Below are 72089 nucleotides of genomic sequence, written 5' to 3' on the forward strand. Positions count from 1 at the left end.
TTAAAGCCTTTTAAAATTTTGTGTTGGACTTTGACAGCCTCCATCTTGGAGTGTTTGTCACTGAATTTTGGCACCCTGAGAACAAATATGATTCTCCCTGAAAGAGACACAAACACAGTGAATCCACCTCATATCTGCGTCGAAATCAGATTAATGAATAAATGAACGACAGTCCAAAGAGGGAAAATGGAGGATCGTGGGATATGTGGGTCATCGTGCACTGATTTCCCCAGATTCGCTGACAGAACTGTGAAGTGCTTTGAAGACAGATGTCACATTAAAGGAGGTTAGGGTGAGCGGAGCTTCAGTAACGTCACATAAACCCTGACTTCAGCATCACTGAGAATCACAAATGCTTCTTGAATTCTCTCTCTCTCTCTCTCTCTCTCTCTCTCTCTCTCTCTCTCTCTCTCTCTCTGTCTGTCTGTCTGTCTGTGTCTCTCTCTCTCTCTCTCTCTGTCTGCGTTGAAAACAACACCAGCAGCCGCATACAGAAAACAATAATCCAATTATTCCCTGGGGAAAGTTTGATACTAATTAAAAATGTTTAATTACTGTCTCTCTACCTTATGGGGCTGCAGTATGCGCACACTATTATTGGTGACTGTAGTAATATATTTTTAACTAGAATATACACTTTGATGAACTAATCTGTCTGTCTGTTCGAAATGAAAAATATTCTAATTTGAATAATGATATAAAAATGTATGTATAAATTAAAGTGCGTGTGTGTGTGTGTGTGTGTGTGTATACATATATAGAATTCATACATTGAATAAATTTAAAATAAATTAATTTAATTAAAATTGTATTATTAAAATACTTTTATAGTTACACAATCATTGATTTTCATATGAATATTATATGAATATATTATTTCTGATATTATAATATCTAAAAATATAATTAAATATATCATATATTTATGAATATAATGCGATATACAGTAATATATAAAATATACAATGCTTAATAGTTATAATTATTTGTATAAAATAATACAATTAAATTAATAATTAACAATATTAAAAAATATTGATTAATTATTAAAATAGTCAAATTAAATAATTATATAAACATTGGTTCCATATGAATGTAATATTGATATAGTATTATTGATATGATAAATTACTGATTTTATAAAAATCTACTTTAAATAAATATTTATGAATATAATAATTATTATTATTATTAATGTGAAAAAACTAAAATATATATATATATATATATATATATATATATATATATATATATTATATATTATTATATATAGATTATATTATATTATATTAATAATGAATAATTGTAATGTGTTAATTTATTGCAGATCTGTGTCTTATATCATACTGTTGTTGTGGCGGTTTTGTGAAAGACACTTGATCCTATGAATTTCTGTAAATTTACCAGATCATGCCTGGAAACACTATTTAAAAGGATACTTTAACCAGAAATGAATAATCAGTCATCATTAGTCGCCCCCATATCCTTCCAAACTGATTCTTTCTTCTGTGAAACACAAAAGGTCAAAAGGTCAGTAGCCATCAACACACAATGATGTACCTGTGTTAAATTGAAATAAGAGGCTGTGTCAGTTCAGTGATTGTTTTTCTTTTGCTTCCAGCATGTTTCCACATCCTTTCCTCCTGTAACTCTGCACAAAAACAAATGCAACATTCACAAACACATCTTTTTATTACTGGCATAGTGACTTTCTTCCTATTAGTTCTGCATAGCTTGATTTGTTCATGTTTGTTTTCAGCTGATGGTGAAACTGAAAGCTTCATAATTAATTCTGATGCTTAATAATTGATCATGAAGCATTGTAATTCATCTAACAAATCACAACATGAGTGCACTGCTTCCACAGTCAGATGTGTGTGAAGAGCGATCAGAACCTGTTCGGGCCCCAGTGGACTCCATAACAGATTACAAAGAGTCTGTTACCATGGAACTGCACTCACACTGATGTTCCTTACTCACAAGTCAGAGGATGCTAAAAGTAACCTTCACCACCTGTCGCCTAAGTGTGTATGTGTGTGTATGTGTGTGTTTGTGTGTGTGTGTGTGTGTGTGTGTACATGTTATGAAATGTTTAACTGCCAAATCACACTCAATAGCTGCAATATCGATCACTTTGTTGCAGAATTATTCTAGATAATTAAACTAGGAATATTTATATATATATATATATAATGTATGTGTGTGTGTGTGCGCGCGCAAGTATATTTTAATTTATTTATTTATTTATTAGGTATTTCACCTAGTTGTATTTCACCAACATTTCCATTAAGTTTAATTTGATGTACTAAATTAACAAAAATTACAACTAAAATAAATATGATTACACTAAAAGACAATTTTCTTCACATTTAAAAAAATGAAAATAAAATTCAAATCACAGAAACAGAACAAAATTGACAAAAGAATTTAACTTAGATTAAAACAATTAAAGAAAATATAAAGATAAAAACTAATCCACAATATTAATACAAACTACAAAATAATATCACAATTAAATAAATAATAAAAAAGAGAAAAGAGAAAGATAAATTCAGGTTTCTCCACATCGAACTGATTGTTCCAAATACGATCTTTAAAAAAAAAAAAAAATTTGCACCAGAAGTGCCTGTAACATTATGAGAAAGACTATATATTCACATCATATTTTATTATTTTATTCACATCTCATACTGTATATAAGAAACTTATAAATAGATTACTGTATGTTAATTAAGATTGTTCATCAACTTCAACAAACAAGATATTTTTATTTTTCATAAATACTTTAATAATTAGAAAAGTTCATCAGTTATGTTTCATATATATATATATATATATATATATATATATATATATATATTTTAAATATTTTTAATAAAAAATATATGTTTATAATATTTTAAAATAATTTTTCATGTAACTGTTTATCATTTGTAATTGTATAAGTTTATTTTTTTGTATTAATAAATAATTACTAAATTACTAAATAGTTCTAAATAATATACATTCCATTTATATATAAATAGTTCATCAATTAAGAGCAACAGCAAAAATAACAACTATATATAATTAATAACAATATATTAGATAACAATATATTAATAACAATTTCTATAATATATATTTACAAACACACACACACACACACACACACACACACAAACATATATATATATATATATATATATATATATAGATATAATTTCTAAATTATATATTATTTACACACACACATATATAATATAATATAATATAATATAATATAATATAATATACATGCAATTACATTCTGCCTCAAACTACCTCACTCTTAACTCATTGTACCTCCATCATACCTTGTTGTGCATCATTTGATTCGCTGGCTCTACCTGATTCTGTTTCTGCTGCATCTGTCCTCTCTCTCTCTCTCTCTCTCTCTCTCTCTCAGGAGGGAATGATCTATGCTTCTCTCGGCACTCCTTATTTTAGGCAGCATTTCTAATTTGGTTTTCCTTGTCCGACTGCCACTGTAATTCACAACCGTGTGACACACACACACACACACACACACAGAAATAGCCCTGGTGGACACTCGTGCCGTTCACTATAAATAATGAGTCTAATGCAGCACACCGTTGCACATTCTGCAGTCATAACTTGTGATGATTCATCCTGTGTGTGTCTGGTCAGTTTGACGGACAGTTAAACCAGTAGATAAGTTACACACCCACATCCGGGCCATGTGTACAAGACACTGTTGGCCTCATGAATATATATGAAAATATAAAAAACGATAATATTTTCCTCATCTTTAAGAAATGCATTTAACTTCCCAAGAGTGAATCTAAAAACTCAGCCATGCAAATCCGCTTCCCATGGGAAAAAAGAGCCAAACGCTTTGATAAAATGGCCAAAAGCACAAAGGCATTTACCTTTTGCAATTGTGCTCGATTTAGAGCAGGTTTAATCTTGAAAGGCTGTTTCTTTTTGAGAAGAAAATAAGAAATGAAAATATCCTTTGAACTGTACCGAGAGTGAGTGACCATTGTAACACAAGTTAAGCTCTGGCCAATGCAAAATACACACTCTGTTGTAGGGGTCTGTCTGTAAATGCTACGTAATTTAGAAGGAATGAATGAGAATTTGGGCCCCTCAGAGATGACGAATGAAATAACCCTCATTTCTGAAGACTTTGGCTTTATCTCTGAAAGCTGAGTGGCTTTGAAGTGGCATATAATAGAAGTGAATCTCCAGCGGTTGGTGCGCAAAAAAATCTGCCACCGCGCAGCGTGACGCCGAAGAGTTCTCCTGCACGTGTCTCGCATTTGCACTGACTGCCGGAAAGATTTCGGAGTGGCTAATTGATGTCACTTTTACGAGTCGAACTGAGAAACCTGATCAAAACATTGAAGGTGTGAATGTGAATCCATCTGTGAGAATCTCAGGATCAAACATTTAAACCGCAGAATGCTGTCAGATAGTGTGGTTTACAGACTGTTTCTCAGGCCATGCAAGATGTAGATGAGTTTGTTTCTCTACAGAACAGATCACTCTGCAGTGGATGCTCTGTAGTGAATGCGTGCCATCAGTTAACATTTTGGGAAGTAAAAAGCCGCATATTTGTAAAAAACAAAATCCATCATTAATGTGTTTTAACTTTAAACCAGCCATAATGTCCATAATAATAATGCTACCTTCAGTGAAAAAGTCCATCACGTGCTGTACTCTCTCATCAAAATCCACCATCATATTTGTTTAAAACCGTTGTGGACTGTTTTCACTTATAAACTTTGCTTAATGTGTGCATATTTCTTTCCTGATTCAGGAAAAAAAATGACCTTTTCACTGGAGAAAGCAATAGATGGCATGATGAATTTGTTTCTCTCTCACACACACACACACACACACACACACACACACACACACACACACACACACACACACACACACACACACACACACAGCTTTTCACTTCACAAGATGGACTGGAATTGTATGGATTACTTCTGGGTTATTATGTTGTGTTTATCAGCTGTTTAGACTCTCAATTTGACGGCACCCATTCACTGCAGAGGATCCATTGGTGAGCAAGTGATGCAATGCTGCATTTCTCCAGACATGTTCCAATGAAGAAACAAACTACTCTACATCTTGGATGACCTGGGGGTGAGTAAGTATTAAGCAAATTTTCATTTTTGGGTGAACGGTTTCTTTAACAAGGGTGGCGAGATCATTCTCTGGACAACCCTGCTCTGTTAACAGCAAAACAGCTCTGAGAAAACAAAACAGACAGTGGTTTGGGGGAACACGTTCTCATTCCCAAGTCATGGCTTGGTCAGGACCCTTTAGTGTCACTTTTCAGCGTGCAGGTTTCTCCATTGCTTTAGAAACCCTTGGCATACGTGTGCTAACACAAAAGGTACTGGGGATTTTATTGTCATGATTAAATTATATATTGGGTAATAATATTGCCATTATTGCATATATGTTGGAGTGATTTTTTTTTCAATATAAAAAGTCACAACAGTTTTATTAACATTACAGTTTATACACATTTATGAGTGCGTAACCCAACCCCTGCACCTTAACATTTCTCAATAAAACACAAGATATAACAGGCAGAAACAACTACCGTCAGAATTTATTCAGAAAGTATAAACATTCCAAGTCTTCCGAAGCAAACTAATTGATATGTGAGAGGAATAGACGCGCTCGCTGTCTCTGTCCGCCGTAAAGCTTAGGTCCTGTGTGCAGTCTGTGCTCAAATTTAAAAAATGCAGCCAGAAGAAGCCAAAAGAAAGTGACGTCAAGGGGTCCTGACCAAACGTCAATATGTGACGAGTTGGGAGTGAGAATGAATTGTGAAGGAAGAAACCTATCACTGACACAGGGTACAATAAACATGCTGAAGTGCTGATGATCAGGAGAAGAGCACATATGAAGGGACAGGTCTGTAAAAGTCATATTTACTAACACACACACACACACACACACACACACACACCTATCATTGCTAATCCATAAGATGATAGCCCATTTCTCAATTTCTGCTCTCTGAAATATCAAACACTTAACCCCAAACCCCAACCCAATCTAGGACTGCATGATTTGGTCATTAAATCACAGTGCGATTGTCTGGCCTTATATTGCGACTTTACTACAATATGATTAACATTTAATATCACATACTGCTGCTTCTGAGGCATCTTCGCAAAAAGAACAAAAAGACTCACAATCGCACTGAAACAAGACGTGTTAAAACTGCAAACCAAGAAGCCATGCCTTTTGTCTCCAAATTAAGGTTTTGCCCACGTTCTGCTGCTAGTGGAATTTTTTTTTCTCTAAGGGTTTACACATGGGTATGTCTCTTTTTCAGAAATTAAATAGTTGAGGTTTTTGTGAGTTAAAATTTAGAAATGAATAATACAGCTACCTATTAACATAAACATAAACACTCTTCCTTCAGTGTTCCACCAAAATAAAACCTTTGAGGGTTTCATTCAAGATGTAAATTAAATTTTTTCCCCCTTTTTGGTTTTTCATAGAAACAGATTTGTTTCTTATAAACATGCAGCTGTTCACTTTACAATATGTTAAATTATGAACTGGAGTGGTGTGGATTATTTGTGGGCTATTGTGATGTTTTTATCAGCTGTTTGACTCTCATTCTGATGGCACCCATTCACCGCAGAGGATCCACTGATGAGCAAGTCATGTAATGATATTTCTCCAAAATATTTCTTGATGAAGAAACAAATTCATCTGTATCTTGGATGGCCTGAGGGTGAATACATTCTCAGCAAATGTAGACGCACACGCACACACACACACACACAGACACGCACGCACGCACGCACACACACACAACACATGTGTTGACCACGGTTTTTAATGTTATTCTCATTACAAATCTGTTGAAATATTGTAAAAGTATACTCACAATAAAATTAGTAAAATCACACAAAGATAAAAACAAAGTGAATCTGGCACACTTTATCAATACAGTCATAATTTTGAGATTTAATAATACCATTTAGTCGTACTGCAATATCAGTTTTATTTTGATTAAAGCTGAAGTAGGTAACTTTTGTAAAAATGTATTTGCGAAACCTGTCATTACTGTATGTCCTGACAGTAGAATATGAGACAGATAATCTGTGAAAAAATCAAACTTCAGACTATTTTACATTGCTTCGGGGGTACCGCGGCGGAGTAACCCGGTACCTTTGTGATTCTTCATAGACATAAACAGAGAGAAGTAGCTCCGGCTACAATGTTCTTCCGCAAGACGCAAGCAGTTCTGTTTATTAACCGCTAGAGCGTCAAAAGTTATCGACTGCAGCTTTAATTGTGCATCCCTACTCTAAGCCTGACATACAAACTTCTGCAAACCCAAAATCTGTAAACCCATCCTAAACCATCATCTTGATTTCATATATTGTCTTTCAACCACTGAAGCTGTGAAATTGTGATGGTGTGGCACTTAATTTCACTCACAGCCATGGCTCATCCTAATGGTGCACTTTGCTGAGCTTTTCATTCCTTGTGAAATTCCAGCACTGCAGCGTTTTTTCCGATGCTAATTAGACCGAAATAGATGTTGGTGTTTTCCTGCAGGCCATGTTAATGAGTTCATGGAAAGTGGCTGAAATATTCTAGATACTTAACACGCAGATGTGCCTGCCATGTTAAGTTAGCGCATCATCATCATCTGGGATAGTGAGAAACCTTCATTAAGAACCTATATGTTGCCTGTCACAGCTTACTTTACAGCTACTTACTTTTCAGATGTTCCTATTCTTGAGAAAAATCTTCTACTGCTTTGAACTGAGTCTTATTGCTTAAACAGAGTCAACATTTGCATTTACTTATGGAAATATGTCTCACATCATTTCCTAGTCTGTTAGTTGCCAAAGAATTGCAGCATATTTGATGCTTCCGGTGTGTAAGAATAATTCTATCACAGTAGACCTTCGATATATGAAGTCTGTCTGTGAGGGATTGTTTGCATCTCTTTCATTTTTCCCTTTCATTCCTTGCTTTATTTCTCTCTTCTTTTCTCTTCTGTCTTTCGTGCGATTTGGTGTCATAGGGTGCCTTTTATTCCTCACACCCAAATTCCCTCAAGTTCTCAAATCACACTCCTAAAATACAGACACTATCAACACAAGACATCACGGCATCCTGCTAGAGAGAGAGAGAGAGAGAGAGCGGACAGACAGACAGAATGAGAGAGAGATGGAGCAGTAAGGGTGATGGGGGATAAAATTTGAGTTTTTACTCTGCTCCTTTACTCTAAATTGTGTTCTGTCAGCTCTTTTATGGTATTTTCCTTGAAGCCGCCGTACTTGCACTCAGGCTCCTATTACCTATCACAGTGCTGATATTTAATGAAGCAAAAGCTCATTCTCGCTCCAGACAGTTCATAGAAAAGGGTGCTGGATAACCCGCTGAATTAATTTACACCAGAATTAATCTATGTCCTTTTACATCCTCTTATCTCAGTAATGACACTGAATTCCAACTTAAAATACTTTCTTTAGTGCACTTAAATAATGAACAGCTCGGAGACCATGATAAAAGGAAGAATCTGTGGAACAGCAGAGAAGCAACACAGACAGACAGACAGATAGACAGACAGACAGACAGAGAGATAGATAGATAGATAGATAGATAGATAAGTCAGACAGCAAACAATTTAAACAGAAAAAGAGATAAAGTAGTTAGAATGAACCCTAGACAGATGGACAGAACTATGGATGGGTGGTAGATCTGATCACTGAACCCATGTGCCGATAAAAAGCTGAAAATTCTCCCAAACAGAATTTTCTAATATTTGCTTAAGGACCATGATGCTCAAATTGAAAATTTCAAGAACCTTTTTTTAGCCGCACTTGTACTCTGCTCCACCAAAACACACTTCGGGCACAATTTCCATGTGTGAATTCCCAGAATTCTCTGGTCCTCATTGACAGCATTGTAAACGAGAACAGACCGCGTGTGACGGTGGAGAAGAGACATTGTGCTTGGCCTGTCAAACGCGTGTAAACAAAACATGCTGGGGCAATCGTGGTGAGCGCGTGTGTTTTGATGTTCACCTTGTGATGTCGATTTACCGCTGGCTCACACGGCCCATCAAAACATCACAGCGGCAGACTCAGGACAGCGGTGAAGCGTGCCGTAGGGTGGAGGGCCTGTTTGGGGTGATTGATGTGTCCAATGCTTGAACGTTCCTCTCTCAGGGCCGTCAGTGTGGTGACCCCTCATTCGACGGGACCAGAGCGGTCCAGCAGCAGTGATTGATGGCCTGAAACTCATATGCCAAAACATACCAAAATATGCAAACATGCCAAAATATGGAATAAAAAGACTAGTATATATATAAAATCTTTTGGTCAGACATCAAAATCTTGCTGCCACAATACTAAAGCATTTTTAAAGGGATAGTTCACCCATGATTTACTCACACTCAAGTCATCCTATGACTTTCTTTTTTCAGAAAAATACAGTCAAGAGTTATATTAAAAAATATCCTGGCTTTTCCAAGCTTTATAATAGCAGTGGACGGCTGTTGAGATTTTGATACAAAAAGTATGCCCATCCATCATAAAAAGTGCTCCAAATGGCTCCGGGGTTTAATAAAGGCCTTCTGAAATGAAGCAATGCGTTTAGGTTAGAAAAATATGCATATTTAAAACTTTAGAAACAGTAATCTCTAGCTTTCGCTAACTCTCGTACACATGGGAGCGGCGCTCCAGTCGATAACGTATGACATAGGTGTAGTGTAAGCTCCGGTGAGAAGTGACAAACGCGCTGAGGAGAGAGCAAAACAAAACACTCATCCCAAATTAGAAGTACAAAATGAGGAATTGTAAAGAAAAATATCAGAGGATTTTGACATAAGCCACGAGGAGAATGGTTTTCTTTTGCTGTAAACGAAACTTTGTTGGCTTGGAATGCCACTCTCTCATAAAGCCTTTTTCTTTTTTTTTATTCCATGGCAGAAACAAAAGAAACAAACAAACAAAATTGCAAGATGTAAAGTCATAATTCTGGGGAAAAAGTCAGAATTGCGAAATGAAAAGTCTGAATGTACATATATAAAATCAAAACATTTTTTTTTGTGACAATTCTGAAAAGGAAAAAAGTGATTTATTTTAGAAAGAACTGCGAGATGTAAACTCAGAATTCAGAGAAAAAAACTAATAAAATTATCATTTTGGACACACAAACTCAGAATCTGACTTTTCCCCCCTCACAATTCCGAGTTTAAGGATGAACAAAACTACAAGAAAAATTCTGAACTGAGATGAAAAGTTGTGAATATCTTTTTATTTTATTTTTTTATCGGTAAAAACATGCTTTCTTACTGCACTTTTCTTACTGTGTCTAAGGGATTTTTTCACACATTCCACGATGTGAAGTATCAGTCCTGTGATAACATTCATTCATTTTCAGCAGAGCACACTAGAATACTTTAATCCGATGCCGTGCATGCTGGGATATGCTAACCTGAAGCAAGATGGTCCTTTTTTTTTTTTTTTTTTTTTTTTTTTTTTTTTTTTTTTACTTAAGCAAATATATTCAAACAGTTCACCCTTTTAACGGGCCCATGTGTACAATTAACGTAACCATTAGCATTTTAATGGTCAATTGAAATGTTGCAGTTGGTTAAGCAGAAAGCCAAGGAAAACAGCAATTATCCATCCGACCTCTGTCTCTAAGCCTTGGACAAGGAGGGGGAAAAAAGGCTCCGTTCTGGTGTGGCTCTGTGGAGAATATAATACCACTGATTGACAGTCTCATTACCAGATTACTTGGATCTCAGATGTCTGTGACTTTGAGAGTAAACACAAACGGAATGAAGATTTGAGCCTTTAACACAGATGACATTTCTTCCTTCTTTACAGGATTACCTTTATTTTCATCCACCCAGTGGATCATTTCTGGAGATATGCAGAAGTGATCTGAAAGTTAAACATACTGTAGCTGTCATAGACTCAGTGATAAGGGGCTATAATTCCTGAAGAAAATCCAGATCGCCTCACTGGGAGTTTGTCGCCTGGATAGTAGGAAGTATGTAGTTTAAAATCCGCCATTGTCGTGATGTACACTCATCTCTGGATGCTGTGACTAAACACAATCAAACCAGAAACAAATGACATGACACTTTTTTTTGTGACACAGGTAATAAAAAATTTACATTCTTTAAGACAGTCATCCAAAATAATTAAGGGGGAAAAAAACTTTTTGGGAATAGTAAGATTGTTTACTGAGTGTATTTTCAAACTAAATAAACATTTTATTACTTTTTTGTAATTATTTTAATTACTTATTTTAATTACTTGTTGGTTGTTACAGCACTTTTCAGCACTTATAGTACCCCTACTTGGAATTCATGCTCTGCATTTAACCCATCCAAAGTGCACACACACAGCATTGAACACACACACACACACAAACCGTGAACACACACACACAGCAGTGCACACACACAGCAGTGAACACACACAAACCGTAAACACACGCCCGGAGCAGTGGGCAGCCATTTATGCTGCGGCGCCCGGGGAGCAGTTGGGGGTTCAGTGCCTTGCTCAAGGGCACCTTACCTTAGGATTAGGAGTCAAAAGCTCTAACCACTAAGCCATGACTTCCGCAAGTAGTAGTAGTAGTAGTAGTAGTTGTTGTTGTTGTAGTTGTTGTTGTAGTAGTTGTTGTAGTTGTAGTAGTAGTTGTTGTTGTTATGTAATATAATAATAATAATAATTGCAAGGATATTGTGACATGGCATTCAAACATTTATTACTTTTTAGTTAGTATTTACAGCACTTTTTAGAATAAATAAAACGAATAATTGTTTTTAATAATAAAATGTACTATATAATAATATTTTTTTTAAATATTTAAAAGGAATATGAAAACAATGATTATGGGCCCTATAATACACCCGGCACAATGCGATGCAAGGCGCAGCGCAAGTGTGTTTGCTAGTTTCAATCCGAGCCCATTCGCATTTTCCCGTGCAGCGACACGTCGTTTAATTAGCAAATGCATTTGTGCCCATTTGTACGCCCATGAGCGTGCTGTTCTTAAAAAGAGGTGTGTTCAGGTGCATTGCTGGCGCAATGCTATTTTAACGAGCTGAAAATAGACTGCGCCATAGACCAACTCAAACCTGGTTTAAAGTCTGCCGCAATGTTTTTTCTTTGTCATTTAAAGAGCATGTTAGTATATGCGGGTCCACAACACGCATACACGCTGCTTATTAAACACAGGGAGCACACAAACATGCCAAATATTAAAAATGCATAAGAATTTTTTGTAGGCTAATTATATATATATATATATATATATATATATATATATGCCTAAATGTCATAATGGATAGTCATCGCATGTATCAGAATTAGGCTATCTATTTGCTCGCACACGAGCAGCTCCATTTCATCTCGGAGACGAGTTATGTCTTTGCGCTTGCCAAATGCGCTTGGTTTTTGGTTTATTGCACGTTACGCCTCAAAAACACTCATTACTCATTAAGAGAATAGGGACAACCCGTTTAGACCATACACCCAGGCGTGCCAACCATTTTTCCGTCGTTAAAATAGCAAAAGTGGATTTGGACACGCCCTGAATGTGCATGTGCAGTGCGCTTTACACTTTGCGTTTAGATCGTTAAAATAGGGCCCTATATCTCAAGGTACTTAGAACACTTTTTATGCTGAATAAATGTACTACAAGTTTTTTTGATTAAAAATGTATCTACTATATTTTGGTTGAGAATGAAAATCATATTGATGTCAGTATTTGGATTTTGGTTACACAACCTAAAAACAACAAATAACAACATCAGTTGACGTTGGTATTGGACATCAAATTGACATTAAACGTTGAATTGACATTGAATTTTGGTCACCTGACATCGCAACCAAAATTTTACCAAATATCAACGTCTTAAATGTTGTGTGCATGCTGGGATGGTATTGATTTTCAAACAAAAGAAAACATTTAAGTACTTATTAATTGTAGTTAAAGAACTTTTCAGATTAAATAAAACTATCAGTAAAAGTAATAATAGTTGTTTTATATTTTTTCTCCAAATATTCCGTTTTTTTTAAGGGGTCATATGATGTAGGTCCTCTATGCCCCGCCTTTCTCAAACACATTGTTTTCTACAAAGTCCCTCCTTCCAACAAGCGCAGTCTGCTCTGATTGGTCAACTGACCCAGTACATTGTGATTGGCTGAACACCGCAAGCACTCGTCGGAAATGTAACGCCCCTTTCCATAATCATAAGATTCATCTTTCAAAATAAATGTAAAGAGAGTTTATAATGTCCTTAGTTTTAGCATCAGTTCAAGCCAGAAACAGGGACCAGAGTGGTGTGACAGACACAGTGATGAAGCTTGTATGTGTTTGCAGTACACAAGCCACGGACGGTTAAGACAGCTGACTCCACTGTGTCACCCTCTCTCTCTCACACACACAAGCACGCGTGTGCGCGACGCGCAAAACTCTGCATTTGAACATTCAATAGCAAATACTTAAACTAATAACAAAACATGCTTACAGTAGCTGATTCAGAAGCGCAAGATTGTTGTAGCAAAGTCAGAATGACCACGTCTTCTAGGTTCACGAAACGGTCCATAAAATGTGTTGCTGTTCTGTTGTAATTATTCTTCAAGATTACTAAATGCATCTACTTTTGGAAGCCAAATAAAGTGCTTTTGCTTTCTTCTAGATACACACAGCATCTCCCTGACATGGCTGCTTCAACACTAACTGCAGTTACTGAAACCACACCATCTTTCTTTGCGTGAACATTTTGAGCGGCATTATGCAAATATTTACACGTAGTGACGTAGAGATATGGGCCGTGTTTAAATGAGCTGTTTTAGGGGGGCGTAGCAGTCTTAACGTTGATAAAGAATTTCTCTTTGGAGTTGAGACTTTAATCTTTGCAACTTCACAGATCTTCTTCATGCACCAAGAGCTTGTAACATTCCAAAGAGAAAGAAAAAACTCTCATATGAACACTTTAATATAAAATTACATCTCAAGGATCTTTCATATAGTATCAAAGATATTCAAACAAAGGAAAGTATTTTGTCACTTTTAGGTTGGTAGTTCCAGCACTTTTTAGATAAGTAAAACATTTTTTAAATAATGATAATTGTTTTTAATGAAACATTCTTGTACTAAACATTGATACTTGTTTTATCACATGCACTAAGAACATTCTTTTCATCATCCTGGACATCTTTTATTTGTCACTGACCCCTGGCTGCTCTTCAGAAATAAACATCTTGTCTCATGTCTAAGTGCAGGATGTTCTTTCTCTGAATAATAAGAAAAAATAAAATGGAATATTAGATACGCAACACAATGAGAATTAAATGCGCAGTGACAGGAAAGTCTGTAATATGAAAAAGACCTCTTTTCTAAATGGAATTGAATGTGCATTCATCCATTTTGGGCTGCTAAGTGTCCAGGTCGCTGGTCTCTCTCTCACGCAGATTGAATTCTGAGTAATTAATGCATCCATTGTCGGAGAGAAGGAGGAGAGTGAGATGAAGCCCTATGACAGGATGTTTATGAGGTGTCAGTTTGTGTTTGGATCAGAGGAGCTGACGGAGGCGGAGAGGGAGACGCTCGGCCTGTAGCTCAACTACATGACCCATTTGCTCTGTTTGGATCGGTTCCCCTCGGTTCAGTGGCATTGTGATGAGGTCCTCTGGATGCCGTTCCAATCCTCGGATCTGGATCCCGCTCCCTGACATGTCAGAGCATGATTCAGCTGTCAGGTGCACAAACACGCGTGTTCACCACCAGCCATGTGTGCAGCATGAGGTCAGAGCTGAATAACCTGATGCTCACTCATGAACTGTATTTCCATCAGGGTCACGGTAAACTTTTGCAGTTTAAGGAATATTGCTAAAAGCCACTTTGAGCACAAAATGATCTGTTTTATCTAAAATGGCTGCAGTTCATGGACTTTTTTTTGTGCTGTTGGCATAATACAGGTTTATTGTGGACACAGACATACACTGTACATAATTATTATTTTTGTACCCAACAGTGAGGTCACATTAGCAAAATAAGAAGGTCCATTGTCCGTTATGAATAGTGTAGCAATTCTTAGTTTGGAAGTGACTTACTCAGTCAGAGTCACATCCAAACGAAACAGGTTTATATTGTGACAAATTCACATGTTCAGAGTTAAAGATACTTGAATCCGATGTGAAGTCTGAGTTGAAAATTTTTCACCAGTGTGTGGTCACAATAGCGAACTTTCAGCAAAACAGCTTGATGGTGTTTTATTATTTCATTTTCTGAACAAGTTGGGCTGTGATGTATTGAAAACTGCCCATTTCAATAAATCACTAGTTTTTCTAAAGAAACATTGTCCAACCGCGACACCAAATTTGCATGCTAAAAGTTTAACAACCTTGAATCTGATGAGAAATTCTCCATAGGAGATGTTTTGCCTTTGCCTTTGCCTTCTGCCTCATCATGCAGAATCCTACTGAAAATGCGATAGCATTAGTGAACTTTCAGTGAAGTCTGTGAAAAAAATAGTCTCTGTCTATTATCAATAGCATTGCCGTGCACAAAACTTTCAAACCAAGCAGCTTTCTGTTGGTCAAATCTACCTGGGGAACCCCACACGAAACACTCAATCTTACAGATTCCTAATGGAATGACTGGATTTTGCCTGTAAAGGTCACACAATGTACGAGAAGTGCAGCGTTATGCCACACCATATCTATTGTCACGAATATGCGCAAATGTCGTCACATGATATCAAAAATCTCTCTTCTTCCATGGTCTTGCATGCTCAAGAGCGGCTTCTGCCTATGGGGTTGAATAAAGCACACAACATAATTGAAGCAGTAAATATCGGAATGAACTTGAATCGAATTAGGCCTAAACTGGAAGAAATATAGAGTAAACATGGAAATCAATCAAATTTCTTTAAAGGAGGCATACGATGTGATTAAAAGTTTTCCTTTCTCTTTAGAGGGTTACAAGCTCTTGGTGCATAAAGAAGATCTGTAAAGTTGCAAAGACTAAAGTCTCAAATCCAAAGAGATATTCTTTATCAAAGTTAAGACTTGTCAATGCCCTCCTAAAATGGCTCGTTCTATATGGGAAGATTTGCATAACGCCGCCCAGATGTTTACGCAAAGAAAGAAGGCTTACCTTTAATTCTCATTGTAGTATTGTTGTTGCCGCAACCGCCATGTCATACAGATGCTTCGTGTTTCACTGTGTAAGTGAAACTACTTTGTTTGGCCTTCCAAAAGAGGATGATATCCGCTTCGTCATGCCTGGAGCTGATCCGTGCTAGGGAAATACATCAACTTTATGCTGTGGATCGCCGGTTTTATATTTATGTCTCGTCGCTCCGGTTGGACAGGCGATCACAATATGTTAAGGGGCATAACTTTCCGTCACACGCTTGAGATATTTGGCCAATCACAACGCACTGGATAGCTAACCAATCAAATCACACCTCGCTTTTCAGAGCGATGAGCTTTGTACATATAAATGCGTTTCAGAAGGCAGGGCATTGAGGAGAAACATTATTCAATTGAAGTTTATTTGTATAGCGCTTTTTACAATACAAATCGTTACAAAGCAACTTTACAGAAAATTATGTTTCTACAATATTTAGTACATTAATGTACAGTATGTGGAAAATAATGCATTTTTGAACCTTAAACCACATAAACACATTTCATTACACCAAATACACAAAATAATGTTCTTTTTAGCAGCATCATATGACTCCTTTAAATGTGCACACTTTTTGTATTACAAGACCTAATGAAGCAGCAGATTTACTGGAGCTTGCACGATTAAACAGGTATGGGTTTATTATGTTACAAAACTCGTGTTTGTTATAGCGTGTTTTCATTTGTTCTAAGGTTGTATGTCACCGCTGCTAGAACATTTTTATAAGAAAACATTCATCTTTTATAAATGACGCTTGTACTGTATAATGATGTAAAGTAAAAATGTGTTGTGTGTATTTTTGTTGGAGTACTTGCATTCATTTAAAAATGAATATTGTGTGATCTTTGAGCTTGACGTTTTTAATAAATCATTCTTTGAAGTGAAATTGCCGTTACTGAGGTACAGTATTTTTATATGTGGAGAATATAGAGCTTAAAGGAAACCAGGGCGGTTAAGGTTTGCCTTTTTTATTGTAGTTGTAGGTAGTTTGTTTAATTTATAGCCTGTAGTTCACTCACCTGATTTACAGACATTTCTCATCAAGAACAGGAATTAATGCATTTTAAACTTGAAATGCATGTTGTTTTCAACTGATCTAATTTCCCTATGTGCATCAGACGTACAGGCATCCAGCCGTCTAGTAATAAAGGGCTGTTGATTGTTAAATCAATAGTCGTCTGACTTTCCTCCCCATGATCAAATTCCATTGTATATGGTGAAGGAGACAAAGAGCGTACAAGCAAACACACAAACAACCTTTTAGAAATATAATTGTTGGGGTCCCTATTCAGTTCTGTTGTTGTGAATATAAGGTAGCTAATTATAATTACTACAGTCTTGCCCAACCAGAAAATACACTTTTAGGTAAGATTTAAAGACCATTCAATAGCTTGATGAGCACAGTTTTATATTCCTTGTGTTTAATTTCCTTTAGAAATAGGAAATTGGGCCTTTTTGTATTTAAATTAGCATTTTTTTTCCCCCGGCTACTTATTTCAAATATACATATACGTATTGACAAGCAATCTATTACTTGGGTAACAGACATCACTTCGACAAGTGTAGACATTTTGTTATGTGTTGATGCCATCAGGTCACTTCAGGATAATCTGGGACATGAGGTCATGTCGCTGAATAGCTCCGCCCACCAAATCTCATTGGTCTAGAATTCCATTCTCACATAGTTTTAAGTTAAGCATAAAAAATTTGATTGGCTGTGATTTGGTCCTTTGGTCAAGGAACATTACGTCACACCTTGTTAGAACATCGTGCCCCATACACACACACACACGCACACACACACACACACACACACTGGCGTAGTGCTTACGTAGGCCCTATACTGTGGCATTAGCTGTTGTGTTGTGTGTGAGATGAAGGGCTGCCTCATTTCTCCTGGCAAGCCGTTTGTTTTGGTCTCAGAGATCGAGCTGAAACTGCTGATGGTCTTTTTCTGCAGTCACATCTGCTCTATATACGGCTAACTCCTTGTGAGAGAGTATCGTGTTTTCGTTCCAGCAGCACTAAGGTTGAACTTCCATGGTAAAGAGCTTGTGAATAATGGAGTGAAATGTTCAATGAGTGACGAGCACTTGGAGAGAGAGAGGATGCTCTTTCTGTGAATGTGTAGTCACATTCAGCACAATGTGATTTATTCAAGTAGATCATGGATCAACATTCTTTGTTGTTCCTTGAATGTTTCTGTCAGCCTCTAAACCCACTCTTAAAAACTGAATGGTGCAACATTATTTTTAAAAACAAGATTTTTTTCAGTGGTTCTTAGTGATACCTTGGAACACTTTTTTTTTTTTTTTTTTTTGGTTGAATGAGGTTCTTCAGTTAACTTTGTCTCTTTGGAGATTACGTTTCATTCCTTTGTTTGGTTTGGTTCCTCCGAGTTTAGTTTGGTTCCTCCGATTTTATTTTCATTTTATTACTCATGTTTTTTTTTACCCACTATTTTGAGTACTTTCAGCGGTTCATTCTTCTTAGCTGGATTTGATTGCTGATGATTTTGCTTGATCTTGGATTGGTTGGTTCTTCAAGGCTCATCCCAGAATTGCTGTTATACTGTAGCAACAGGTCCGTAAGCTTAAACCTGCTCGGGAGCAGGCTTATTTAATGTAAACAGGATTAGATTGCCTCTTTTCAAGCAGAGTTGATACTTTAAATCTGTCCCAGCCACTGCTACTTTATTAGAAGACTACCGTACTGATCCAGGGACAGTAATTTAAAATAATAATGATTTAAAAAATTTATTGAAAAATAATATAATAATGTTGAGTAGAAAATAATACTATAGACAGACAGTTTTATTTATTGAAATATTAATTCATGAATTGCTTTAGAATTGTACTGGTATCTTGGCTTCACTTGGCTGTTTCCTTATAAAGGTCCAGAAATTGTTCCAGAAACTTTTTCGTCAGGTGTCTTTTTTAATTATATTTTAATCAAATCCGCAAATTCGTTTAAAGAACCAAATTAGCCAGTGATCAGTTATCATGATTAGAAGTAAGATGTAATTTTACGGCTTGTTACCATATTGTTCCATTCTGCACATATGTTACATTTATTTGAGTCTTAAAGTGGGCCATAAAAAGCCTTAATTATTATTTTTTCTTTAAATTCCACAGATACCCTGTAAATAGTGAAAAAAAATCTTACCTGATATTTGTTTATATTGGTGTTTTGAAAAGGCTTTTGATTTACATCGACAATATTCTGTATAAAAATCTGAATAAAAAAAAGAGAATTTGAAGAGTGTCTGCTCGAAAGGCAACCAGTGATTTTGACATTTAGTATGTTGTTTGTTTATACAGTACCTAATGAAAAACATTAAACTATGGATGTTTATTGTGTGTGTGTGTGTGTATATAAGAGAAAGATCATATTTTTATTTTAGAAATTAGTTTTAATTATTTACTCTAATAAATTTTTATTTCATCTATCTATCTATCTATCTATCTATCTATCTACGCACTCACGCATGCACGCACACAGAATATTTATAATTATTTTTAATTATTAATTTTGATTTATTTTGATTTCATCTATTGTCCTCATTTGTAAGTTGCTTTGGAATAAAAAGATCTGCTAAATTATTGAATGTAATTAAAAAAAAACATTTTTGAAGTGTTTAGAAAGTAAATTAAATTATTTTTGAAATGTAGTTTATTTTAATATATTTAATACATTTATATATTGATATTTGAATTATTAATAAATTTTTTCCTATTTTTGTAACCATTGTTCATACTTGTGGCTTCCTGGGAAAACCTCTGCTTTAATAACGGATGCTTTTGTTCATATACCAACAATTAAAGGATAATGCAGGCGGATGGTTAGATTGCTTCCTGTACGAGAGGCCCCTAACAAGCTGTGGGTCTTAGAAAGCTTCTTTTGTTGTATCAGGCAATGAAACCTTTTTTATTCCCTCTAACTGGAACATTTGTTTTATAGAGTGTGCTGTTAAAGTCAGGCAGCAGTGATTGGTTGATAGAAATGATGTTGCTAGTCAAGTGAGGGATGTTCTGGGAACACGTTGCACTTGTGTGAATCATGTTAAGCATTTGATTCGGTTGGCTAGTTGTTAGTGGTGTACCTGGTGTCCTGGGTAGATGATGGGGTGCGCGGTTCAGCCCGTGGGGATTTATTGTCTGACCCAGCAGTCTTACATGGGCTCAGAGAGATCAGAGGGTGCTGGTGAGCAGATCTATGGGGGTTTACAGGCTGATGTCTCTTCATGGTTCAGTCAGAACTACCAACCACAGTGAACTCAGAAACATGCTTTCACAGCTCATAAATGGCAATAAATTACAGATCATTAAGGGGTCTTGTTCTTGGGGTTTTGACTTGATCTTGCCATTTTGAAATACAAAACTCTTCTGTTCTTGATTCAATAGAAATTAAGCTCAACCGAATTGATCCTTCGCAAAGACCCACCCACCTTTATTACCGTTGCTATGTCCGACAAGCCATGGTGCAATGATGACAACAGAGGGAACCCCCTACACAGGCAATGCAAGTACCCCAGATCCTAGCTGAACTGGTGAATTTAATATACATTTTAACCTCATTGAGGAACTCAATAAGAGGGTTAATTAAGTGATTGATGGTTGTTCAAGCCAATGCAAAACTTTGAAATGGAGATATTGGCTACACCAGCAATCGCAAACTTCCCTACTATATAGTAGGCATAGACTGATGGACAGTTTACTTTCTCATGAGGCCATGGGAGAGGATGTGTGAATAGCAGTGAAGGGACTTAACTGACACTGGTAGGTCATGTGATAATGACAACATGGCAAATGTAGTACGTCCAGATTACGCTCATACTACACACATGCATACTACACACAACATACTTTTTATCAGGTGCAAAGTAATTTCCTACTCAAGAGATAGGTGTGGGCGATATACTGGGAGACATGATTAACTGGTAGAAATTTGATTTCAATGTACCGTTTTTAAGCATTTTGGTTTAAAAACAAGTGATTTTAAGCTGTTGAAATGCAATTATCAGTGAAATAACTTATTTGTCTATATGTGGGTGCTGTCAGAGATGTGCAAGCACATAAAGACCGGCAGTACGGTGTACATTTTAGGACATCCTCAGACCTCAGTCATCAAATGAAAAGGCGTCATGCCTCAGACTAAAAGGCTTCAGTCATCGGACAAAACGGCATCGCGCCTCAGACTGAAAAGCTTCAGGTCTCAGGAAAAACGACGTCAGGTGCCAGGTCTCATACAATAAACATTAGGTATCAGACAAAACGGACTCAGAAAAAAAGTCATCAGACAAAACGGACTCAGACAAAAAGTCATCAGACGAAATGGACTCAGGCAAAAAGTCATCAGACAAAATGGACTCAGACAAAAAGTCATCAGACGAAACGGACTCAGGTGGAATATAGCGTTGCCCCGCCCCATGTGACGTCACACGCACGCCGTTCACAGGAAGTGGTATATCATGGTTGATTGATGGCAAAAGGAGGTAAGCAGCGTTTGATATTTCATATTTTAACAGTTTTATTCAAATGTTACACTAATTAAGTTATATAGGGAAGAGAACATGCTTTTCGAGAGTCTTGTGTGCACGTTTAGAAAGTTAGTTAGCCATATTGCAACTAGCGAGCTTTATTTTGGCCAAGTAGTAAAGTTACCCTTATGAAAAATAACCATGGTTTTACTATCAAAAAACAAAACAAAACAAAAAACCTGAGTGCGTTTCGTCTGATACCTAACGTTTATTGTATGAGACCTGACACCTGACGTCGTTTTTCCTGAGACCTGAAGCTTTTCAGTCTGAGGCGCGATGCCGTTTTTTCTGATGACTGAAGCCTTTTAGTCTGAGGCATGACGCCTTTTCATTTGATGACTGAGGTCTGAGGATGTCCTAAAATGTACACCGTACGGCAGACCCAGACTCATTTAAAGACATACACACATTTAAAATGGTTAAGAGGAATAAAATGGCTAAGACAACATGAAAACCTATTAAAACTCAAATATACTTACAATTGTTAAAATATATTGAGCAGGTTAAAACGTGTGTCCTGTGTGACAGTGTCACACACTTGTAATGCCTTATGTAACACATGTCAGCTTAACACAATGTAAAGTGTTTGACTAGTGAGCAGAGAGTGATCGGCCACATTTACATATCAAAACCTATTCAGTATTCAGCATCTTTCCTTGGCCTGATAAACGACAATGCGACCTACGGCAGTACATTGAGGTTAGCCAATCATAGCAGAGGTCGTTTTTATATAGCGGTCTTAAAGGTACAGAAGCACAGCTTGCCTGTGATTCACAGGGAAATAGATGGCAAATGACCAGGAATCATCTGCTTTGAGGTGTTGGATGTTGTCATTTAGTGCCGTAGCTTAATGTTTAGTGACTTTAGAAGGCATTTAATCCTCTCAGAAATATTCACTGACAGGTTAGAGAAAATGTCAAACTATAAAATGATCTTCAGCTGTGGAGTTTAATGACAGGGCTCAAATCGCTGACACTGCAGGTTTTCCCTCCTCTATGACCTTATCATTCAATTGTATCTGGCTTTCATCTGCAGCCTATGGGTCAGTAACTAAGTGCTTTTTACTGGAAACAGCTCCAGTAAGTGTGTGTGTGTGTGTGTGTGTGTGTGTGTGTTAGAGAGCCACAGGATTTTTTTCTCCTACATCAGTGTTCCTGCACTGCTTTATGCCACTGCAGAAGAAATCATATTTTACTTGAGCTGTGAATGGGAGTTTGTGGTCTGAATTGAATGTGAAGAGATACATTACAAAGACAGTGTACAGTGAAATAATGGCAAGAATACACACTTCATTATTAAGTTGTTCTTGCGGGCTGTAAGCAAGCTTAGTGTAGTGCAATTCACAAACAAATGACTGTTATGAACCAGTTTTTTTTGTGAATCAAAAACATACTAGTCAGATTCACAAAAATATAATTTAAATAAATAGCTCAGAAAGTCTCAAGTTACCAGTTTGAAACATTCTGATGAATCCTTCACTAAATATATTCACTTACATATTATGAGCTGGTTATTTTAGTGCATCAATAACAGTGCAACTGCTGTAGACTGATTTACAAGCAAATACTTCAGATTGGTTAAACCTTCACTGAATGAATGTATTAATCCATCAGAATGGTTACTGCATCAGCATCTGACTCTCACTGATTCACAAACAAAAAACTAATTGTTTTTAGTGAATTAAAACTACTATAATCTGACTTGCAAACTGATTTTATAAATGATTTGTTAAAAAAAATGAAATAAATTTACTGGTTTGAATCTGTCTAATGGATTCTGTGGATTCATTTATTGAGTTATTTCTCAGAGCGGTTACTGAATCAACATCTACTAATTCACAAACAAAAGACTTCATTTAATTGTTTGAATCTGTGTGATGGATTTGGTGAATTCATTTATTGAAGAATTCCTCAGAGTGGTTCCTGAATCAGCATCAACTGATTCAAGAACAATTTACTCATCTATTTTAGTGAATCAAAACATGAAGCGTGTCCAGTGGATTTAGATTTACAAACAAATGATTCATTTGTGTCTGTGTTTTTTTGAATGAATTTGAAGACTATTCACTTTAGAACTGAAAATCTTTCCATCCGTGATAATAGGTGGAAAGCTGACAGTTTAACTGAGGAAATCAGTGCGGTAAAATATGTCAGGCTCCTGTTTTTTGTCCTAGAGAATCGTCTGGACCCTCACTGGTACCAGCAGGTCCGATTGCCCTTTAGGGTCCCTTTTACATGGCAGCCAAATCATTCCTGACAGTTATTGGTCTCTAGTCCACTAATGAATGACAGAATATGGCGGCACACAGGAGCTGAGAATGTCATTCTGTTTATTGAGAGATGATATCTGAGTTTCCTGACAGGATTGTACTACAGTCTCTTTAGCCAAAATCTCCAGTGATGGAGGACGATCAGCCGTGGAAATGCTTATTTATACAAGAAGAACTTAAGCTATACAGTATATGAGAGTCTGTGTGTGAATGTCAAACAATGCTGTGATGGTGAGTCATGTGAAAAAGCTCATTTGACACGAGGCAGGTATTCTTGTATTCTTGCGGTGGGACAGAATTTGACATTTTACCTGCGTTTGTACAGCTTGTGTCTGTACCTCCTGCCAGCAGTCCCTCAGCTGGAAACAAGACTCAACGGAGGCCATCTCCTTCTGAAAGATTTCTCTCATTTTCTTTCTATAGAAAAATCCTCCTCTCGGAATGCTGTCCTTCTCTTGTCTTCTCTTGAAGATTTGTGTTGGATGTGCCCTTATTCTCCCATGATCATTAAACGTACTCTTTATATATATCTCCATCGACGTGCGCCTTGATTTACACACCCAGCGCGTGTGACAATACACAAGTTTAAATAATAATTCTATTAATATAAAATCATTAAAAAAATCATTAATAAATTACATAAAATTAAAATATTTGAAAAATAAATTGAATTTATTGATGTAATTATGTACTTTTTTTTTTTTACCTTTTCATAGATCATAAATATTATGCTGTTGCTTTTGTATTTGATGTTTTTCCAAAATTATGTTTGTGTTTATGTTCTGCTGATCTTGGCAACTGTAATTCAGCAAATGACTGAAAGGAGTGTAACCCAAGTATATATCCATTAGCACTACAAGTCCGAGGCTCAGTCGTAGTGTTGGTGTGGCTCCACAGTCCCAGTAAAGTACTCTAGATTGTAGTAGTCTCCTGTATCAATCATAACTTGGCATTCAGAAATGAACTAAAACATTTATCCTGTTTAATGAATTAGGCATTAAAACGTCACATATGAAGTTATTCTCATTGTCTCCCACAATTTAAGGGCCAGAGAGTGTGAAAATATAAATAAATTAAAAAATGTTATATATATATTTTTTTCACCTTATATATATATATATATATATATATATATATATATATATATATATATATATATATATAGGGTGAAAAAAATAATTATTTTTTGCAAGAAATCTTCATGTAGGGGAAAATATTTAAGTATTTTGGTGTTTTTGAGAAAAAAACAGACGTAAACAAGATCCAAGTGCTTTAACTATTACAAATACTGCTTATAATACTCCGATGCCCTTAAAATCTCTGAAACGACTCAGAGAGATGAATTGCATCTGGTGTTACAGCAGAAATGCTTTGAGAACTTACACCTTATACAGCAGCGAGACACTTGGGGAATAAACTGACAGTTTAGTTGCTGTTCTTCAGGACTTTATCTCTAGTGTCAATTAGAGTATGCGGCTCTTATCAGAGGGAAACACACGGCAGAATGGGGGAAATGAAGCATGAAAAGGAGAAATTGAAAATCATAAAGTTAACGGTGATACCAGATAATGAGATGAGACACAAAATTACATTTGGGCTCCTCCAGAAGAGCTAGGGTTGGTTTCCGCTGTTAGTCATTATTTTGCAGTGGGTAATTTGATTTGAAGCAGTTGTCCTGGCGCAGGCCGGAGCGGCTGTCATGTTGAGCGGTCACTGATTTGCTGGAAACTCCTGGTTTTTCACTGATTTGGTTCCACTCAGGATACTTTAGACTGAGGTGATCATCAAGGTGACATGGGATTTTAGTGTCCCGATCATCTCCAACAAGTAATAAAAGTGCCATACAATAATCATTTACAATATCAATAAATCACAACTGAATAATAATATATGATTAATGAAAATGTTAAAAATAAAAATAAATGTTTTGAATTTAAGAAATTATCAAGTAAATTTAATGAATTATTATCAATTTATACATTTTATATACAGTACAGACCAAAAGTTTGGACACACCTTCTCATTCAAAGAGTTTTCTTTATTTTCATGACTATGAAAATTGTAGATTCACACTGAAGGCATCAAAACTATGAATTAACACATGTGGAATTATACATGAAATTACATACATAACAAAAAAGTGTGCAACAACTGAAAATATGTCATATTCTAGGTTCTTCAAAGTAGCCACCTTTTGCTTTGATTACTGCTTTGCACACTCTTGGCGTTCTCTTGATGAGCTTCAAGAGGTAGTCACCTGAAATGGTCTTCCAACAATCTTGAAGGAGTTCCCCGAGAGATGCTTAGCACTTGTTGGCCCTTTTGCCTTCTGTCTGCGGTCCAGCTCACCCCTAAACCATCTCGATTGGGTTCAGGTCCGGTGACTGTGGAGGCCAGGTCATCTGGCGCAGCACCCCATCACTCTCCTTCTTGGTCAAATAGCCCTTGATGCCTTCAGTGTGACTCTACAATTTTCATAGTCATGAAAATAAAGAAAACTCTTTGAATGAGAAGGTGTGTCCAAACTTTTGGTCTGTACTGTGTACATATATATATAATTTTTTATTATTTATTTATTATTCTTTCTTTTACAAACTTTTTACTTTTTATTAGAAATAATTGGTATAATTGATAAACATTTAAAAAAAAAATATATATATATATAGACCAATTATTTATATAAGTCATTATTTTTTACATTACATTATACTGTATTACACATACATTACACATATCAAGTTAATGCAAATATTAAATTATATGTTTATTTCTTTACATAATTATAATTAAGTTATAATACACATATTTTGGTATTTTTATAAAAACATATTTGAAAATGTATTTATGGACTTAATGTTGATGATTCATTCTGAAATTCTGATTGATGAAAGTGTATAAAATATATGCTGCATATATTCATCTGTTTGTTTGTCTTTTACTAAATTTATATTAAATAACTGACACCAAATTAACCACACACACACATACAAAATATATATACACACAAATGTGTGTGTTTGTACATATAATGTTAATTAATCATGTTATTAATGTAAACTTGTTGTATATAAGTAATTGAAAATATTAAATGTTTTAATTAAAAAAAAATGTATCTGCATTTTTATTTCTAAATGAAGACCATATATTTTGTTATATTTATTATTACATTTATTTACTGTTGTTTTTTAATTATCACTTTGATTCTTTTATCTGCTTTTCTCACACATTATTTTTTTTCTTTAAACGTGTTGAATGTTAAATTGATTTATTTTAATTCATTTTCCACTGGTGCAAATGGCCATATTATTCTTAAACCTGGTAACTGTGCCGTTATGTGTTAGAATAATGAATGATAATGCTTCATAGAGCAAAAGTCACCTCTATATATACACATCTGGATGCAAGACAAGGTTACGCTTGGTCTATTTCTTTTGGTGTTTACTAACTATGATCTTCAAGCATTGTCAGACAAGCATGAACTAAAGCTGTTAAGGTGTCTGAAGAATGTCTGAATGTCTGAAGCCCTATACCATCCCGCCAATCCAATTGGCCAAATAGCGCTTGGCACCACCCTACGCATGCGCACGCATCGTATACCTGGGTGCCGCGCGCTATTAGCGCTAAATCGCTCAGATTTCATTCCTTCAGGGAAGCGAATCATCTGTGCCCAAGGAATCATCTCGCATTCTCTGCGGTTTCTGCGAGCAGTGTTAACTCCCTTCGCAAATGTAAGGAACCGTGTACCAGGTTAATCACAAAGGGAGACTCCCATGAAAGGTGCGTAGTATGTTTAGGCTTACATCACGCACAGGCGGCGCTTAGCGGCCTTTCTTCTTGTCCCCACTGTGATGGCCTGCGGCTTAGAGTACTGCGCTCGAGGGTAGAAGTGTTTTCTAATGTCGCCCCCGTGTCTAACCCCCATCATGTCACTTCTGCGGCTGCTGAGGCACCGCACGAGGCGATAGCTTGGGGAGACACATGCGACATGGATTTTGAGGACAGCGCGGCGCTGGAATTTTCTCCACATCACTCGCTCTCCCCTACCCTAGTGCAGGAAAAGAGCTTTGTCGAACCAGTCGTTTTCTCTAACGAGGATTTACAGCCCACACCGGAGGTATACGATGCTATCTCCTTCGGTTGTGGAGATTACGACGACGACATTTTATCCACCGCGGCCTCGGCGTCTGAGGACTTTGCGGCCGAAGCTAGCTCTCTCCCTCCTAGGGGATAGGAGAAGCGTGTTTCCCCCTCCTACAGTGAGCTGTTGGATGTGGTTTCTCGCTCGGTGGGTAAACTGGGACTGGATTGGGAGGTTGAGAAGGCCGAGGCCCAACCTTCCTTCTAAGCTGGACGACCGTTTCTTAACCAGTCATACACCTGTGCAGCCCTGAAGGCCCTTGCCTTTTTTCCCGGACCTCAACCAGGAGGTTTTGAGGTCCTGGAAACAGCCGTACTGTACGGGCAAAGCGTATCAGTACCGCGTTCCTCCCTTTGGCTTAGCTCTGGCTCCCCGTACTTTTTCAAAATGCATGGATGCAGCTCTGGCTCCGTTGCGGCTCCAGGGCGTTCGCGTGTTGAACTACTTAGATGATTGGCTGGCGTTAGCACAATCGCAGACTCAAGCACACTCTCACCAGGATCTTGTGCTGAATCATCTAAACAGCCTGGGCTTACGCACGAACTTCCAGAAGAGTGTTTTAATTCCCTCTCAACGGATAACCTTTCTGGGAATAGACTTGGACTCTCGCGCGATGACAGCAAAGCTATCTCTCCCGCGCGCTCAGTCGATCGCGTCATGCGTGCTCGCTTCATAGCAGGTCGCACAGTGACGGTGAGCTTGTGCCTCATACTTTTAGGTTTAATGGCAGCGGCATCTCCTGTAATCCGTCTGGGATTACACGGATTTGCTATCCAGACAGACTCTGGAGCAGGGGGAATGGAGATTGCACCCCCAAACAATGAGCCTCTTATGGCAGATTTTTGGAGAAGCAAGAGTGGACTTATTCGCATTGAGCATGACTACGCATTGCCCGCTGTGGTTCTCCCTATGCCCTCCATCACCCCTGGGCTTGGATGCGTTAGCTCACAATTGGCCCAGAACCAGTTTGTATGCTTTTCCCCCGATTCGTGTAATTCCAGCGGTGTTATCCAGGATACGGCTGGACAGAGTGGAGCAGCTGCTGCTGGTGGCTCCGTGGTGGCCCACACAGCCGTGGTTTGCAGACCTGATCAGTCTGTTAGCGGGCTCTCCATGGGAGATTCCCCTCAGACAGGATCTGCTATCGCAAGCACAGGGAATGATTTGGCACCCAAGGCCAGATCTATGGAAACTGTGGGCGTGGCCTCTGAGCGGGGTGAGTTAGTTTGTCCCGGTCTTTCTGTTGAAACCACGAGACTATACTGAATTCTAGAGCAGCTTCTACGAGACGCTTATATGCTTTCAAATGGAAACTGTTTAAGACCTGGTGTGGAATTCGTAATATGGATCCAGTTTACTGCCCAGTGGCTTCAGTACTGGAGTTCCTTCAGGACCGTTTCTCTGATGGAGTAACGCCAGCCACTCTGAAAGTTTACGTGGCAGCCATTTCAGCTAACCACGTATATATAGATGGTGCCTCAGTGGGCCGTCATCTGCTGGTTTCTCGTTTTATACAGGGTGCGCGACGGCTGAGGCCTTTCCTCAACCTATTGTGTTGCAAGGTTTATCAGGGCATCCGTTTGAGCCCCTGGAAACTATACCGGATAAAATCCTGACTCTGAAGACAGTTCTTCTTGTGGCTTTATCCTCCCTCAAGAGAGATGGGGATCTACAGGCTCTTTCTGTTTCACCCTCGTGCATGGAATTTGCACCGGGCTCTGTGAAGGTATTGCTGCGACGAGGCCTAATTATGTCCCTAAGGTCGCTTCTAACCCTTTCCGTTTTCAACAAGTGGTCTTGGAGGCTTTACCCCCTGCAGAGGCAGGGTCAGGAGATCTAAGTCTTTCATCTGTCAGAGCACTAAAGACTAATGTTGATTGTACAGCCCATGGCGTGAGTCTGACCAGCTGTTTGTCTGTTTCGGACATAAGAATAACGGCCATGCTGTCACAAAACAACGCATGTCCCATTGGCTGGTGGAGGCAATATCTTTAGCCTATGAGGCGCGGACTCGCTTCACCCTTAGGAATTAGAGCTCATTCCACGAGATCAGTGGCTTCTTCACAAGCTTTTCTCAGTGGGTCTTCTATGGATGATTTCTGTGCTGCGGCAGGATGGTCCTCACCGAGCACTTTTATCAAGTTTTACAGTCTGGATGTGAGGATGGCTCCTGGCTCCCGGGTTCTCTCCGCTTGAGCAGATGCTTCCTTGGATCCCAGCTATCAGGTACGTCAGGCGTTATGGTATAGGGTTCCCATACGGTGACGTTACCGCAGCATCAAAGTGACCTATGAAAGGGAACATCTCGGTTACGTATGTAACCATGGTTCCCTGAATAGGGAACAAGATGTTGCGGTCCCGGCCGTTCCATACCTTGATAGCATTCTTCTTCTTCAGTTCATGAAATCTGAGCACCCAGGTATACGATGCGTGCGCATGCGTAGGGTGCTGCCAAGCGCTATTTGGCCAATAGGATTGGCGGGATGGTATAGGGCTTCAGACATTCGTCACACCAAGGGGTGTTCCCATACGGTGACGTCACCGCAGCATCTCGTTCCCTATTCAGGGAACCATGGTTACATACGTAACCGAGATGTTTTCTCACCTAAGAGATACACGTCAAAGCTTTGCCAAGGGTTCTTCTGTCATCTGCTGTTTTCCTCTATATGTGTTTAAATGCAGCCTTGACATCTTTACCAGTGAAAGCTTTTATATGTGTATATGTGCACATTAGGGTTAGCGGGGAATCATGAGAGGAGGTAAAGCACTTGTTTCCGTCCCCCTGAGGTGCAGCTGTAGCAGATAACTGCAGTCAGACGAGCGAATGCCTCATGAGACCAAATCAAACAGCTTCAAAGAGCTCAGACGCCAATAACACGAGACGTCCATCAAAGACACAACCCGGCTGTCCCTCTGGTATCCGTCAGCGGCCGCACACAGCCTCTGACAGGAAGATTAGCCAGGAAGAAATTTACTCATCTTATGATATGTTCATGGAAAGACATTTTAAGATCTAAACATGGCAAAAAAAAAAAAAAAAAAAGATCTGACAGGATTTGTGTCCTTAAAGTGGCCATTAATGCCTGTCAGAGATTCGATGTCAAATAAAACTCTGTTGGATGTGTTACAGGAATAGTTCGCCCAAAATTATAATTTTGTCATCATTTAATGTCTTTTCTAACCTGTATGACTTTCTTTCATTTATTGTTTTTGTTTTTCCATGCAAAAGAGATTATAACTTCTAACTTATAATCATGCAGGTTTGGAATTTATGTTTTATGTGTGTGTGTGTGTGTGTGTGTGTGTGTGTGTGTGTGTGTGTGTGTGTGTGTGTGTGTGTGTGAACAGCCCCTTTCACACATCAGCATCCTCTTTGAGAAACTTTCTTCAGTGTGTTTTATAACTTATCGTATTCGGTGAAAATAACACTAATCAAAGTGGTAAGAGACAATTATTCTGTTAGTCTCACTCTTTCTGGTTCTTTCATCGAGCACGCATAAGACTGTGAATTAATTATTAAAATTAAACATTTGTTATTTGCCTTTAATGGGAAGAAGTCGTCACAGATTGCATATTAATAATATCTGAATTTCGGTAATGGGGAATAAATTAACATGCTAAATGTCACGCTTTGTATTTCCCAATTAACTGTCTTGGTTGGGATAATTTTATAATTTACTTCTAAATAATACATTTGCTTTATTTATTGGAAAAGTGTTTTTTTTCTGACTGCATTCAGATTATTGAACTTAATAATAATACTTGTATTAATATACTGTAGTTTTTCATTTTTTTTAAGTTTTAGTTTTATTCAGCAAGGATGCATTCAATTGATCAAAAATAACAATGTCTCTCTTTAACTTTGTTCATTAAGAGAAATAAATAAATAAAGCAGCACATCTGTTTTCAACATTGATAATAATATGAAATGTTTCTTAAGCGGCAAATCAGCATGATTTCTGAAGGATCATGTGACACTGAAGACTGGAGTAATGATGCTCAAAATTAACTTTGCATCATAGGAATAAAATACATTTTACAGTATATTTCACAGTTATCTCATATTGTAATAATATTTCACAAAAATGCTGATTTTACAGTATTTTTTAAATCAAATAAATGCGATTTCTTTCAAGAACAATAAAATTACCCTACCAACCCCAAACCTGTGAGTAGTAACGAACAGTATGTATGTGTGTTTTTATTATGTAATTATATAAGGATGACTTTAGCGCAGTCAGATGAACTTTAGTCATGTTATGTTCATTAGCAGACAAACATTTTCAAGCTAACATAGTAACATGATGATTACCAACCAGCCAGACCATTTACAAACCTAAGGCTTATTTAGAGATATTAAAAGATGAAATTCAGCTCATTCTGGAGAGATAATGAGCTCTCAACACTAATTGGCTTCCAGTATGCACTGCAATAGAAAACAATGTCATGGAAATGACTGACTGTACAATCAAGCCTGAACCCTCCGGCGCTCGATTTTGTCACAGTGTGAACCGTGAGCAAAATCAGCTCGTGACAAAATCAGCAGTGTGATATCGGCGTGTTTATTTTCATGTAATATTTAATTTCCCTGATTGATGGCTTCGATCTGGTTCTTGTTAAACACAATGAAGAGTTTCTGTGGATGATGCAGATGAAGGCGGTGGCATTCTTTCTTTTGAATTCATGCTCGGTGGTACAATTCTGATCTGCCTGATTCAGTCTCGTTTATTGTTACATGGTCTGCTGCGGTTTTGTAATTGCTGCCGAATCCACGACTGCGTACACTTCATTAGTGTCTGAGAACACACTGTAAATAATAACTGGACATGATTTATTGTGCTTGCTGTGTGAAACAGATGCAAGTTATTGAAATACCTGCAGCACGCCTTTAAAGAAACAGTTCACACTAAAATGAAAATTCGCTGGAAATGTAGTCACCCTCAGGCTATCCAAGATGTAGATGAGCTTGTTTCTTAATCAGATTTGGAGAAATTTCGCATTATATTACTTGCTCACCAGTGGATCCTCTGCATGAATGCATGCTGTCAGAATGAGGGTCAAACAGCTGATTAAAAACATTACATGAATCCACAAGTAATCCACATCACTCCAGTCAAGAGTCTTGTGAAGTGAAATGCTGTGTATTACCTAAAATGTCAAAGTTCTTAACTTTAAATTTGCTTTCAGCTAAAATAAAATTACTCTATCAATAATTTTGCTTCCTCCAGAGCAAAAAGTGTCTTATCTGAATCAGGAGAGAAATATGCACAGATAAAACGGCATGTAAAAGGGAAAACCGTCCAAAATAGATCTTAACACATGTGGGTGGATCTGACGTGAGAGGGCAACAGGGAATGGACTTTTATTTTCGCTGGAGAAAACGTTGTTATGGATTATGGACTCACAGTTTAACCAGAGATGATGTTTTAAAGTTAGAATGTCTTAATGATGGATTTGTTTCTTACATGCAGATTTTCACTTCACAAGATGTTGTGGTGTGGATTACTGTGATGTGTTTATCAGCTGTTTGGACTCTCATTCTGACGACACCCATTCACTGCAGAAGATTCCACTGATGAGCAAGTTTAATACCAAATCTCTCCAATTTTGAGAAAGAAACAAGCTCATCTTGTATGGCTTGAGGGTGTGTACATTTGCCACAAATGTTACTCTTATATGAAATTACATCTTCAAAGGACTGTGAACTGTTTGCCTCTTCAGACTGATCTTGGATCAGCACTGCTGAGTTGATCTGAGGACAGCAGAATCAACTATCAGAATCAGAATCAGAATGAGCTTTATTGCCAGGTATGTTTACACATATGAGGAATTTGTTTTCGTGACAGAAGCTCCGCAGTACAACAGAATGACAGCGACAGAACATAAAACACATAATAAAAGAACATAAAAATACAAAAAATACAAATAAGTAGATAAGGAATGACAACTATTTGCATCAGTTTGCATGTAGTTGTATCCGGATCATCTGGTGGTATCAGGGTCGTGCGGCTATATTTCGATCGTTTAGCTGGATTGGGTGGTCTTTCTTCCTGGCACTCTTAAACAGCAGTAAGGACGTCCAGCTGTTCTCTGGGCAGTAGAGAAATGAGCCGCCTGACGTCTGATTAAGTATTTCATAAATGTTGCATGGAGAGCTGATGGGTGTAATTGGCCACACCATATATCCTGCCTGTCAGCACTAACTACCTCCTGGGGCCGTCCGCATGACCCGCTTCCATAGCTCTGACACTTTTAGCTCTTTTTTTTTTTTTTTGGACATTTATTAAAGGAAAAATCAAAATAATGTTGTATTTGTACGGCAGAGTGACAGATGTATAATTATTTGTAAACAGGATAAAAACAGAATGTAAAACATGGGTTTGTTCCTTTCATAGGACTCTCCTCCTGTGCTTCGTGTTCTCATAAAATGACTAATGTTTTTTTTTCTCTCTTTAAAAAAAAAATCTAATTTTAATCTTAGAAATTCTATGGTAAAAACCTGTTAGTTGGTTGATGGTTAGTTTTCTTACTTTATACAGTGATACATTTAGTAGATCTAACGGTACATTTCATGTAATTTTACAGTAAAATACCATTAAATGTTTTTGGAAATGTAAAAGAACATAATTTGAGTATTTTCAGTGAAAATTCATGATTTTCATGAAGTCCAATCTGTAAATTCAATCCATAACATTTTTATGGTAATATTCTATCCACCACATGTTCCTTTTTGTCATAGGTAAATATATTTTAATGTAAGTTATGATTTGAAAATGATTTGTACTATGTGCATATGTAGAATAAATTTTTTGTTTTTGAACAAATATACATGTATGTTTTACTGCAGGCTGCATGTCCTTCAAAATACAGTAATGTACAGTTATGAAATAATTTCAAATTTAAATCATTTTCAAATTGCATAGGTCGTCACAGATTTACAAAGTGTTGACCACCTAGAAAACAACCATCTAGCAAAATAACTGTTGTTATTGTTATTTTAATATATGATGATGATTAAATGCAAGTTTATTTAATATAATAACAATGTTGTTATTGTGAGTTTGTACCCTTTTATAATACATTTTTGCTGTTTGTCTAAATAGGCAAATTTTGTTGTAGACTATCAAAAATATTTATACAGTGTAGTATTACAATAAGTTAAATATTGTTTCAAAAAGTAAAAATAAAACAGTCATTCAAAATTGATTCTGCATATCGGTTATCAGACTCAAAACATGAATGACATCCATATTAATCATGAGAAAGGTGCTGCATCAGTGCACTTACAAAACAGTACAAAGTCTTTTTTCTTGTTTAATAGAAATCAATAGCATAATTTTGAATTATTGGAATTCATTTTAGAACTTCACAGTTTCAGCTTTAGAGAAGCTTTTTGAAGTTGTTCTGTATAAAGTCAAGTCTGTTAATGTGAATAACTATAATAAATCAGGAACTAGATGAGGAAAAGTGCAGTAATTATGGTGAAATGTATAAAGGAACTGAAAGAACAGTCAAGATTTATAATTATAATTTGAGCAAATGAATCATTATTATCAGTTTAACCTTGATGGTGCATCCCAACACTGTATCTCACTTTCTTTTTTATATCATTAATTAGCTAAATTTACATTGACAGCTCTTTTCTGAGACGATCACCTGGAGATTCAGCTATCAGAAGATAGAAAGACTGTAAGACTGGAAAGAATTTCTGACTGCACTAATAACCACACACACACACACACACATGGTTCCTGGTTTCTCAGAGAGATCTCAAGCATTTGGGCCGTGAAAATCTGGCACTGTGCAGATCTTCTGACAAGCATTTCCTGAAAAGTAAATAGTTCAGTCTAATCTTACATAATCTTCACATGGCCATACGCCTGTCTGGGCTCACAAACACGATCAATTTCTCTAAATAAACAATTCATGCCATGCAGAAGATCTCAAAAAGATCCCCATCTCTCTTAGAGCTAAAAGTTTTGTGTATGCAGCAGCACAAATCAGTGCCTCTCAGAAGAAATGAACGGCAGATCCATGGTCAGAACTCAGAACAACAGAGAAACCGGCTGTCCTATTTACATGCATTACTGTCCACGGATCGATAAAGCCTTTGAAAAACCTGATTCTCATCAGATGCTCCTGGAAATGTGCTGCAGAGTCGATACTGTGAGTTTCAGCTGGACCCAAACTACAACGATAGAGCTGTTCAGTGTGTAGTCATCTTAAAACCTTGAGGAAAAATCATTATTTTGAGCAATGTATCCCGTGGGAGATTCTTTTGAGACTTTGGAGTAACAGTTCTGAATTTATGAGTAAAACATGGTCTGTCGTAACATTGCTCGAAGAGACTGTCGTATTTTGTTTTACAACATAAATGACACACTTTTCTGCTTTTCTAAAAACCCATATCTCAAAAATGCTCATTCTCTAGGGGGTTTTTGAACTGCAAACTGAATGGCTGACATCATGGAACACGGCATGCTAGTCCTGGAGAGCTCAGTCAGCATTTACTGCTTTTATCGAAAAAATAATTACGGAAATTGTTTAGCATCTTTTGCTTTTAATCAACTGAATATAACCCACAAATAACAGATTCTTCATCTGAAAAAACAAAACAAAACTTAATAAGCTTTTGAGGAACATTTTAGCTGATGAAGCCAGGGTTGTGGTGGATACAACGTTTTATTTTGTATATAGATCATTTTAAATTATGCCCCAATAATAGTATTTTGTTTGTTTCTAGCAAAAAGTTAAACAAGAAATCTATAGTGTCCCTTTTTTATAAAACTAAAAATCACAGCTAAAACAAACTCAAGGTGGTGTATGTGACAAGAGAGGGGAGGGGGAGGGGGAGGGGAGGCTGAGGGGGTTGGGGGGAATGTCACTGTTTATGCTGTACATTCCTTCGTAACCGCATTTTATATGGTTATCTTAAAATCGATATTTCTTTATTTTTATTTTTACCCTTGTAGTCGCTGATTTGTCATTAAATAGTAACCTGTTCGCTTTAAATGTAAAAGCTTTTCACTTGTTTGAAAGTCTGGTTGCCCCGAAGGTCACTCGCACAGATGGAATTTTCCAGAGTGATTTATGTTGAATTGATAGATAGAGCCGTGCACACGTATCACTGCTGTGACCTCCCAGAACTTATCAGAGCTTATCAGAGGCTGATTTCACCAGCTCACAGTTAAAATAAACCCACAGATACCTGCACATTGAATGTAGTCCAGGTTGACCAAGGGAGAGGAGAAAAGGTCTCTTCTTTCATTCTGTGAGATGGCGAGAGAAAACACGAAGGAACTGTAAAGAAGGACTTTGAACACATTTATGGTGTTGAATACATCAAGTGGAAGCAACAATATTTGGACTCGTATTGATTTTCGAGAATGCAGACAGGAAAGTTTTTACTGCTTGAAGCTAAAATACCTTTTCCTAGACCAGTTTAATGTGCAGAAACAACTATAAAACCTGCAAGGCACAGACGCTCTTCACAGAGTGAATTGAGTCCTATTCTGTAGGAAAACTGTAATTTTTTGTCTTATTGCAAGGTAGACTTAGGCTACATCCACACAAAGCCAGAGCCTTCCTTATCCAATCTTTTTTTTCCTTCCTCATCTCAAGAAATACCTGCATCCACACGAAACCACAAAAACGACACAAAACAATGTAGTATACATGCAAGACCATTATGGGGCACTGTAATTCTGCCACATAGATACACTAAAAACAGAGAAGAAGACTTGGAGTATGCGCATAAACCTTGCACGCGCTATACAAATGAACATGGAACAATAAATGCATTCATCTGTGTTAATGTTAGTAAATAAAAAGACAATCGTTCATGTTTTTGTTGCTGTTACGTGATGTAGTGGTGACTGAATAGGGATGATACATGGGTACATTTGTTTCAGAAAATTTATGGATTCGTTGTCCACATGAAAACGCAAATGCGCGTATTCAGATTTATCCACTCTGGGACCCTATTTAAAAAATAGTTTCGCTCTCCCAAAATGCCGGATCCGTGTGAAACACCTATACAATACAAAATGTATGCATATACAGTGAAATGTGTCTCCATGTGGACTCCATGGATCTGATTTTTTGGTCCAGCAATTCAAAGGCAGAGGCAACACCTTGAGCTTTACATGTTCCTCAAACAATTCCCGAATGATTGCACTGTAGCAGGGAACATTATTCTGCTGAAAGAGGACACTGCTATGGCCATAAAGGGGTGTATGTGGTCTGCAACAATCTATAGATAGGTGATATATGTCAAAGTATCGTCCACATGAATGCCAGTACCCAATTTTTCACACCAGAACATTGTCCAGAGTAAACTGTTTATTTGAAGTGTGCATAGTCCCGCTTAAAGAGACCACTGTTATCAGGGAGCACCATTGCCATGAAGTGGTCTTTGCAACCTGTAACAGTCTTTAGCTAGGTGGTACCTGACAAAAGAACACCCACATGAAAACTGGGACCCAGGGTTTCCCAGCAGAGCATGATTCTGCCTTTTTCCATAGTGCAGACTCCTGCTATCTCTTCACCAAGTAAACACACACCCATCCACCCACCTGATCTAAAAGAAAATGTGATTTACTGTATCAGACCAGGTAAGCTTCTTCCATTGTTCTATGGTCCATGTCACATGCTCAAATGGCCATTCAAGCACTTTGGGTGATGGACAGGGGTCATCACATGTGCCAAAACTTGCCTGACTAGACCAGACATAAAAGCATTGACTCAACCAATGGCATGAGTTTGGAACAAGACTGTGTTTTTATTTGGGACAAGACTGTGCTTTCGTTTGAGCAATTCAAGACGGAGGATGGAATGTGGAGAATAGTTTATGATATTACACACTTCACCTTGGAAGAACAGAAAGAGATTGAAAAGTGGTCATGTAAACCTACATTATGGTTTGTATGGTGCAATAAACTTTCAGGGCAAAAATTACTATAGAAGTGTAGGATGCAGCAACTATCTCTCCCTCTTTCTCACCGTTTATTTGAAGTGTGGCAGGGTACATTATCTTGCTTGAAGAGCCCATTGCCATGAAGAGGTGTATGTGATCTAATAATCTTTAGGTAGGTTGTATGTTTCAAAGTAACATCCACATGAATGGCAGGACCTAAGTTCCCCAGCAGAGCATACTACCTCCATCAACCTGCCTTCCTTCCACAAGTAAACAACTAACACAGCTGGCCATCCTCCTGATTTAAAAGAAAACGTGATTCATCAGGCCAGGTAACCCTATTCTATTGCTCCATGGTCCAGCATTAGGGTCATCACAGGCATCGTAAGTTGCCTGACTTGGACAGACATAACAGCATTGACTCAACCAAGGCGTGAGTTTGGAACTAGATTAATATGTCTGTTCAAGTAATTCCAGAGGAAGGGAATGTGGGGAATATTATATGATATTGCACACTTTACCTTGGAAGAACAGAAAGAGATTGAAAAGTGTTCAAGGAAAACTACATTATGATTATTTTTTGGTGCAATAAACCTTCAGGGCAAAAATTGCTATACGTAGAAGTTTAGTATGCAGTAACTCACTGTCTTTTTGAAGTGTGGTAGGATCCTCCATGATACTCCCTCCATCAGGCTGCCTTTTCCCATTGTGCAGACTTCAGCCATCTCTTACCCAAGTAAACAATACACACTCATCTCATCCAGGTAACCTTCTTCCATTGCTCCACAGTTCAGTTCAGATGCTCACATGAACATTGTAAGTCCTTTCAGTGCTGGACAGGGGTCATCAGGGTTGCCTAAAGTGTGGTAGGATCCTTTATCTTGCTTAAAGAGCCCACTGCCATCAGGAAGCACCACTGCCACTGTTCATGGTCTGTAATCATTAGGTATCCAAAATAACATTCAAATGAATCCCAGGACCCAAGGTTTTCCACAGCAGAGCATGATTCTGGCTCAAACAACCTGCCTTCTTCCCAATGTGCAGACTTCTGCCATCTCCTGGCAGTTGTGTCCTAGTGGTTAGAGTGACAGACTTGTAACCTGAAGGTTGTGGGTTCTAGGCTCAGGTACGGTAGGGATTGTAGGTGGGGGAAGTGAATGACCAGCTCTCTCTTCCACCCTCAATACCAAAAACTGCTCCCCAGGCGCCGCAGCATTGGCTGCCCACTACTCTGGGTGTGTGTTCACGGAGTTTGTGTTTATACACTGCTCACTGCTGTGTGTGTGCACTTCGATGGGTGAAATGCAGAGCACATATTCTGAGTATGGGACACCATACTCAGCCACACAGCACATCCTTTTCTCTTAATGACACATGCACCTTATCTAAAACATAACATTATTCATCAGACCAAGTAACCTTCTTCCATTGCTCCATGCCCATTGTAAGCACTTTCAGCACTGGACAGGAGCCATAAAGGGTGCCGAAAGTTGCCTGACTAGGCCAGATATAAAAACATTGACTCAACCAATGGTGTGAGTTTGGGACAAGAATATCTACTTGTTCGAGCAATTCCAGACGGAAGAAAATGTGGGCAAAAGTATTTGATATTACACAATTCACCTTGAAAAAAAAACACACAGAAAAAAACAGAAAGAGATTGGTCAAGTAAAACTGCATTATGATGCTTGGTGCAAGAAACTTTTAGGGTAAATATAACTATAGAAGTGTAGGATGCAGCAACTCTCTCTCACTGTTTATGTTTTCTGCATTTGGGGGCACTGGCCTCATCTGACAGATGGAGATGTCAGTCAGACTGCATTCCTTTGTTATGCAGATCTGAAGGGAAGAGCGTTTGGGCCACGGATGTCAAACACTGTTTCTTTTGCCTGAATATGTGACCTGATGCTCAACTCTCCTCCTACGTTTTCTCTCCTCCTGTGCGTCGGAAACACCAGAGATTATTTAAGACTGTTAAATGGAAACAGCCACTGTGAAAAGACTCTGATGACCCCAGATTGCTCGAGTGCGACCAATGGAACTGCCGAGCTGGTGGGGTAAACATCAGAGCACAGATTATACGTGCTCTACACTAATGCTAATGCATCTCTGACCGAGATCAGGGTTCATGTGCAGTATTAGGATGTAACAACTGTGTAATATTTCATTGGAATGATGTGTGCCGGAAATAAGTGTCATGTTTACAGTCTAATGCTTTTAAGGGCTTGCATCTGTTTTAGGAGAGGTGAATGTACTGCTTGGGTAGAGGACAGGGAGAAGAATCATTTTACCTGATTGCTCTTGAGTGATTCAATGCAAAATGTGCAAGTTACGAGAGAAATATCTAAAGGGGTAAATTGAATGAGACTTCTTGTTGAGGAAAGGGGAGCTATTAAATTGGTGAAAGAAATCTACAGATTTACATCGAAGGAGGCACTAGAGCTGTATTTTATACCTGGACCTCTTGGCAACCAAGAACACCAAGAATTGATCATATTTTCTTCAGAAAGTGTAATAGTCTTGTTTTTTTGTTGTTGTTGTTGTTGTTTTTTCCCCTTTATTTCTTCTTTCATTTAAGATCTAATAACTGTTCAGCAATTTAATAATTACGATTTAATAAAAGTATAGCTTTTGTTTTATTATTCATGTTGTGGCTAATAACCCTGCAGATAAATATGTGCTGTTTCTGGAACAGATGTGTATAAAGACATCGACATACTTTTTTTTTTTTTTTTTTAAGAATTAACTTTAAGAACATAAATTAGCAATATTGTTTTTATGTCCCAGTCCTTTTTTTCATTTACCAAAATGTCCTGTTAAATTTAAGTGATTGGTAGGTCTGTATTCTAAATATGTGAATGTGGGCATTCAATTCGTCTTGCTGTATTGAGATGAAAATTCTATAGTGTATAATATATAAATATTTATAAAATATAATAAAAAATAAATGTATAAATATTTCACATTCTTATTTTGTTATATTTAATTTATAAATATTTAAATAAAAAAATATTTATACTGTAAAATAAGTCATGTCTTATGTTTTATTTTTTAAATATTCATGAAATTAAATATTATAAAGTTTTGTATTTTCATTTAAAAAATAATAAAATGAAATAATAAAAAGTTTGTATTTTAAATACTTATCTATCGAAATGAAACATTTTGTGCCCAATTAAATGAAACATAATTTATTTATTTATTTATTTATTTATTTTATTTAATTTTTTCAAAACACATCCATCTAATACATCTCAACTAATGGTTTGATTATATTTTTTGATTTTTATTTATTTATTAAAAAGTAGATTTGCCCAGACATGTTTAGAACTCTTGAAATAGATTGAAATCTTCAAACACGGCTGATGCTGTACTAATCACCTTTGACTACAGAGAAGGATGGCTAGAGGGGCCCCATCATTTAAAGGCCACGGCTCCAGATGAGTGTGCAGGCAGGTGGCCCCATGTGTTCGCTGTCTAATGTGTGAATTGAATTCTGGCACTTGTGCGAACAGCAGGCTACAGCATCTTTAACAGCTCTCAACCTGTCCCGGGTCTGCACACAGAGCAGGTCAGTGTCGAGGATTGCTCGCTGATTCTCTGCAGCCTTCACAAGCTGTGGAGTTTCAACACTTTTACTTCTCACACATTATCATTTATCTGTCAGACTTCCTCTTCCTGTCTTTGGTGTGAGCTGGGATAAGTCATATTGGACATATGAGCAAAATCAACTCTTGCTTTTCTGTTGAAGAATGTTGAAGTTAATAGAGAGAAAATAAACGACTGCGGCTCAGTTGTTCAAATCATGACCCAAATTCAAACAAGAACACTGACCCAGATTCGAACGGGAACATAACCACGGATTTGATAGAAACAGTGACTCAGGTTGGGAATACTGACTCAGGTTTGGGTGGGAATATTAAGTCACAAAGGTGCAGTTTCTTTCTCTGATCTCACAGCAGTTGGGGATCGAGCTGCTGCTTGTTTTTTTTATGGTTATTTTAGTGCCATAGAAATCAGGGCTTGGAAAAAAAAAAAAATATATATATATATATATATATATATATATAATATAGTTGTAATGCACTGCAGTTTATCTTTTGGTGTGAGGAATGAAGCTGAAGTATTAGACACTGTAGAATCTACATTTGTTATTCTATTTCTGATGATCATGAAGTTATTACTATTAAACTGTGAGGGAATATTTAAATCGGGTGGCGTCTGGTTATTTGTTAATCTAGCCACTGTGCTAAATCAAAACCTTGGATTGGTTTGGTTATTTTCTGTGAGTTTGTGGATATGCTCGGCCCTTGCAGCTTTTATAGCCTGTCTATAGCGGGACATACTGTTTTTCCATGCAATTCTAAAAACTACCAAGTTAGCTTTTCTCCACATGCACTCCATTTATTTCTGTGATGCTTTTACATTTTTGAGTTCATCGGTTTTAAGATTTCAATCCCAACTAATGCATAATAAATTGCGACATACACAGACAGTCTCTTGAATCCATGGTTGAAAAAGTCAAACAGAACAATGTGGCTGAGCAAATAATGACAAATTGTTAATATAAAATCAAGTAAAATCATAATTTACATCCAAATGTGTGCGGTTTCAAAGTGTTTTTTTAAATATCTACCAGTCATGACAGCAGTAAGACGACAACAGAACCATGTTTTTCTTTATGTTCTTCTGTGCAAAAGCAGCTCAGGGCTGAAGTTTTGCCCCCTCTGTGATCCAGAGACTCTCTCAAGCATTTTTCTGATGTCCTCTCTGCTAATGAAACCACAGAACACCCTCAGCATAAAAGCACCGACTTTGCTAACAGCCTCTGAAAAGCTCTCTCCGTTTGAGATTCGACATGCTTAAGCAGGGGTGAAATTTTCAAGAGCGAAAACAACTTTTAATCTTCGTATTGAAGTGAGCCAAGTCCGTGTCCTTTTCTGTTTCACTGGTTTGGATCTTGAATGCTCAAATAAAGTCCGGCCGCATCTGGCTGCTGCCTTTGATCTTTGGAGTTTAACAAGCTGGACGTTTCTTTGTTGCAGGAGATGCTTTGGGAAGGCCAAAGGAAGGAATGTACATTTTTGGTGTGACGCTGCAGAAATGGAAGCCGAGTGAACAAGCCACATCTAAATCTGTGTGCTGTCAAAGTATGTACTGTGCTAACTGCAACTTCCAATTAATTGATCAACTTTAGAATCTTGTCACAAGCCACAGATCAATTGATAACCATACGTTTTATAATGATTTATTTTATCATTTTTATATACACTTTCCTTCAGTTGTAATTCAAAAGAGATGGTAAAAATATGTATTATAATAAAAATGTCAAAACATATATTACCATAAAAAAAGAAATACATTAATTATACTTTTAATCATATATTTTTTTAATTAATTATATTTTATTCAGCATGTTGGCTTTAAATTTCCCAAAAGGGACAGTAAAGACATGCATAATATTACAAAATCTTTATATTTTCACAAAAATATTATTTTCAAAATAATAATGTTTCTTGAGCAGCAAATCAGAATAATAAAATGATTTCTGAAGGATCTTGCGACACTGAAGACTAGAGTAATGATGCTGAAAATTCAGCTTTGCATTTGCAAGTTACATTGTACAATTATATAATAAAATAATTTTCAATTGTAACATTTCACAACATTAAACATGCTATTTTTACTGTATTTTCAGCTAAATATCTTTAACATATAACAAAATATGTTAAAACTTACATAAAAATAAAATTTTGTCTGGATAAAACAAAATATGAAATGCTACAAATGAAAATTTAATTAAGTGTTATATGACGGGCAAACTAATCTAAATATAAAAATAGGGAATATTAATATGCATTTTACAGTATAACCTATATAACTGATAATAAAAGATTGATTGAAGAGAAGACATAGGTATATTTGTTCCTCTCTCGTTCTTAAACATTAAATGCACTCAGTCAAATTTTCAATCAAAAGGTCTACTTGAACAGTTTAGAATTAGCTGTAGCGTTCTTATGCTGAAAGTCAAAAGTCTGGAAATGCCAGGCCAGGCTGACAATGACTCGTTTAAGAAAAAGTGTCTGAAGCTGAAGGAAAAAAGCAGATGAAGGTTCAGGTCAGACGAGTGCCAAATCAGGAGTCTGACACACTGCAGTGAAGTGCCGAAATAATTTAGTTTAATATCCTTTATAGCTGCTCGAGTCATGTATCACTTTCATAAGAGCACAGAGTGGGATAGCCTATCTGTAAAAGCGGATATCTGCCGGCCAAAGACAAAGCAGAACGAATGAAGAGAGCAATGCTTGCGTTTCGCTTCGGAACAGAGGAGACTTCAAGCTATCTCTGAACCACAGACACGCTGAGTCACTTGTAGACATTACTGAGCCTCTCTCTGTAGTAATGAAAGAGGTAATTGAATATTTAAGCACTTAATTAAATTTACTTTTTCATCAGAGTGGGAACAGTGCAGTGGCACTTACTGTCTAAGTAGCTCTTAAAATAAAGTTCCTGCAGCTCTGAAGATGAAGTGGAGCCTCTCTGATCTGCAGAAAAGTTACTGAGAGATCTGAGAGGGGAGTTTTCAGGGTTGCGTTTTGCGGCCACTGAATCACAGAGCTGGAATTGTCCCGGCCTCATTACCAAGGACTATTCGTATGACATTCACATGGCAGCAGGGAAAGATCGCAATTGAGTCTAAGAGGCTGTTTGCACAACAGGAGGTGACGCGCGATCGATTCGGGGATAATCAAGATGCAGCAGTCAGTTTCACCAAACTTCACTTCACCGAGTTCTCTTTCAGGCTGGTTAAGACCCACAGCACTGATTCAGTGACTGAAAAATTGACCTCGCTGTTGACGTCACGGGCCCGGGAAGAGTTTCTGGCTACTTTACTAGATATCACTTTACCAAGCATTGTGGGTATTATCCTAGAGTGTTATATTTCATTTTAGCTACTGTAATGTGTAGACAACATGGCTGGACTGGCCATTGGGCATACCGGGCATTTGCCCGGTGGGCCGACGTGCTTTTTGGGCCGATATCTTACTCATACTTTTTTTTTTTTTTTAAACGGCCCATAAAATTTGTACATCGGCGGCCCATTCGTTTTGTTTTGTTTTGCTTAATTGGCGGCGCTGGGTTTGTGCCGGTGTAATGCATTGGTCAAAGTCAGTGTTAGTTTTTTTTTTTCTGACAGACCAGCCCATGAAACACGTAGATCAGCGGCCCATTGGCTCTTTTCTTGATTGACACTGGGCTGGCCCAATCACAACTTTAAACGAGTGAGCGCGCGGCAGCAGTGTCAGTGTGTATCTGTAAAAAAAGATGGAGAAGAAACGCAAGGAATGTGCAGATAAATAGCGTGAAAAAATAGAACCAGGCCCTTAAAGCAGACACTGTAAACTGTGTCAAAATATATGTTTTCTGACCTTCATCAGCTCCTGTGGCAGATGATGATAGTGAGGACGGAGGATCAGGAGAGAATTGAGAAAGTGTAGAGCCTGCGGTAAGCATAACTACTTTCAAAACACTTAGGCCATGTCATGAGTGTAGATTATTTCCACATCTGCATAGTTGACGATTACCGCAATTCACTAGAAATTTAATAAGAGGCGTTTGTAAACCATGTTTTCCGCCAAAATAAAAGCTTGATGCAGTTTGCGTCAAAATAAAAGATCATGTGCTTATCTCTTTCAAGTATAGAAATTGGTACAACTAATTAAGAAAGTTTCCTTTATTTTTTTGTGCATTTGTTTTACAAAATATGGCTATTACTGTCATTGGATTAATATTATAACTATTATTATGTATAGGTGTAATGTAAATAGACACTGTAACTAAAAGAGGTTTGAATTTTTCTTTGTTTAATTTGCACACTGAATATGGGTTGGAGCTTTTAATTTTGAACTCTCAAAGTGCACCAGATTAATGAATTTAACATTAAAATGCACAAGATTTTCTCACGGGGGGCATGCCCCCGAGCCCCCCTAGAAGGACCGAGGACACACCACCATAGTTTTAACAAAAATCCTGTAAGAAACACTGGGATTGCTATGCCAGAGCCGCTTAAAGCTTGTTTTAGGATTCACCGCTGTGGAGTATAGTTCAACTGTATTAATAAATATAAAATTTTGACTTATTTCATCTGTTAACTCTCACTCGTTCCTATACTCACTCATTACATGGCATTAGTGGTTTTAATGAATAGGAGTTGGTATGCATATAATTAAGTGCGTGCAAAGATGGGTGGTGTTTATGATCATATAGTGGGCCGGTCTGGGCAAAAATGCCCGGGCCGATTTTTTGTCCCAGTCCAGCCCTGGTAAACAATGGTCATGTGACTTGACTTGACTTGACTTTATGAAGCCAATAAGAAGCCTTCAAAACAGCAAGCGGGAGTAGTGTTTAATTCATGCATTTTTAATTGGATTTTGAAATAGTAATAAGCATTTTTCACTGAAGTATGACTCGCAGTCATACAGAAATAACATTTTAATATGTAACTAATAATAATAAACTGTCTAAAATTAATAAGGAACAATTAAGAGTTGAAATTCAGTTTGCACATCATTAATAATTGCATATATAGTTTGTGTATGTGCAAACATAAATAAAAGAATTACAATAATAAAATAATATGAAAAAATGAAAAAAATATCAAATGAGTAATGTCTTACTAGGATTATGATTATAAGAGTTTACAATTTTTTTTTTGCACATGTATGTATATAATGCAACAAATAAATATAAATTAATATAATATGCATAAAATTGTTTAAATGTATTATTTTTTTTAAAAGTCTGATGTTGATAGTTGGACCATTTTGAATTGACTTATGATTGTTTAATAATAATATATATAATTAATAACTTATTATGAATACATTCTAGTTGTATTTAAATAATATTGTAGATGTAAATAAAAACCAACTATATAACATTAATTACTACTATAACATAAAATAAATAATTAATACAACAAATAACTATTTAATTCTTTTAATAGTCTTTAACTAATATTGTAATTGTACATTTAAAAAAATCAATTGTATATAACTAATATTAATTATTTGATTACTACTATAATTGAATAATTAATGAATATAATGATTCTCAATTATGCAATTACTCTAACATAGTACATGTAAATAATAAAACAACAAACACAAATGTATATATATATATATATATATATATAGTTACGGATCACTTGGGAAGCTGAGGAGTAACAGAATGAAGATGTTTATTGTACACAGACACAAGCAGAGGAGCAGGTAGTGATGAGTGACAATGAGGATGGATCCGTGAAGGTAGGGTGAAGACTTCTTGGAGGGACGGTGAGCCACACACACGCACACTTGGGGAACTGGGTCTTCGGAGGGAATCGCTGGAGAGAGTAAAAGAGGAGTTAGTCCTTATAGTAAGCATACAGGAATGATCTTGTCGTGAACGTGACTGGACCATGTTTGAGTGCGTGTGTGGCTTTTATGGTGCTGCGGTGATTGGCTGGTGATGAGGATCAGGTGGATGTGATTTAGAACTCCGCTGAGGGTGTGCGTTGTGATTGTGTGGAGGTGGAACCTGGCGTGTTTGTACCATATATATATATATATATATATATATACATATATATATATATATATATATATATATATATATATACATATACATATATATACATATATATATATATATGTATATATATATACAGTACAGACCAAACGTTTGGACACACCTTTTCTTTATGGAAATTGTAGAGTCACACTGAAGGCATCAAGGGCTATTTGACCAAGAAGGAGAGTGATGGGGTGCTGCGCCAAATGACCTGGCCTCCACAGTCACCGGACCTGAACCCAATCGAGATGGTTTAGGGGTGAGCTGGACCGCAGACAGAAGGCAAAAGGGCCAACAAGTGCTAAGCATCTCTCGGGGAACTCCTTCAAGATTGTTGGAAGACCATTTCAGGTGACTACCTCTTGAAGCTCATCAAGAGAATGCCAAGAGTGTGCAAAGCAGTAATCAAAGCAAAAGGTGGCTACTTTGAAGAACCTAGAATATGACATATTTTCAGTAGTTGCACACTTTTTTGTTTTGTATATAATTCCACATGTGTTAATTCATAGTTTTGATGCCTTCAGTGTGACTCTACAATTTTCATATTTACGGTATATATATATATATATATATATATATATATATATATATAAACTATTATACATTTTTAAAGATTAATTTTGTTATATTTTGTAAGTATTATGTGTATGCACATTTTTATTAATATTTACCGGTATCATTTTTATTAATATTTATGTATGTTTTTTTAATATTTAACTAGTGGTGGGCATAGTTAAAAAAAATTTAATCTAGATTAATCTCACTTTGATCTTGAAATTAATCTAGATTAATCTAGATTAAAGTGGCTCATTCGAAATTCTGCCCAAGGCATTCAGAATATGTGTGTTACCCAAATAAAATTGACAAACAGTAAGTCTTTGAGAAGGGGTTTATCAAGCTAGGTGGTGCATTAGAAAAGGGGCTCATCTCCTGTTTCCAAAATGCATCACAAAGTGCTTGAAAAAGCTGTAAACTAATTCCACATTGCACAAGGTGCAAACAACCTTACGCCTGTTTCACACATAATCCGTCTGTAGTGCTTATGTGTTTCATATTTTTTTACGCACCCATGTTAACGGATTCCAGTTGCGTTCCAGGAGCGTTGCATCTGCAGCAGTGCAGCGATCGTTTATGTACCGAGTAGTGTACTGCAAACGCGTTCTGTGTGAAAGCACATCGAGTCCGTGCTGCACCACATACGTAACGCACACGGACTGCATACGCACTGCAGACGGAGTGTGTGAAACAGGCATGAGCAGGGCCGTAGCTGGGGTCAGCGGGGCCCCGGTGAAGGTTGTACCAATGGGCCCTGTTTGAAATCGTTTAATTTGTATGTTCGTTTATTTTTATTTATTTGTGCTATTTACACAGTGTTTAAGTTTTTTTCAAGTTTGTAGGTGTCAAGGTACAGAAACCAAATAATTAAATGTAAAATAGCACTGGATAGTCTTCAATGTAAAAATGAAATATACAATCAAACCTACATTTATTCAGACACCTTCAACATTTCTCACATTATTAAAGTTTTGCTATATATCAAAAATTATATCTGGTGTCTGAATGATTTTTGGTTTGATTGTTAAAACTACAAAGTAATTCAGTCAAGAGCAGTGAGAGATTTTCATTTTCTTGGATTAACATTACAGCAGCCAGTAGCTAAATTAGGCGCGGTCACTTTAAGAGACGATGAACGCATCCAATATAATACACATCCCATTTTTTTCCTAAACTGTTTACTTTCACTTAAGAAATAACTGACAGTTTTTTTCGAGCATAATTTCCAAGGTGGATATTTTGACATATTTTGTATGTATTTGTCGGCACAAGAGCAAAAATAAGCAAATTCGATGTTCAAGTGTTTTGAGACGCCTTTCTCTGCTTGAGCCCTGAACACCAGAACACCACGGTGCTGAATTGGGCTTTTTTACATCTTTTTGTTTGTTCAAACTGCGATTTGTATTTGTTCGTTCAGATGCAGGAGGGACTTCGAGGAGAACTTCGCAGAAGAGAGCTCGGTTCAGTGTCGCTGTCCGTGATACGCGGCTCTGTCTCTCGTGCGCACCGAACACAGCGCGCGAGTGACCACCTACTCTGTTCAGCTTTTCCGCAACCTGGTTTTGGATGCTTTAATGTTTAGATCGATTAGCGGTAAGGCTTTAAAACACGTGAAAAAGATAAGTTCCCTTTCAATACTTCACTCGTACTGGGTAAAATATATGGGTAAAACTTCTTTTTTCTCCTGAACTGAAGCCTTATTCAATCATGCAGTGAAACTGCACGGCCATTGGATCGTGCAGTGTTATTAAAACAAACCAATGGCTTGGCAGTGGTGCTGCACGAACCTATGGCAGCGAAGCCCGCCAAAGCCCGCCAAAATGGGCGGGGAACCTGGCTATATATTGGCCTATATACTCACCTCAATTGACGGCGCTGAAGAAAGAGGATCCGAGCGATTGCCGCCGCTGGACGAGTCTGTGGCCGTGCATCTCTGCCCGCCAGCGGCTATTGGATGGAAAGCCAAGGCCAACCATCCGTCCAAACCCTGCCGTACGACATTGGCGCTCGCCGGGCGTGCCTACTCATCGGCAGGGCAAGCAGCCGCCGCGCTCCACTCCATGGCAGTGCTACAAGTCTTCCAGGCCAAACTTCTCGCCGCCACTGATGAGTCTGGCCCGGATGTCGCCACGCTCAGGGAGCTGAGAAGTGCAACAGACTTAGCACTAAGTGCTAACAAGAGCACTGCCCAGGCCATTGGGCGCTCAATGGCTAACCTGGTTGTCCTGGAGCGCCACTTGTGGCTTAACCTCACGGAGATCAAGGATGCTGACAGAGCCCAGTACCGGGATGCTCTGATCTCCCCCAGTGGCCTCTTTGGCCCAGCGGTCGAGGGGTTCACCGAACGCTTCACAGAGGCACAGAAGTCGTCCCAGGCGATGCGACACTTCCTGCCTAAATGCGCTTCATCTGCTGCTGCCAGTCGCCCCAGACAGGTGCCGACTCGTCAGCCTCCCAAGCAAGCGCCCGCTGCTACCACCGCGGCCCAGCCTATGAAACCCGAGCCTTGACACCGTTCTCACTTGGCCACCAGACGGTTTCAGTTCCCTAAACGCATGGGACCCCGGCCCAAGATAGTGCTGGACCCTGCGCCGCCGGGGCTAAGTCTCGCTGCGGCCGGACCACCCCCCAAACTGCCCCGTGTGTTTTGCCATCCATCTCCAGGTGTCGACGAAGTTGTTCTTGCTGCAAACAATGGGCCCTTTTTAGCGCCCAGACAGCAAAGCGTTGTTATATTGCACAAAATAAAAAACACACTCCTTCACAAAAAGAGCAGTTTTCCTCACATAACACTCACGAGTGCTATGTCCCCCCACGGCGGACAAACACTCGAGTTAATACAACCCCTGTCCATCCGGGCCTCACAATGGCAAGCCATTCCCGGGGTATCAGATTGGGTCATGGGAATAATAAAACACGGCTATTCCCTTCAGTTCGCACGACGAACACCACGCTTTCGCGGGGTGGTCACCACTTCGGTGCACAACGAAAACGCTCACGTTCTTCGTGGCGAAGTGGAAAATCTGCTGGTGAAGGGAGCTATAGAAATCGTTCCCCCAGCACACCGCGACTTAGGGTTTCACAGCCGTTACTTCCTAGTTCCCAAGAAGGATGGCGGGCTGCGCCCCATCCTCGATTTAAGACATCTGAACCGTGCCCTCATGAGACGGCGCTTCAGAATGATCACATTGAAACAAATCCTCTCACAAATACGCTCAGGGGATTGGTTCTTTTCGCTGGATCTGAAAGACGCTTACTTTCACATCCAGATAGCCCCCCGTCACAGGCCATTCTTGAGATTTGCCTTCGAGGGTGTGGCTTACCAATACAAGGTCCTTCCCTTTGGGCTGTCTCTGGTGCCTCGCACGTTTACAAAGTGCATGGATGCGGCTCTCTCCCCTCTCAGGCAGAAGGGAATCCGCATTCTCAATTACCTCGACGACTGGCTAGTTCTAGCTCAGTCAGAGGGGGAGGTATTGGGTTACAGAACTTTGCTCCTCAGCCATCTGGAATGCCTGGGGCTCAGGGTGAATTTTGCCAAGAATTCGCTGTCCCCCAGCCAACGGATATCGTTTCTGGGAACAGTGTTAGACTCAGTTACGATGAGGGCAACAATGGTGAAGGAGCGCGCCGCGGCTCTACAGCGATTTGCGGCCTCCTTCAAAATAGGTGCTTCTCGACCCCTAAAGACATTCCAGAAGTTGCTGGGTCTTATGGCAGCAGCATCGCCGGTGCTGGATCTCTGGCTGCTACGTATACGCCCCCTCCAATATTGGCTGAAACCGTGTGTTCCACCTCATGCGTGGTGTCACGGACGCCTGAATATCAAGGTGAGTCAGGACTGCATTTCGGCCCTGACCCCTTGAAGGAACATGCAATGGATGGAACGGGGTGCTCCGCTTGGTATGGTTTGCAGAAGGAAAGTGATCTCCACAAACGCATCCAAGGCTTGGGGCGCGCTGTGTGAGGGGAAACCCGTTCTTCTGAGACGGTACCTCCTTTCTCAGGCGGACGGAACAATTTGGCATCCACACCCAGAGAGGTGGTCTCTGCACCTTTGGTCACTCGACGGGAACCCGCGGGACTCCCTGAGCGTGTGCTAGACACAATTTCACAGGCTAGAGCTCCGTCTACATGACACCTCTATGCCTCCAAATGGTCTGTGTTCTCCACATGGTGCTCAGACCATGGTGAAAACCCAACCTCCTGTGACGTATCAGTGATACTGTCATTTTTGCAAGAGGGACGATCCCCCTCCAAGCTCAAGGTCTACGTAGCGACTATAGCGCCGTCACACGCCCTTATAGCAGGCCAGTCGGTGGGCAGAAATGACTTAGTCGTCCGATTTATGAGAGGTGCCAGAAGGCTTCATCCGCCTTGCCCTCCCACAGTCCCTTCATGGGACCTGCCCACGGTACTGAGAGCCCTAATGGGGGCCCCCTTTGAACCACTACAGTCCATAGGCCTTAAGGCCCTGTCGCTAAAGACCGCTCTGCTGTTGGCACTCGCGTCTGTTAAGCGTGTGGGCGATTTGCAAGCACTCTCGATAAGCCCTAATTGCCTAGAATTCGGGCCTAACGACTCGAAGGTCGTCCTGAAACCAAGGCATGGCTATGTGCCAAAGGTGCTCTCCACACCTTTTAGAGCACAAGTGGTCACTCTCTCTGCATTACAAAACACAGAGGATGATCCAGAGCTGAATCTGCTTTGCCAAGTGAGGGCTCTAAAAGTCTACATAGAGCGTTCTGTGCCAATAAGGCGATCAGAGCAGCTCTTCATATGCTTTGGAAACCTCACCAGAGGGTTGCCGGTCTCAAAGCAAAGGCTTTCAAAGTGGATTGTTGATGCAATCCAGCTAGCCTACTCTTTTCTGGGCCTGCAAAGCCCAATTGGAGTAAGAGCCCATTCGACGAGAGCAGTGTCTTTGTTCTGGGCATGGTCTAGTGGTGTGGCTATCGCAGAAATTTGTGCGGCAGCTGGTTGGAACTCGCTGTCCACATTTGCTAGATTTTATAATCTAGACGTCCAGGCACTTCATGCTAGGGTACTTTCTGTGGGAAGGTCACCTTTTTTGTTCCTTATTTGCATGCTCTTGGCCATTCTTTGCCCAAGACTCAAACTCTACTCGTATGCACTCGGTCCCTCTGGTACTGAGGCGATACAAACACGGGATGATCAGGCTAGGCCAGACGTAACCTCATTGAGCTTATTCTGCTCCTAGTTTCTATTGTCATATCTTGGTTTCACAGATCAATTATGATTGCGTTGGTCATCCCCCCTTCTGAGCATGGCATGATTGAACTGGGTTCCCATATGCGTCTTCGACGCAGTACGAGTGAAGTATTGAAAGGGAATGTACTCGGTTACTAACGTAACCTCGGTTCCCTGAAATACGGAAACGATTACTGCGTTCCTTGCCATGCTAAAAGGCTGCCAATCTGATGCTCAGATTGATCTGTAGGGCAAAAAGAAAAAGGTTCAATCATTTGATCAAGTGACATCAACGCTAACATCACAGCATGACTGACTGATCACACCACCGAAGACAGAAGTTACAGAACAATTAAATGTTTTGTATTCCACAAAATTCTAATGTTTTACAGTAAAATGTTTATTTAAACCTGCTCACCCAGCCGTCGTTTCTGTCTGCAGTCGCTAGGCAACGCTGGTAACCTGCATTAGCCTGTAGAAACCTGCGACGACCTCATTACTGAACTTATTTATTTATTGCTAAATTTCTGTAAGTGTTTCATAAATTCTCTCATGTCATTGTGACGCTAGGTAAGTGAGACAGGAGGCAAAAGCAAGTAAACAGTGTTTATTGTAAATGACGTGCTGATGGAGGGTCGGAGAGTGACGCAGGAATCTGGATGGCAGCACAGACTGGTGAGTAGGTGCGTTGAGTGCGCTGGTACAGATGACGGTGGTGGTAGATCCGATAGAGGTGATGATAATCCGTGTACGAAGGGAACAATCCAGGGCAAACCAAAACAGGAGACAAAGCAGGACAGGAACACGAGAACCAGACATCTAACACGGAGGACCTCAAACAACGATCTGACAAACAAGAGACGAAAGACAGGGCGTTATAAAGGCGGTGGGGATGAGATGCACCTGCCGCTGATCAGGCGATCAGTGGCCACACCCACATGAACCAATCAACATGACATAACCAGACTACAGCTGGAGACGGTGCGTTCACGAACCGTGACAGTACCCCTCCTCCTAAGGACGCCTCCTGGCGTCCCCAGAATCTCTTACCTGTCGATTGTAATCATCGATAAGGGAGTGATCCAGGATGTCCCTGGCAGGTACCCAACTTCTCTCCTCCGGACCGTAACCCTCCCAGTCCACCAAGTACTGAAATCCGCGTCCCCTCCTTCTAGAGTCCAGAATGCGATTTACCAAATAGGTGGTCTCCCCATCTACGAGACGCGGCGGGGGAGGAACCGGGGTAGGCGGATTAATGGGAGAATGAAATACGGGCTTAATTTTGGACACATGAAAGGCGGGATGAATTCTCCTGTACGTAGGAGGGAGTTTAAGGCGGACTGCCACCGGACTAATGATTTTGGTGACAGTAAACGGGCCAATAAATTTGGGAGCCAATTTATTAGATACGGAACGGAGAGGAATATTCTTGGTTGAAAGCCACACCCTTTGACCCACGACGTATACGGGAGGCCTAGACCGGTGGCGATCGGCCTTGGCCTTGGTGCGCGCCCCCGCTTGGAGTAGAGTCTCACGGGCTCTGGTCCAAGTGCGGTGGCACCTCTGGACGAAGGCGTGAGCGGAGGGGACCGCAACTTCGGATTCCATACTGGGAAAAATAGGTGGCTGGTAACCTACACTACACTCAAAAGGAGATAGGCCCGTAGCTGATACTGGTAAGGTATTGTGGGCGTACTCCACCATAGACAATTGTTGGCTCCAGGAGGAAGGATTCTTGGAGACCAAACATCGCAACACCCTTTCCAAATCTTGGTTGGCTCTCTCGGTTTGCCCATTGCTCTGGGGGTGAAACCCTGAGGACAGACTTACAGTCGCTCCCAGTAGTCTACAGAATTCTTGCCAAAATTTAGCCACAAATTGGGGTCCCCTGTCGGAAACCACGTCTATCGGGAGGCCATGTAACCGAAAGACGTGGTCTACGACGGTCAACGCTGTCTCCTTGGCTGAGGGTAATTTGGGCAAGGGAATAAAATGGGCCGCCTTCGAGAACCGGTCCACCACGGTTAAAACCACCGTGTTTCCCTGGGAGGGTGGGAGGGCGGTAATAAAATCTAGAGCGATGTGGGACCAGGGTCTCGAAGGAACCGGCAGCGGTTGGAGTAACCCATCAGGGGGCCGATTGGAAGTCTTACCAGTGGCACAAACCGAGCAAGCCAAAACAAAACTGTGAATGTCGCGAGCCATAAGTGGCCACCAGAATCGTTGCTTGACTAAAAATCTAGTACGGTTAACCCCTGGATGGCAAGCTACATTCGAGCAATGTCCCCACTGGATAACGTTGGACCTTAATCCCTCCGGCACAAATAAACGGTTCGGTGGGCACCCGGGCGGAGGCGTTACCCCTTCTAAGGCCGTTCTGACCTTCGATTCGATCTCCCATGTGAGAGTGGAGACCACTAATGTCTTCGGAAAAATACTCTCGGGAGTGGACGGGCGTTCGGAATGGTCAAAAATACGCGACAAAGAATCGGGTTTGATATTCTTGGAACCCGGGCGGTACGAGATAGTAAAGTCAAAACGTCCGAAAAAAAGTGCCCACCGAGCCTGCCTGGAGTTCAACCTCTTAGCGGTGCTAATGTACTCTAAATTCTTGTGGTCAGTCCATACTATAAAAGGAACCCCCGATCCCTCTAACCAGTGTCGCCATTCCTCTAATGCCATCTTAACTGCCAACAATTCTCGGTTACCAATATCATAATTTCGTTCTGCCGGAGATAAACGATATGAAAAATACGCGCAAGGATGGACCTTGTCGTCTAAGGGAGAACGTTGAGATAACACCGCTCCTACCCCCACCTCTGATGCGTCGACCTCCACCACGAACTGACGCGTAGGGTCCGGGGTAATCAGAATAGGGGCTGAGCTGAAACGGCTCTTCAGTTTGGCGAACACAGCCTCAGCTGTGTCCGACCACCTGAACGCCGTCTTGGCGGAGGTCAAGGCGGTCAGAGGTGCGGCTAGTTGACTGAAGTTGCGAATAAAACGCCGGTAGAAGTTAGCGAACCCCAGAAACCTCTGTAGGGCCTTACGGGAATCTGGGCTTGGCCATTCTACCACAGCCTTAACTTTCTCGGGATCCATGCGTATTCCCTCAGTCGACACGATATACCCCAAAAATGGAATTGACTGTGCATGAAATTCGCATTTCTCCGCCTTGACAAAAAGCCCATTCTCTAGCAACCTCTGAAGCACTCGTTGGACGTGCTGCACATGTTCCTGGAGAGAAGAAGAAAAAATCAATATGTCGTCCAGGTAGACATAAATGAACTGATCGATCATATCTCGCAGCACGTCGTTAACAAGTGCCTGGAAGACCGCTGGGGAGTTGGAGAGCCCAAACGGCATAACCAAGTATTCAAAGTGCCCTCTGGGGGTGTTAAAAGCGGTCTTCCATTCATCCCCCTCCCTGATCCGAACCAAATGATACGCATTGCGTAAGTCCAGTTTTGTGAAAATTGACGCTCCCTGCAACCTCTCGAAGGCCGAAGACATCAACGGCAAAGGATAAGTATTCTTTACCGTGATGTTGTTCAGTCCCCGGTAATCAATACAAGGTCGCAGAGACCCGTCCTTCTTTCCCACAAAAAAGAACCCCGCCCCCGCAGGAGAAGAGGAAGGGCGGATGAATTTAGAAGCTAGAGAATCAGAAATATATTTCTCCATAGCCTCCCTCTCTGGAACCGAAAGTGAATAGAGTTTGCCCTTAGGCGGAGACTTACCTGACAGTAAATCTATGGCACAGTCGTAAGGACGATGCGGAGGAAGAGAAGCAGCCCGAGACTTACTGAACACTTCCTTCAGATGGAGGTACTCAGCGGGCACGTTAGACAAATCCACCGCCTCCTCCTGCAACACAGACACAGACACAGACGGACAGGCAGACACTAGACAAGACTCATGACATCTTTTGGACCAAGACAAAACAGAGTTAGAGAGCCAGTCAATGCTAGGGTTATGGAGGAGGAGCCAAGGGTGTCCGAGGACAATGGGTGCCAGGGGAGAGTCAAGGATGTGAAAGGAGATGGTTTCGGAGTGATTGCCAGACGTGATGAGTGTGATGTCCTCAGTGATGTATGATATGGTAGGAAGTTGCTGGCCAGTGAGGGCGTGCACCGTGATGTGGTGCGGAAGGGGTTTGAGGGGGATGTGGAGCTTGTGAGCTAATGTGCTGTCCATGAAGTTACCTTCTGCCCCGGAATCCAGTAGTGCCTGACAGTGAGGTGTCTGTGCTGACCACCGCAGCCATACCGGGAGGAGCGTGGAAGATGATGGTGATGATGATGATGATGAGGTCTTCTCGGCGGAGATCCCACCCGATAGTAGCCTCATACGTACTACCGGGCCTGGCCTTTTACCGGACAGGCGTGGGCTTGGTGTCCGGCTCCCCCGCAGTAAAGGCAAAGGCCCAGGGACCTCCGCCTCTCCTTCTCCTCCCGGGAAAGCCGAGCTCGCCCTACCTGCATGGGCTCGTGATCGTAGACGGGGCTGGCCACGTCCCCGCCGCTGAACCGCACGTCTGCCGGTCCCCTGGATGGGGTGTTGAGTAGCCCCCTCCTCTCCATCCGTGCCAGACGTGCGTCGACCCGAAGGGCCAGCTCAATGAGCCCATTGAACGACGGGGGAAGGTCCAGGGCGTAGATCTCCCTCTGGACGCGGTCAGCCAGCCCATGCAGGAACATGTCCCACTGCGCCTCCTCGTTCCAATGGCACTCCGCCGCCAGTGTCCGGAACTCGATGGAGTAGTCCGAGACGGATCTTTCGTGCTGGCGCAGCTCCGCCAGCCTCCTGGCCGCCTCCCGTCCTGCGGCGGCCCGATCAAAGACCCGTCTCATCTCGACGGAGAGGGCCTGGAACGAGGCGCAGCATGGGTCCTGGTTCTCCCACACCGCTGTTCCCCACAGTGCCGCCCTCCCAGAGAGCAGGGTCAGGACGAACGCCACCTTGGCCCTCTCAGTGGCGAACGTCCTAGGCTGGAGGGCAAAATGCATATCACACCGGTTAAGGAACGCTCTACAATAATCGGGTTCACCTGAGTAAGCCTCCGGAATCGGGAGGCGTGGTTCCGGCTGGGAGGGGGCCTCCGATGGTGCTGGTGGAACAGGCGGTGTGAGTGGCGCAGTGGGGGCTCGTAATAGCTGGAACTGTTGGGTGAGCTCGGACACCTGCGTCACTAAAGCCTGGACCGCGCGACCAGTGTCGTTAAGAGTCCGCTCCTGGGAGTCCATCCTCCGAACACTGGCGCTGAGGAAAGCTTCGAGAGATGAAGGTTGGTTACTCGCTGCCTCCATGTTGTGGGTCAGATCGTTCTGTGACGCTAGGTAAGTGAGACAGGAGGCAAAAGCAAGTAAACAGTGTTTATTGTAAATGACGTGCTGATGGAGGGTCGGAGAGTGACGCAGGAATCTGGATGGCAGCACAGACTGGTGAGTAGGTGCGTTGAGTGCGCTGGTACAGATGACGGTGGTGGTAGATCCGATAGAGGTGATGATAATCCGTGTACGAAGGGAACAATCCAGGGCAAACCAAAACAGGAGACAAAGCAGGACAGGAACACGAGAACCAGACATCTAACACGGAGGACCTCAAACAACGATCTGACAAACAAGAGACGAAAGACAGGGCGTTATAAAGGCGGTGGGGATGAGATGCACCTGCCGCTGATCAGGCGATCAGTGGCCACACCCACATGAACCAATCAACATGACATAACCAGACTACAGCTGGAGACGGTGCGTTCACGAACCGTGACAGTCATGTCATAGCAAAAAACAGAAATTTTCTTATATTTACTCAGCTAATTTATCTTTCTGTGGGGAAATGAGAGTTTGTAGCCATTCGGTCATCATCATACGAGTGCATCGATCTGTTAGACGCGGCAAAAGTTCAACTTTCCAGCAAAAACTTTCTCATTATTCCCTAATTGCTCTGATCTCATCTGCTTGTTTTGGAGTGTAATCTGCACATGTCGCTGTTTATGATTCTCGGGCAAAGTATAGATGGAGATGATTGATGTTTGTGATCGCTGCATGATTTTTATTTCACAGTCTGTTCAGAGCTCATTAGAGGAATATCATACCGCAGCCGTTCAGGGAGAAAAGTAAAAAAAAAAAAGAAAGAAAAAAAAGTATCAGCAAAGTGAAATCTGTTCCTGAACATCACATCTTAATAAAAAACAAACAAAAAAAAAGCCCTGATTTAAGCATGACACCTTCAATGTTTGAAAAACTGGACAGGAACAGGAAATAGAGGAGAAGGGAACAGGAAATAGGAAATGGGAAATGCTGTTCTGGCATAGAGTTTTAAGAAATGCTCAGGGTTCATTTCAAGTTCAGAAGCATTAACAGCATTTGAGGCTTTATGTCGATTTCAGCAGAAAATCATTTTGGCTCGTCCCTCTTTTTTCTTTATTTTTTAGGCACAAGCAACAATTACAGTACAGATACAGTAGTGCATTTTTAATAGAAATACAGAACATGGGTTTGTAAACCATTAAAGTATGGAAATTAATCATAAATATCAAAATACGTGAATTGTGTTACTTTATAGCAGTGGTAGCTTTAAATAGTGGTAACACTTTACTACAATAAGGTCTCATTTGTCAAGATTAGTACAGTAAATGCATTAACTATCAATGAACAACATTTTTATAGCATTTAAAAATATTTTAACATTAATGCACTGTGAACTAACATAAAGAGTTTTATTAATTGACATGAACAAATTATTGTTTGCTGTTAGTTCATGTTAGTTAATACATTATCAATATAATAAAGAAGTTTATTGTTTGTAGGTTTATTTATTTACTTATAAATGTTTTTATGAGGATTTGTGTTTACATTTTATTTTATTTATTTATTTTTATTTGTTTAATCCACTTGTCCTATTTTGTACATTTGTATATATATATATTTGTGTTTAATTTACGTTTTAATTAATTTACATATTTTTTTTATTTTACTTTCTATTATTATGCATTTTATGTTTTGACAATTTGAATTTTGTTTTGTGGTTTTTGTTGTTAGTGTGTTTTGTGTTTTTTTTTTTTTTTTTTTTGTGTTGGTTGTTGTTGTTGTTGTGTTTTTTTTTTTTTTTTTTTTTTTTTTTTTTTTTAGGTTATTTACAATGTCACAAATTCTGTGTAGCATTAACTGACTAACAAAGGTTAATAAATGCTGTAAAATTATTTTATAAGTATCTTATCACTTGTGCAGTTGTTTGCAATTTACTTATCTTTTATTTTATTTGACATTTTACTTACATTATGCCACAAATCCAGTTAACAGAGTTTAACTTTGAACCTGGAACATTTCTTGGTTATTATTTGGTTCTAATGTTTCCCTGAAACAGATTTCTTCCACAGCCTTTGACGGCATTCCCAGCACACTTGGAAAAGCAGTTCAGCACTTTTAGCCAGGATCCGGTGCTCACCTCTTTGAAGATGTGCCAGGTATGAACAGGGGCGAATCTCCATTGCAAATGTGAACTCTGTATTGCTGATGCTAACATCTTTTCGCCTGTAAAGGTATATTTATATAAGTACAGTAAGAAACCCACTAATGAAGTCTGTCAATGTCAGTCTTCAGATTTCTACTGATAATGAGGGAATATTTTACTCCAGGGAAATAGATTTGCATCAGATTTGATTTTTCCTACACTGACAGACATTAAAAACCTCTCAATCTTGATGCAAAACAATCAATGCACAAAACTGCTTTTCTGAGTCTTATTGCAGAGCATAAAAGTCATGTACTTTTTAAAAAAGAATTTAGGATTATTTGAAAAGGCTGGATTGAATGTGTGTTACTGTTAAGTGGAACCAAAATACCATAAAGGTTTTTCTCAGCTAATGAGAAGATGTAAGAAGGCAGGATTACTGGCATTAAGTCCTACTGAGATCCTTAATTTGAGTTTGTCAGTGTCAGCTTGACATTTGATGGTGCATCAGAACTGACTGTTTTCCATAACGATCACAAGCAAAACACTTCAAAGACGCCATCAGAGATACAATAGGTGATGCCAGGTCTACACAGAGCAGCATATCAAATATATCTAATGTCTGTGATGTGTTGCTGGCTTGGCAACCCATTTAAATATACTCTGATTTTGTGATAATCACATTTTTGTGATTTACTTTTAAATAATTAAAATCATATTTTAGTGGTCCTTTCATATCAGTAGCAGCTATCATATATTGTCACGGGAGGAGCACAAGACAGACACAGTGGGCGTGGCGTCAGGCCTCGGAGAGGCTTTTATTAACAGAAATCAAATGAAACAAGGGATAAAAGGTGGCCAAAGGGGAAGAGTGTTAATCTGGTGTCCTCGTCGTGCTGCGGGGTTCGTGTGGGTCGGGCAGTGTTCGTGAAGGAAGGGTCCAGGTAAGGGGCGGAGTCCGGCGGCCGCACGCGCTCCCCTCCTCGGTCCGGGGCGCGAGGGGCGGCGGCTTCCTCTAGCGGCCGCATCTCTCTCGTTGGCCGCGGCGCTGGTAGGGGATGGACGGCCCGGCATCCTGGCCCGTCGGCCGTGCAAACGGGTGCGGTTCCAATCCGGATCGTGGGTCCGGCAGCTCACATCTCCAGTGGCGCGGGAGTCCCTCACCGCACCCTTCCTGGACCCACGAGGACACCAGTGTGCATGCACGGGGAAGAGACCGGTCTCAGGAGGAGAGACGACTCTCTAACCATTAGGCCACGACTTCCCAAAAAAAGATAATAACGACTCGTAACACTTTTGAATAAGAGACACATATTCACTGTTAATTAAGAGTTTTCCGTCAATAAACTCAGAATTAGCTGCTTATTACTAAATAATTTTACAAAATACTAAATTTACAGGTGTCCTTTAGGAGTAGTAGCTACAAATAATAGATATTATAAATAAATAGTATTACTGTAGTAACTTTATATTTTATTTGGTTTTATTTTACATCCATACATAGTCCAAACCACTTGTTCTTTTTAGGGTAATTTTACAATTAATTTTATTTTTATTTTACTTTTTAATAAATGTTTTGTTTACTTTTTGCTTTAGTTTTTATTTATTCTTTTCCATTTTTATTTTTGATACATAGTCCAAATTACTTGTCCTGTTAAGGGTCATTTTATAATACATTTGATTTTTTATGTTGTTTATTTTTTTCTTAATTTTTTGTGTACTTTTAATTTGATGTTTTTGTTTTGTTTTGTGTGTTTTTTTTTGTTACTTTACTTCTTACTTTACTTTTTACTTTACTTTAAACAGAAAAATTAGTTTTCATTTTATTTATTTTTTATTTTCCATACATAGTCCAAACTACTTGTCCATTTAGAGTCATTTTATAGTATTTTTTTACATTTTATTTTACTTCTTTCTATATTTTTGTTTTATTTTATTTTTGAACATGCATTTTTAAATCATCTAATAGGGTGAAACGGTGTTAACAACAGGAAATAATATACGGTGGATTTGATTGGATGGATGAAACTGATTGGTTTTCCCTTCCAATACACATACATGGTTATTTCTTACATGTGAAGACATTTCTGGGTCCATTTTGATCTTAAGTAGTCTTTAAAGCCCCAGACATTGCATTGTAGTCTCTGTGGTGCGCACACACACACACACACACACACATCTACATTTGCTCACTTTCAGCTGCAGCCTCGGCCGGGGGTCTCGGGGTCGCTGTGTTGTGGGGTCAGTGGCAGCGCAGTGATTGTTAAACCTGCTCTCTATCTCTGCAGGCTCCAGCCGCACATGTTTCCTGATAGCGATGCCTTCCATCAGTGGAGGAGAGAGTGAGAGAGAGGGAGCAGATGGAGGGAAGGTAAACTCTCTGTAGGGAGGAGTTTTTGAACTGCTGTAAGAAAACCTGCAATTTAATGCCTGTTACTAGACTGCATCCCAATGCAGCGGCTGAAGCAATTGTTTAAACTGCATCCCTGTGCTTGGTTTTGAGCTGATATAGAGCCTGTCCGCTCCTAGTTGTTCCAGCGCTTTGTAATAATAGTTCTGTGTCTATTCACACAAATGCATGTTTGTCTATGCAGTAATGTACTTGCCTGCCACAATATTGTTGAGAAATATTTTTGAATTACCCTCATTTCAGGGTTATTTTGAGCAAATATTGACATGCATTTCAATTGATTAATCATCATATCAGTTAGGATGAGTTTTCTGTGTTTTGTTCCAACTGACAAAACTGTCACACATAAACAATTGGTTTTCAATGAGGTTTTGCTGAAATTGTAAGGATGATTTGTGATAGTTTTGGTAGCATCTGAAAGAATGAGTTCAACAATCAATAATGCTTTACCATGTGTCATTTTCTGTGTTTATGAATTTATACTCTTTGGGATAATTTAACTGTACATTTTTCCGCTGTTATGACAAATCTCAGTTGTAAGAGTGCTGTCAAAAATCATACTATATTATTATTATTATTATTATTATAACTATTATTCTTATTATTATTATTTACCAAAAAAAAATTTGTGGAAAAAGTATAATAAAATAATTAAAATATATATATTTTAAAGGTTTAAAAATTTGTCAAATTATTCATTTAAATTGCAGATGTCATTATAAAATTGTAAATATATAACTGAAAAATGCAAATAAAGTTGTAAATCTAAAACTTCAATATTTATACATTTTATTTGATAATTCAATTTCAAATACAAATAAAAGATGAATAACTTTATCTTTTAAAAATAAATATGGTTTAAAAGCTACACATTTAGTAATTATAAATTTAAAAAACTTTATATTCATAAATTACATAAAAATGTTTCAAATATTTTTATTGGATTAGAAAAATACATTTGTAGGAGTGATTTTTTATTTATTTATTTTTTTTTGCTGCTCTTTATGGAAAATATTTAATAAAACATTATTTATATTCGAGGCAAAAAAAAAATTTGACAAATGAATTCAAATTCTTGTCTTCTGACAAGACATGAAAAGCTGAAAAATCCTTACTGTTGAGCCCTTCATGTAGTGAATTTAATTACTATTTTAAATCATTTAACAACCCTATGTATTTCAATTATGAATTATATTTTCCAAAGATAGGATGTCCTGGAATGTCTCCTATTTTCTTTTTAGATTTAGCAAACTTCAGGGAACAATTTTATCCCCAAAGTATAGCTAAGTAAAGACGCACTTACTCAGATACACACTTGTGTACACAGTGGGGACTTTCCAAATCTGTAGCGGGGCCATTTTGCCTCATAAAACAGCAGCAGCAGCAGCAACAGTGTCAGAGTATTCCTGGCAGGCTTCATTTCTCATCCGCTCTGCTGGAAGAGCTGTATGCTATTAGAGGAGTTCCAGTAAATAACCCTCATATAGATGAATTTCAGCAGTGTGATATTCCCCTGGATAATTTATTCTTTTGTTTGTGTCTTTGACTGTGGATTTGCATATTTTGATTGTTTTTGCTTCTGTGGGTGAGTGAAAGACAGCTCCAGAGATTTTCACCTCACAGCTGCCACAGTTATCTCGCTTTCCACTCCAAGTGTGTGTGCTTTTTAAAAGCTCATAAATGTTATATATTTATTTGTAGAAGGTGAAGTGTGTAATTTTGTTTGATGGTACAATGCTTCTCGGTTCATACTTACTGTAATATGCAGGGACAACTAGGAGTTATTCAGAGGTTGATTTCCTTGAAAAGTGTACAAACTGGGACTGTTTTGCTAGTGAAACATGAAAACATGACACAGCAATATTGACTTACCATGAAAACTTATTTTGCTAGGAGATGAATATATATATATATATATATATATATATATATATATATATGTATGTATATATATATATATATTTGCAACGTTTAACTTAGAATTATGTTTATAGCTTGCAATTCTGACTTTTTCTTGAATTCTGACTTTTATATTTCAATTCATTTCCCCCCACCATGGAAAAAAATAAAGATAATTAAAACTGTTTGTCTCACAATTCAGTCAGATTTCTTTCCTTTTTTCCTTCAGTCAATTTATATATCTCACAATTCAGCCTTTTTTCAGAATTGTGAGATACAAACTCAATTCTTTCTAGCAATTCTGAGTTTACATTTTGAAATTGATGTGAGTTATAAACCCAGAATTGTAGATGTAAACTTAGAATTCAGAGATTTAAATTTAGAACTGAGATGTAAACTAAGAATTGCAATATATAAACTCAATTCTTTCCAGCAAATCTGAGTGTACTTTTTTTTTTTTTTTTTTACTTTTTTTCATTATTATCATAGACACAAATTCATAATTGTGAGATGTAAACTTAGAATTGTGAGATGTAAACTTAGAATTGAGAGATGTAAACTTTAGAATTGAGGTGTAAACTTAAAATTGTGAGATGTAAACTTAGAATTGTGAGATGTAAACTTAGAATTGAGGTGTAAACTTAGAATTTAGGTGTAAACTTAGAATTGAGAGATGTAAACTTAGAATTGAGGTGTAAACTTAAAATTGTGAGATGTAAACTTAGAATTGAGGTGTAAACTTAGAATTTAGGTGTAAACTCAGAATTGTGAGATGTAAACTTAGAATTTTGGTGAAAACTTAGAATTGAGGTGTAAACTTAAAATTGTGAGATGTAAACTTAGAAGTGAGATGTAAACTTAGAATTGTGAGATGTAAACTTAGAAGTGAGATGTAAACTCAGAATTGTGAGATGTAAACTTAGAATTTTGGTGAAAACTTAGAATTGAGGTGTAAACTTAAAATTCTGAGATGTAAACTTAGAAGTGAGATGTAAACTTAGAATTGTGAGATGTAAACTTAGAATTGAGAGATGTAAACTTAGAATTGAGGTGTAAACTTAAAATTGTGAGATGTAAACTTAGAAGTGAGATGTAAACTTAGAATTGTGAGATGTAAACTTAGAAGTGAGATGTAAACTTAGAATTGTGAGATGTAAACTTAGAATTGAGAGATGTAAACTTAGAAGTGAGATGTAAACTTAGAATTGTGAGATGTAAACTTAGAATTGAGGTGTAAACTTAAAATTGTGAGATGTAAACTTAGAAGTGAGATGTAAACTTAGAATTGTGAGATGTAAACTTAGAATAGAGGTGTAAACTTAAAATTGTGAAATGGAAACTTAGAAGTGAGATGGAAACTTGGAAGATGGAAACAAGCATCCATAACTTACAAATTGGTGTTTTTATTACAAGTAGTTCTGCTGACCAACAGCAGATGGGGTCAATATTATATGTATATATATATATGCACTTTTTGTAAAACCTATCGAGAGGGCGCCTCAAGTCTGCTGTCTAGAAATACAGCCGGATGAGTTTTGGAACAGAGCTACTGTGTTGTTTGCAGTGAGTGTGTGGCGATGCCTTCCAGTCATCAGGGAATGATTTTGGCACCCATTTGTCATAATTAAGGTCTTATTAAGGACATCACTGAGTGCCAGATGTACCCAATTCACCTGTTTCTGGGAATGATGAGATTCTGTTCTCAGCTGGGGAGAGTTTCACTCGGAAATGCCAAGATGGAATCCAGCATTTGTCTTGTAGGTTTTTTTTTTTTTTTTTTTTTACATAGGTTTCACTACTGAAACATTTAAAAGGTTTTTTTTTTAATTACCTTCTCTTGTGACAAGCAGCCTGACAAAAGCAACACTGATTCAACCAACTATATATATATATATATATATATATATATATATATATATATATATATATACATACAGGAGTACACATAAATGGTCCACAGGTCTGCAAGCGCAACCAAAATGAGCAATGCGCTGTGTAAATTAGTTCAGAGCATGTACTTGCATACCGACATGGTTTACAGCTGTTAATGCACATTACCATTTTAGATCGACAAACTGTAATGTATAAGATTTCTATTCAAGCTGAAAACATAAATCTAGGCTAACGTTTTACAATGCAAAACTGTGAAATTTCATTCACTGATGCTCTTCAGTCATTAGTCAGCTGCTAAACCTTAAAGCACATATACTTACTTGCCGGCAACCCGCCAAAATAAAAGCTTGCTGATTTTTAAGTTTGAAAAAGAAAAATGAAAAAGGTTCAAATTAAAAAAATAATTATGGTTCAAATTAAAATAATATAATTATAAAAGTTTGCATTTTTATTTAAATTTTACTATAAAAGACTTGTTTTTGTATGTAATGCTCCCTTTTTATTTTAAAATAAAAAAGTATTATCACAACTTATTATTTAGTGTATTATTTTATAACCAAATATCCAGGTTCTCATATGAGAAACAAGGTTGAAAAACGTATGTGCACCCTGTGTGTGTGTGTGTGTGTGTGTATATATATATATATATATATATATATATATATATATATACACACACTAAAAAAAGCTAAAATATTACATAAAATAAAATGTGTGGAAAAAATACACCATAAATTTAAATATAAGAAATTAAACTTTAAACTTAAAAAATTATTAGTTGCACGGTGAGCGGAACTCAGACATCTGTAGGTTTCAGCACCATAGAGAAACACTGGAAGGTCCAAAGCTTGCATAATTTTTTATGGCATTTATGCTACAAAAATGGAAAAACGATGCGCCTGGGGTACTTGTAACACTGATTCCAGGTATCCCCAGCAGATAGGCAATAGAATTTAATTTATGACATTTACTAAACCCAAACAAAACAGAGCAAAATATCCCTAAGCATTCAGCCCCAATTCCAATGAAAACTAAATGTTCATTTTCTGGTTGTCATACTCTTATTAGGTTACAATTTTCATCTGCTCAAGCAGAACATTAATGTTACCTTGTCCTTCAGCAAGGTATCTCTGACTAAAACTAGCTAATGGTAAAGTTAATGAGCCCATGCTAATGTACAAACCGAAATAGCAGACTGTTCTTGCATCATGTACAGTGTAGGTCAGAAACACATAACCGAAGATTTACATCTCAGTGCAATTTTATATATCCTTTTATATATCCCACCACGGCATAGCTAATTCCCACTTGAATGATGTCCCATATCCAAAACCGTTCTCGAGCATCTTGTGACAAGGTTTTCACACTTGACAGTTATCATTGTAAAACAGTGAGGCTTTCGATAGGTCAATTAGCATGCAAGCTCAGTTTTTTTTGTTTTCTTTAGCCCTGAAGCATAAGGTACAAAACAGTTGTATTAAGAATTAACTGACTAACATGCTGAATCAGTTCTGTTAATTGACACTGGCAGTCCATGTTTTTCTCTTTACCCTTCAGAAAGGTGAATATAAATGAGATTGGCACGCAACACATGTCACATTCAGACATATTAGTACATGTGCTAACCATTATGCCATAATGCATTTGGTAGTTATTGACAATGCATTTTTTTCTGCTTTTGGGAATATTGTCCATGCAGACGTTTGTGTATCATTGCACAATTTCATCAGAAACAGCTTTGCTTCGATGTCCCTATATAATATAATAAAACCTGTGTATGTGTAATGAGCATTTTTTAAACAGAAGTCAGTCTGTGAGCAGAATGTGGATTTTATGCAAGCACATTAGGCAAAACAACAATTCACCAGCTCATAACAGTTGATTATACAGTTTGATTTGATCTGACACTGTACATAAACACAGCGGGCTGAACTCCATGGCTGATTAGTCCAGAATCCACAAAAGCACAGATATGTGGGATTGGCTAAATGTTTATCGCAGCTGTGTGCTCTCAGTAAGGTTTATAGTATCTGTATCGTCCTTTAGTGAGATCTAAGAACATCAGTGTCTCCAGCGAGGCCGGTGCGCGTTTTCTTTGCATCTGCTTGATTTAATTAATTTGGAAAGCTGAACCTCAGATGTCATATTCTGCTCACTTTCATTTTCTGTGAGTGGCGAAACATCCTCTGTAACATTAAGACATGTCTTGCCTAATTAAATTGTAATTAAGTTTGTGCTCCAGGGGTTCTATTTCAAACACAACACAATAATACTCATCCTGCTCCAATACCAGTGGAACAAACTTGATAAAGTGGTTCTTGTATTTAAAATGTCACATTGTGAAAATGTCCTAATATCCTTTATATATATATATATATATATATATATATATATATATATATATATATATATATATATATATATATATATATATATATATATATATATATATAGCAAACAATTTAATTGATAGATTCAGTTGAAGAAAAAGCCTGTAGAGATGAACACTGAATGAATCTGACTTGCAGTCGTGAATCAAATTTTAGAGTTTTATTGTAGGATTCATTACTGACAAAATGATGGTATCCCAATTCCACAGTAATTAACCTAGATAGTACAGTATTTAGGATACAAATAAGTCCAAATCATTGTATATGTGAACAATAGTACACTTAAAGAGGCTCAGATGGCATACTTTTGACTTTTAAGTAGGATCCATGTGTGTGTGTATATATATATATATATATATATATATATATATATATATATATATATATATATATATATATGTATATATCAGTATATATATTAGTTAAAATTACCCATAGTCCTTTGCCGTACATAAGATGAGGGATCCGTATGCATGAAAACGTAAAGATATCTATTAAGCAAAATTTTATTCAGGCTTGCATTTACATTTACATTTAATCATTTAGCAGACACTTTTATCCAAGACAATACCATGCTTGCAAGACAATGCCATGTCTAATGATCTAAAACAACTGCAAAGCCAGCATTTTTTAGCTTTTAGGCACAGCTGAGGAGTTTTATTTATTTTCAAATGCCAATGCAAATGAAAGGTCACAGGGGCCACAATGGTTTATAAATGTATGAACTTGTTCATTTAATAAAATAAGCGGGTGAATGAATGAATTTAGCTGAATGATAACACAAACAGTGTGTGGTAAAGCGGTTTTATGTGCAGAAATTGGCCTACTTGCTTGCTATAGACTACCATTAATAAAAAAAAATTTTTATAGAAGAAATACTTACTTTTATCCTGCAAGGATGCATTAAATTGTTCAAAAATAACAGTAAAGCAAATAATACGTTTTTACTGTTTCAACAGTTTTACTGTTTTCACTTTTTATCAAACAAATCCAACCTTGGCAAGGCTTCAAAAACATTAAAAAAACAAAACTTACTGACCTCAAACTTTTGAACGATAGTGTACTTTAAGATCCATGCATCAATTTTATTATATTAGATGTATGAGAACTGAAATGCAGTCTCAAGTAAACTGAATTGTATTTGTCGATCTTACGCTCTGGGACTTTGTATAATTAATTATTCGTTTTTCATTGCATTAAAAAATAACAGTAAGACAACGAAATGACGTGACATTTTGCATCCTTATTGTTTTTGAAATGAGTTCATTTAACGCAGCTCTGGGAGCATGAGCCAGCTCCAGAAGGTTCATGCAAGAGTGATCCATTCAGCAAAACAGTGTTTGTACGGGGGTTGATCATGAACGAACTGAAGATCGCTCATTTCCTCTGTTCCGGTGTGGTAATTACTCATAATTATTCCATTCAGGTCAGGAGGTTCTCTAATAGGATGTTCTTCAAAAATGAGTGATATAATTTGTTTGTGTGGATTTAAAAATTTTAACAATGGCACTGCAACACTGATCTCACATTTTGAGAGAAGAATCAATTGAATTCAATTCAGTTTTGCACAATACACATTGTG

Source organism: Carassius carassius, chromosome 43, assembly GCF_963082965.1.
Source record: "Carassius carassius chromosome 43, fCarCar2.1, whole genome shotgun sequence".
Classification (NCBI taxonomy): domain Eukaryota; kingdom Metazoa; phylum Chordata; class Actinopteri; order Cypriniformes; family Cyprinidae; genus Carassius; species Carassius carassius.